This window comes from Eutrema salsugineum, unplaced genomic scaffold, assembly GCF_000478725.1.
Source record: "Eutrema salsugineum unplaced genomic scaffold, Eutsalg1_0 scaffold_10, whole genome shotgun sequence".
Taxonomy (NCBI): domain Eukaryota; kingdom Viridiplantae; phylum Streptophyta; class Magnoliopsida; order Brassicales; family Brassicaceae; genus Eutrema; species Eutrema salsugineum.
The window spans coordinates 4,898,152-4,951,357 of NW_006256908.1; the positions used below are offsets into that span (position 1 = coordinate 4,898,152).

Below are 53,206 nucleotides of genomic sequence, written 5' to 3' on the forward strand. Positions count from 1 at the left end.
CTATTGATGATTTTTTTTTCTAAGTGTTAAAAACTTTTTGATATTTTGATTTTTGTAATAAAGTATCATTAAACTAAAAAAAACTAGCACTGAAATTGAGTTTAGGAATAAAGTCTTACCTATACCGTTTTACTTCTTTTCTTACCTTATACAAAGTTAAAGAGAAATCACCGCTGTAATTAATTAAGCACGCAAAAATAGTCGAAGAAGACAAACATGATTAAGAGGATCTCCTCAACTGCCGTGCGCTCTAAGGAAGCAAAACACACACACAAGAAACCTACACACTCTCTCAGTATATTTCTGTATAAAACATACATTTGATGAACACAAACATAAAATTCCTATCTACAAAAGATGTTATCATTACATTTTATCATTTGTTTGTATTGTATACTCACAGTAGCACCTGTAAAAGTGGTTTCTGCAGCTATATCTTTGATTCTATAAACCAAGATGAATTGGTTCTCTTTTCCGTAAAGAATGGGATTAATCCTCTGCATCAGAATCGGACAACAAAGGAAGATAATCAGATTATGTTCCTTGTAACAATTAGAACCAAAGCTAGTATGACTCTTCTTGAGTTTCGAACTCAGCTTAGTCTGAGCTTACCATTTCATCAATTAACACCATCATCGGTTTGATTGTTTTTGAATCCTTCTGCAGATTTATGGTCTTCTTCAGATTTAACCTCTTGCTTCTCCTGAATTGTTCTTGTGGCAACCGAACAAACGGTTTCTACTGTAGTTTTCTCAGTTGGCTCAGAATGTTCCTGCTATAGACAAAACAAATCCACATGTCAAACCAACTACATGTATGTACTTATACAGGAAGTGTATTTTGGATTACGGAATTCAATTTTTACATCTATTTGATTATGAGATGATTCTGCAGGTGGATCCACATTCCGCAGCTGACCATCTGATGTATGATCCATATCCTCAGAATGAGTCTGGCTTAAAGCTAACATGTCTCGTAATACTGATCTTGGAGAAGTAGCAGATTCTTCAGAGGCTCCAAGATGATTTACATTAGAAGCTTCAGCTTCTGCAACTTGTTGCACTTCTTCTTCGTCATTTCTCTCACACGTTTCTTCAGATTCTTGATCAGTCCTCTCTGATGGTTCACGTTCGCCAGAGTCATAACTAATCTTTATCTCATCAGCTGAGTTCTCGGGAAGTTTCTTCAACTCCTGAGATAAAAAGATTTGCAAAGTTATGTTCAAAATCGTAACACTTTCAAGAAAAAAACTTAGCCATTTGCATGAAACATGAACTGACCTCTGCTCTTTGACAGAGAACTTCATCAAGGTGAGTAACCATGGGCTTTGCTTCTTCAATTTCTGGAGATGCTAAAGATTCTGTTTCAGTTAGATCTTGATCAACTTTCCCTACAGGTAAGATTTCAGATTCCCCACCATTAAAACCCATTCCATTTCCGATCTCCGACTCGTATATAAACAAAGATCTCTCTTCATCAGAGGAATCATTCCCATCAACTGAAGTTGGAGGTGATCCGATCTCAGAAACCTCAACTTGAAGGTCAGAGTCAACGGAATGTGTCACCATATGACTTTTCCTTGTGCTGTAACCGAAATGCTCCATATATCTTTGCCTCGCAGTCGCTAGTGAGCTCGAACCGTTGCTTCTAGGCACTAAACCCGCAAGAGATCTTCCAACACGCTCGTTTCGTTTGCAGAATGTTTCAGAAGCATCTGATTGGTCAGAGACATTGAAATCTTTCTCTCTTTCTCGTGGAGAAAGCGTCGTGTTCGAGTCACTATCATCGTTTCTAATGGAATCAGTCTCTACACGTACCTCCCCTGCCTCCATCATTTCTCTTGTAAGATCTCTTTCTTCCATTAGAGGAAGTAGATCGTCGCTACCTAAATCAACAAGAAAAAAACTATGAAATACAGAATTCATAATCTTGATCTGCATTTTGCAACAACAAAACTAGTAAAGACAGTTACAGAAGCTTCTTCCAAGAGGCTTATTAGCGCAATAAAAGCAGAGCTAGTTCCTCTGTTTCAGTCAAAATCTAACCTTTAATAGAAGAAGAGCATATACCTTGCAGTGGCTTAGGCCTACCATCAACTGTCTTTCTCCACAAAGACGCCAAATTGGAATCCTTTTGAGATTCTGACGGGAAGATTCTGTGATGGAAGCTCTCGTGGCGGCAAAAGGAGATGTCTTTAGGGTTAGCTTCTGCAAACTCTTGATGGAAACTATCTCCTGTCAGGTTCGGCTTCTCTTCATGTGGGTCATAAGGAAGGTCAAAAGGGTTTCTTCTCGGTAATAGAACGGAAGGTGCAGAGCCAGGCATGACAAGTCCATCGATTTCGTAGTTTTCTTTATCCAAACCGTAATAGTTTCGACCAACACAAATCCGAGGAACCTCCATATCCATCAGGCTTCTCTCAGCTGCAAATAGGAACAGTCTCCTTGATCGTCTTCTAGAGATCAAATTCTCTAGCCTCTTGTTTCGCTCGATCTCAGATGCCCCAAGATCCATCAAATTCTTCTGATCATCTTCTGTCCACGCTACTACGACCGTGTTTGTTTCCTTTTCTTCTTCTTCCTCTTCTTCCTCTTCTTCTGATGATGATGAGTAATCTACTTCAGCTTCACCATCACCAGCACTTGTTATGTTCTCCATTGGATCCACGACAACAACGTATCCTTCGTTGTCCAGGTTAGACTCAACGAAGCTTTCTTCTGCCACAAGCAATGACCTTTCTCTCTTGAATGTCTCCAGATCAGGAGTGATTGTTTTCTCCGGTGGTAATTCTCCGTAGAGAGTCGTCAGAATAACCTTTCCTCTTTCGTCCTCGCTAGCCTGAGACGAATCCCAATCTTTCCCAACCTCCTCAACTTTCCTTCTGGCATTTCGTCGAACACTTCGTTGGTGTTTTAACTCAGCCGCCTCTGTTCTTCCCTCACCGGAAACAGATCGCTCTCGCGAATCCGAGGATAACCCACGATTCGTTCTCTTTACCTCCTCCGAGGAATCATCGCCGATCTTTGAAATCAGATGATTCCGGAGGTAAAACGAAGCGCAAGCTATCAACGGTGAAGAACAGAGCATGAGATAGAAAACACGAGGAAGAAAAGTGTACAGGAGGATCATAAACGTTGAAACAGCAGAAGCAAGTGGATATCTCTTTACGTATCTGAAAGTTGTATTCGTCGAGAATCTGATGATTTTCCAGACGATCACACAGACATCTTTACCATCAATTCCCATTGTTTCAACTTCTTCCTTCTTCTTCTACTGCTCAAACAAAACAACCCTGAAACTCAGAATCATTAAATTAAACTGTTGAAAAGGAAAAAAAAAATCAAAATTTGATGAAGAGGAAGAAAGAAGAAGCCAAATAAGAGAGGTCAAGCTTACCTTTGAAACGATGACCAGTCAAAAAGTAATTTGATTTTTGGAGGGTTTTTTTTTTTTGCAGATTTAGAAATGTTTTCTTTTTTAGTAACTTCGGCATGGTCGGGAGGGAATGTTTTTATGTACGGATCGGATCGTGCGTGGAAGACAAAATAGAAAACGAGGGAGTTAGTTGCATACATGTTTTTCAAAGATTCTTCTTTTTTCTTCTTACACACTTTTGAGATTTTTGATCATTATATTTTACTTAAATTTGCAGGTTAAACCCCGTTATTTCTCAGTTTTTTGCATTTATTGCTCAGTTTTCTTTATTTTGGGCTTTTAGATATGTAAGCCCATTGGTAAGACCCATGACAAATTCTAACCGAAATACGTATGAATACATCATTTCCTTTTTTTGTGGTAAAATACATCATTTATTTTTTAATACAAGTTGGATGGATGTAGAATATATATTAGTTTATTTAATATAAAATTATGCGTCAATGATTGTTACTTGTAAGATTATCTTCCTGTTAACAAATAAATTTATTCTCTTGGTATACGATTTCTTATTTCAAGTAAAAAATGTATATGGTTTTTTTTTTTTTTGAACACCAACATGCATGCATGCTGATATGACTAAAACGTCAAAATACTCGAGCTAGATTAGGATATGCGGATAAAAATATGAAGGAAAAATTATTACTGTTAATATGACAAAACCAATTATATGGAAGTAGAAATAATAAGGAAATGTTTTAAAATACTAATGTTTTTTCCGTTTTCTTAATTTGCCTTCATTAAGATCAAAATAATGGAAAACTTTTTAACAGAAAAAAAATAATGGAAAATTTATATTCTTATATGCTGTGGAAATATGGTGATCTATCATGCACTTGGTATATAATAGGATATCAAATCGCCTATTTCTCAAGATAAACCCTAATTTTTTCACCGGAAGTCGCCCGAAGATGTCGGAATACGAATTATCTCAGATCTATCACGAGCGACAACGATTGCAATTTTGTCTCTTGCACGCCCTCAACAATCTATTTCAGGACAAAGACGCATTCACACGGGAAATCTTGAACTTGCCAGAAAACGAGTTGTATGGAAAAAGGTTTTCTTCCCTTATGTTAGGTCCAAGACCAGAAATATATACAAGAGTTTCTAACCTAATTCGATAGATACAAATGACTGAAATGTACAACAGAATATTCACATACGATATATGGAATATATCGTAATACCCCCCCTCAAGTTGGAGAGTGTAGATTTCGAACGCCCAACTTGAGAAGAAAAGCTGCAAACTCCTTCTTCCCAAGAGCTTTAGTCAAAATGTCAGCTAACTGGTCCTTAGTCGAAACATGTTCAGTTGTAATCAATCCACTGATAATCTCATCTCGTATAAAATGATACTCCACCTCAACATGTTTAGTTCGCTCATGACAAATAGGATTTGCTGCCAATGAGATCGCCGAAAGATTATCACAATGAACGATGATCGGAGCATCGAACTGAACACCAAAAACAGTAAGAAGACTCTTCAACCACCGAAGCTCTTTAACTGTATCGGACATTGCCTTATACTCCGCTTCTGTCGAAGAACAAGACACCGTCGGTTGTTTGAAAGTCTTCCACGAAACTGGAGAGCCTCCCAACTGAATGAACCAAGCCGTTAATGAACGCCGCGTAATCGGACACGATGCCCAATCCGAGTCGCACCAAGCCGTGATGACAAGAGGTTGTCCAGATCGAAGAAGAATACCTTGTCCAGGATTCCACTTAAGGTATCGAACCACCCGTAATGCCGCATCCCAATGAGCTTGTTTCGGAGCTTGCATGAATTGAGATAAGACATGAATGGCATATGATAATTCAGGTCGCGTTACCCGGAGATAAATCAGTCGTCCAACAAGACGACGGTACCGCAAAGGATCGCTAATCGTGTCGCCAGATGCTAAGGCAAGTGTGTGGTTCTGATCCAGCGGAAAAGAAACCGGCTTCGCTCCAAGCAGACCCGTCTCCGTAAGAATGTCGAGAATGAACTTTCGTTGACAAAGATATATACCCTCTGAATTACGAGCCACCTCAAGCCCCAAAAAATACTTAAGGATACCGAGATCTTTCATACGAAAGCATGAGCTCAAGTAATCCTTGAACTTCGAAATCACCATCGGAGTGCTCCCTGTGATGATCAAATCATCTACATAGACAAGCACATAAATCTGAATCCCGTCTTTGTCGAAAGCAAACAATGAATAATCCGGAACCGCTTGAATAAATCCGTATTCCTTCAAAGCTTTAGACAATTTGGCAAACCAACATCTGGGTGCCTGTCGAAGACCATATAGAGACTTCCGAAGTCGACAAACTTTGGTCTTATCGGTTGTTCGAAAACCTGGAGGCAATCTCATAAACACCTCCTCCTCAAGGTCACCATGTAAGAAGGCGTTGTGGACGTCCATCTGATGAACTTCCCAATCCCGAGACACTGCAAGATCAAGGAAACATCGAACCGTAGTCATTTTAGCGACAGGTGCAAATGTTTCCGTAAAGTCTTCTCCTTCGATTTGGTTGTTCCCAAGAACCACCAGGCGCGCCTTATAACGCTCAATAGAGCCATCCGATCTGTACTTTATACAGTAAACCCATTTGCACCCAAGAGCCGTCTTACCTGGAGGCAAAGTTTCCACTGTCCATGTATCATTATCTTCCAAAGCTATGATTTCAACTCGCATAGCTTCACAGAAAAACGGGTCTTCGACAGCCTGAGAATAATGCTGTGGTATCGTATGTTCAGTGATGGCAGCAAGAAAGTGTCGATGACTCTCAGAAAACCGATCGCAAGACAGAAAATCCTCAAGCGGATAGCATGAGGTCGCATGTATGGTATTCGCCACAAAATCCTTGAGCCTCGTCGATCGGATCTTTTGTCGATGACCACGCCCCAGAAGTTCATCTACAGATCGTGTATCCTCTGTGACAGCCTCAGGTTCTTCTGTTTCAATGTGCTCGTTTACAGGTGGAGCAATGTTCGCAAAATCAGGTGTCGCTTGTTCAGTGATGCTCTGTTCAGTACGATTCCCTGCTGCAACAGGCACGGTCTCATCATCAGTTCTGACCCCAACCTCTGCAGTATCAGTATCAACAATATCAATCAAAGGAGATTCCTCAAGACGAGGAGACGATGCAGGAGCAAAGTCAACATCTTCAATAACGGGTTGAGAAGTCGGAGGAACAGAGTCACCGCTTTGAGAAGACAAGCTTTTGGAGAATGGAAACTCATCTTCACAAAATATCACATCTCGAGATACCGAAATTTTCCCTGTTTCAATATCGTAAACTCTCCACCCTTTCTTACCAAACGGATATCCGATAAAGATACTGCGTCGACTACGGCTTGCAAACTTATCGCCACCATGTCGTTGTTCATGAACATAACATAAACATCCAAAAACTCGCAAGTGTTGCAGCGGTGGAGGTCGGTTATAAAGCATCTCGAATGGAGTTTTCCCATGTAAGACTTCTGAGGGTGTTCGATTTATTAAGTATCCCGCAGCAAGAACACATTCGCCCCAAAAATCGATTGGAAGAGAAGCTTGAAACCGTAGTGCACGAGCGATATTCAAGATATGTCTATGTTTTCTCTCAACTCTTCCATTCTGTTGGGGTGTGCCAACACAAGAGGTCTCGTGAATGACCCCATTGTCGCGAAAAAATTCAGTGAGGCAGATAAACTCGCTGCCATTGTCTGATCGAAACGTCTGAATTCGAGTCTGAAATTATCGTTCGATAAGAGAGAAAAACTGTCTGATTTTAGTCGGAGCCTGTTGTTTGTTTGGTAACAAATACAACCATAAACTTCGAGTATAATCATCAAGAATGGTAAGAAAGTATTGAGCCCCACAAAGAGCTGGTGTTCGATAGGGTCCCCACAAGTCGCAATGTATCAATTCAAATGGAGATGTAGTCTTATTCAAACTAACTGGAAAAGAATCTCTGGAATGCTTGGCGCGGATACATACGTCACACGCTTTATTGTCTAAAACAACAGAACTAGAAAAACCAGAAATAGGTAACTTTTCTACAACTTTAGGAGATGCATGACCTAAGCGTCGATGCCATACGTCCCGCGAAAGCTGATCCGTGCACCCAGTCACCAACGCCACAGCCACATTCACACTCCTAAAGAAGTAAAGACCGTTCAGCTGCTCACCCGCTCCAATCAGGGTCTTCGTGGTGCGGTCTTGAACAGTACAAAGCTTGTCAGATATCTGGAAGATGCAAGAACGATCCCGAGTCAACTGTGAAACCGAAATCAAATGACAGTGTAATCCCTCAACTAAAAACACGTCACACAATGTAATCTGTGTTCCCATCAGAACCAATCCTTTCTGAACTGACACCGTAAAGCGGCCATCTGGTAGCTTAATACTCACAGGAGCCATCGTTTGAATATCCTGTAGGTACTCTCGCGTTCCTGTCATGTGGTTAGTAGCGCCGGTATCGATAATCCAAGATTCATAAAATTGCTTACCAGACAAACGTGAAGGTGGAGTTTGTTTCCGTTCATCCAACATCGCAACCAGCGTTCTCCACTGAGTCTCATTCAATCCACTGAATCCAACCCGATCTGCCTCTGAGAACGTTGATGAACTCGCACCTGGTGCACCAAACGCAGGAACCATCGCATTCACCATCGCTGGTTCCTTCCCTTTGCTCCTCTGCGAAACCTGTTGAGAAGATCCACCTTCATTTGTGACCTGAGTTTGATTCCGAGGTCGATCTCCCCACCATGGAGGAAACCCGATCTGACGGAAGCAGTTGTCCGCCACATGACCTTTCCGGCCACAACTTGTACACGTCGCATTCTTGTATGGATTCTCCGGAGCCGTACGTCGCGGCTGGGTCTGCATCGCAAAACTGACACCACCAGTTTCCTCTGTGTACGTCCGAGCCACAACCCGAGAGTCTTCCTCTTGTGTCAATGCATTGTAGACGTCATCCAATGAAGGAAAAGGGACACGAGAGAGAAGAGCTGATCTCGTCGGTATGTATATTTCATCCAGACCACGCACAAGCTCATGTACACGATCCTCATCACGCTCCTGCTCAAGTTGAGTGTTGAGCTCGCACCTGCAATTGCCACACTTGCATCGCTTCAACGGTCTGAAGTCGTTTAAAGTGGTCCACAGCTTGTTGAGATACCCAAAGTGTGCCTCAATGGTCTGTCCTCTTTGTTGAGCAGTAGCGATCTCCGTCTTTATCCTTTGGATTTTGGATCCGTTTTTCACCGAAAATCGTTTTTGAATATGCTCCCACAAGCTATGAGCCACATCGTGATGAGAGAGATTCGAGCGCACGTTTGCATCGATCGTGAGCTTGATCCACGACACCACCAAGGCGTTATTAGTCCACCAATCTTCCAAGTCGGGTGCGTCTGGTCCAGGCTGACGAATCGTGCCATCCACGAAACCAAATTTCTTTCTTGCCACAAGCGCTAACCGAAGATTCGTAGCCCACTCATCATAGTTCGGTCCTTTAAGCAACGGTTGGGATATCAGTGTTCCCGGATTGTCACTCGAGGTCAAGTCGTATGGAGATATCGTTCTCCACTGCGTCGCAGAAGTCGTCTCCTTCGTTGGTACTATCGCTGCAGTACCATCAGAAGTTGAAGTCGTCGTTGTGTCTTTGTCACCAGTCATCGTGTATCTAGAAACTGAGAAGAGAGTCGATCAAGAAAAGAATGATGATCGGCGCCGTTTAAGGAAGAAACCCTAGTCGTGCTCTGATACCATGCCAGAAAACGAGTTGTATGGAAAAAGGTTTTCTTCCCTTATGTTAGGTCCAAGACCAGAAATATATACAAGAGTTTCTAACCTAATTCGATAGATACAAATGACTGAAATGTACAACAGAATATTCACATACGATATATGGAATATATCGTAATAGAACTCAATCTCAGAGAAGCTCGAGGCCGATGGTCCGAACAAAGAAACGTGGACACCTCTCTCTTTGATCCTCAAGCCTCACCACAACACGCTCACTGGAGACTACGACGTAAACGTTATGATCTCAGCTCTTGAAGGCAAAGGCAAGAGTGTTGTTTGGCACGATAAGCGTAGAGGAGCTTCTTCGATTGTTCTTCATCATGCAGATAATACACTAATGGGTATCGTGTTGAATGTTCCGGTTACTCGGTATGGTGGACTTTGGAGAAGCAGGCGTTGGGTTGTAATGAGAAAAATCAATGGAGTCTGGTATAACTTGGATAGTGATCTTGTTGTGCCAAAGCCGTTTATAGACGAAGATGAAGTAATGAGGTTCTTGGATCAGAACCTGAGTTTAGGTGGAGAAATCTTGCTAGTGAACAATGCTTAAAGATACTTAACAATGCTTAACGTGAGTTTCTTTGACACTAAAAAAAAAACAACGTGAGTTTCATATTCTTACTTCATTTTCCTGTCTTGTGGTTTAAATTATAGTTCATCTAGCTATCAACCTTGTAGGCGATGAAATATAATTTTATCATTATATTACTTTAATTTGCAGGTTAACCCCTGTTATTTCTCTGTTTGTGCATTTATTTCTTAGATTTTGGGCTTTCACATGTGAGTTTCTAACTGATATATGAATAAATAAGCCTTTTTCTTTCTAACTAAAACATGATAGATCAATTACATCATTTCTTTGTGAGTCCAGTTGGATGGATATAGATAAAGATACATTAGTTTACTTTAAATATACAAATATAGATGCGTCAATGGTTTTAACTTGTAACATTATCTTTCTATACAAGAATAATTCTTTCCTTCGTAGATGATTTATTTTAATCATTTTTCTGATTTTTCTAGATATGAATATGATTAAACAATTGATTCGTGATCAACTGTATTTTGGTCTCAGTAAACTGATGCTAGTTCAGTCATTTACGTCACAAAAGGGTGAAATCTACATATATAGACTTACATAATCGTAAATATATAGTATATATATATATATATCAATATATGGACAAAACAAAATATATATCAATGTCGCTTTCAGGAAGAGTGAACAATATATATTGAGAAACCAAGGCAATTCTTAGTTGTGTATGGTTTATGAATTGTGAGTATTGGGAAAAAAACCATAGTAAGAGCTCAATAGATATTTACTATTTTTGATTATCATCGTTTTAAATTTGTTTTAGTGGCCATCCTGTTACCATATAATTGGAATGGAATCTACACGTGTAATTTTCTATAGAACTAGGTGTTACTTTTATTTTAAAAAAGTTTGAAAGCTTATAAGTTTCATATTTATATCTCACATTTTTCTAATAACTTGTTTTATTTCTTACATACTGTTCTAATAAGTTGATGATAATAAATCATTAAATCAGAAGCTTCATGTAGAGGTTTATAAAGTTTAGAGACAGATAAACTTTTTCAAAAAAAAAAAAAATGTCACTTTTTTAATGAGCAAATTAACAAAACAGATGTATTCAACATGTGAACCAAACTGACCATCCTAATTTCTTTCGGCATCATCAGCAAAACAAAAAACCTTTAACCAAAATTTTTTGTTCTTCATAAGCATTTTTTGTTTTGTTTTATTTGCAGGTGTCTAGAATATCAGAAATCATTTTTTTATATATAAAAAAATCCTTTCAACAAAACAAAAAATAAAAGAAAAGAAAAGAAAAGGACACCTACATAAATAACCAACGGATGTTATTCAATGAAGAAAATTAAAAAAAAAAAATTAAAATTAAAATAACCAAAAGGCTAATTAGTAATTTGGTACTATGCTGTTAATTGGTTTCATATTTTCATGTAAAGGTGATTGACTCTCCTCCTCACGTACCTTATCATAGGAAAGACTAACAAAATATCTGAGAGGAAGGGAAGAGACACGTACGCAAAATTAGACAATATTAGTAAGATTCTTCAGGAGGTTCGTTTCATTATTTAAGGACCGAATCATTTCTCTTTTTCATCAGAGCTGTGAGTGACTCACTGTGCGCGGATCGAGTTCTATAACAGAGTCATCTTCTTCACTCTTCACTTTCCAGGTTCGAATCCTCTGTTTTCCTTCTTTCTCCACTATTAATTTCAGGAATGTGCATGCAAGTTGAACAATTTCTTGATTTGTTTGATCGAGTTTTGTTGATTTTTCTTCAGCCGATTTGATTCTTCAAAGTATGTGCTACGACATCTTGTTATGTGGTTTTTGTTTTTCCCCTTAGATTCTGCGATTTCTGTTGTTCTCATGCTCCTAGAGATTTCGATAATCTCCATTGAACAGTGATTGATTCATATACTGTCATTTACATATTTCATGTAAATGTGAAAGTTTACATCTTTCATGGAAATGAGAAAGTTTACATCTTTCATGTAAATATGAAAGTTTACATCTTTCATGTTAATATTATCTGCAGCTATGGCTTCAGTACACAGTACCTTGATGTCGGTCGTGTGCAACAACAAAAACCACTCAGCTTGGCCCAAACTTCCAAACTCCTCCTTATTACCTGGATTCGATGTGTCTGTTGTTCAAGCTGCTGCAGTTCGGTCCAAGAAGGAGACAACAAGCACACGAGCCACGTTGACGTTTGATCCCCCAACGACTAACTCAGAGAGAGCCAAGCAGAGAAAACACACCATCGATCCTTCTTCTCCTGATTTTCAGCCAATCCCATCTTTTGAGGAATGCTTTCCTAAGAGCACTAAAGAACACAGGTATTGCTTCACTCAGTTTCACATTTTTCTTTCTTTTTCTCGTTGGAATAGTTTGAATCACTCTTGTTTTGGTTTTGATTGTTTTTAGTGAAATCGTTCATGAAGAAACTGGCCATGTCCTTAAAGTTCCTTTTAGACGTGTGCATTTGTCTGGTGGTGAGCCAGCTTTTGACGCATATGACACTAGTGGTCCTCAAAACGTTAACCCACACGTTGGTATGTGTGATTCAAAGCTTTCAACTTTACTTTCTATGCGACTTATCAATAACAAATGAAAACTTACCAATCAGGACTTGCTAAGCTAAGGAAGGAGTGGATTGATCGCCGTGAAAAGCTGGGAACACCAAGATGCACACAAATGTACTATGCTAAACAAGGAATCATAACCGAGGAAATGCTATATTGTGCTGCAAGGGAGAAAATGGACCCTGAGTTTGTAAGATCAGAAGTTGCTCGAGGCAGGGCCATTATCCCTTCCAACAAGAAGCATTTGGAGCTGGAGCCGATGATTGTTGGTAGGAAGTTCTTGGTCAAGGTCAATGCGAACATCGGAAACTCAGCTGTGGCAAGCTCCATTGAAGAAGAAGTCTACAAGGTTCAGTGGGCAACAATGTGGGGAGCTGATACAATCATGGATCTCTCAACTGGTCGTCACATCCACGAGACACGCGAGTGGATCCTAAGGAACTCAGCTGTTCCTGTTGGTACGGTCCCCATTTATCAAGCGCTTGAGAAAGTGGATGGAATCGCTGAGAATCTTAGCTGGGAAGTGTTCAGAGAGACTCTGATTGAACAAGCTGAGCAAGGTGTTGACTACTTCACAATCCATGCTGGAGTTTTGCTGCGTTACATTCCTTTAACAGCCAAGCGTATGACCGGGATCGTTTCTCGTGGAGGATCCATCCATGCTAAATGGTGCTTGGCTTACCACAAGGAGAACTTTGCTTACGAGCACTGGGATGATATTCTAGACATCTGTAACCAGTATGATGTGGCTCTTTCGATTGGGGATGGTTTGAGACCTGGCTCGATCTATGATGCTAACGACACTGCTCAGTTTGCAGAGCTCCTTACTCAAGGTGAACTTACTCGCCGAGCATGGGAAAAAGATGTCCAGGTATAAGACAACTACTTATCTTGTTCACTTGTCTTCATACCAATTTGTATGTATCTGCATACATATTCTCAATACTGGTTGATTTTATTTTTTCAGGTGATGAATGAAGGTCCAGGGCATGTCCCAATGCACAAGATTCCAGAGAATATGCAGAAGCAATTGGAATGGTGTAACGAGGCACCATTCTACACACTTGGTCCTTTAACTACTGATATTGCTCCTGGATATGATCACATTACCTCTGCCATTGGAGCTGCCAATATTGGAGCCTTGGGAACAGCTCTTCTTTGCTATGTAACACCAAAAGAGCACCTTGGTTTACCAAACAGGGACGATGTGAAGGCCGGGGTTATAGCGTACAAGATCGCTGCTCATGCAGCTGATCTAGCCAAACAGCATCCACATGCTCAGGCATGGGATGATGCGCTGAGCAAAGCGAGGTTTGAGTTTAGATGGATGGATCAGTTTGCTCTGTCGTTGGACCCAATGACAGCTATGTCTTTCCATGATGAAACTCTTCCAGCTGATGGAGCCAAGGTTGCACACTTTTGCTCCATGTGTGGACCAAAGTTCTGCTCCATGAAGATAACCGAAGACATCCGAAAGTATGCAGAGGAGAATGGTTATGGCACTGCTGAAGAAGCCGTCAGACGAGGAATGGAGGCTATGAGTGAAGAGTTCAATGTCGCAAAGAAAACCATTAGCGGAGAGCAGCATGGTGAAGTAGGCGGAGAAATCTATTTGCCAGAGAACTATGTCAAGGCTGCTTTGAAATAAATGGTCAGTTTGCTTAAGACATTGCTCTCACTCAACAAATCAAATATGGCCAAATGTGTCCTTACTGTTATTTCTGTCTTTTGTCATCTTTCTTTTGCTTCTGCTTCATCAGGGAGGGAATGGGTTGAGAAAAAGACCTTCGCTTAATCAAGTCTTGTTGCCTGTTGGACTATACCTGAATAAGGCACAAAGTGTTGGTAAGCTTTAAGTAGTCTCTATGTCTTGTTACTTTTTTAGAACTATCTTTCATCTATGTGTGTTTCTGTCTGTTCCTTCGAGTCAGAGTCAGTAATAAAGACAAGCTAAGTTAATGTTTTTCAATACTTTTATCTATGATTTGGCTGGTGAATTGACATGCAAAAGCACCAGGGGTGCTTGAACCAGGATAGCCTTTGCGCGGGGCTATCCAGGACCAGGCTGAGAAAGTCCCTTTGAACCTGAACAGGGTAATGCCTGCGCAGGGAGTGTGCAGTTTTTTTTTCTTCTTTCTGTAGCTTTCTTTAGGAGAAGAAGCTTCTACTGTTGCTGCTCTCCCGAGAGTCTCGGTCCATGGTTGAGCTAAGAAATTCAGCTTCGTTGACTTCCAGCCATTGAAAAAAAGTCTTAACTAATGCACTAAGTCACTAACAGTAAAGAATGCCAAAGTCTTTTGAATCTTAAAAGGGAAAAATGCAAAATCAATCTGCTCTCTGTTAGTTTGTTTTCCAGTGTTAGGACACAAACAAGATTTATAACTAAGGAAAATCTTGACTTGCTCAAGCAAAACAAATGTCGTGTTTATAGACATCTATGAAGCTAGACTGATGCAGGGAAAATAAAATAAATGTACTGCATATAAGAGGTATGGCCAGTGACGGAGCTTGAAATTTTCTTCGCTGGGGGCAAATGGGATATAAGTAATATTATGAGTGGGGGTTTTGACATTTGGCTTTGAAAAACTACACCAATTTTTTAATTTTATTGGGGTCATTCGCCCCCATCTTAATGGCTGTGGCTCCGGGTATGGCATCGACCAGAACAAGCAGCTATCAGCCAAACGAAAATTATCTTCTGTTCTTATTGTTCAGCTTTCTCTGCTCATTCATTAACCAACAAAAAATGTGAAAAAAAATTGTATTCAATACGAAAAGATGATCTTATATTGCGGTAGAACATAAGCAAAACGAACATACCTAATGCGGAAAAAAGGTTTTGGAGCCTGGAGGTTACGAGTTCTTGGAACATTATATTTCGGTTTTCATTTTTCGTGTAAGATCACACAAGAGCCTGAGGCTCTGAAAATCCAATATTTCAAAAGGTTACATAATAGTTTTGATTTGTTTTGACACGAATCATAGAATATGAGCCTTTTCTTGCACGTATGACTAGAAAGGCAGAGAAATTATATGTGGAAATGGTTGAAAAACAAAAGAACGAGACGGCACACTGTTTTCCATAAGAAATCCGGGACGATGAGATGTTCTTTAGTCGGCTCGTGACGGCAGGTGAAGACAAAAACGACATGTATCTTATATTTAAATGTTAAAACGGCGCATGTTTCGGTACTCATCCAAGTCTATCGTGTTCATCTGGAAATGAATCCATGAGAGATCGAACTTCGCTGTGTCGTTTGCTCGATATCGAATAATCCAAACCCCTTCGCTTTGTTTCACAAGATAAACCCTAATTTCTTCACCGGGAAAGTCACCGGAAGATGTCGAATTACGAATCTCAGATCTATCACGAGCGACAACGATTGCAATTCTGCCTCTTGCACGCCCTTAACAATCTATTTCAGGTAACCCCTACTTTCTCGATACCCAGAGATTCACCGATTGATGTGAAATTAGTTTAAGCAAGCGATTAAGAGTTTTGCTATTGCTCCAGGACAAGGACGCATTCACGCGGGAAAACTTGAACTCAATCGCGGAGGAGCTCGTTGCCGATGATCCGAACAAAGAAACGTGGACGCCTCTCTCTTTGCTCCTCAAGCCTCACCACAACACGCTCACCGGAAACTACGACGTAAACGTGATGATCGCAGCTCTTGAAGGCAAAGGCAAGAGTGTCGTTTGGCATGATAAACGTCTTGGAGCTTCTTCGATTGATCTTGATTCGGATACTCTAATGGGTATCGTGTTGAATGTTCCGGTGAAGCGATATGGTGGACTTTGGAGAAGCAGACATTGGGTTGTGATGAGAAGAATCAATGGAGTCTGGTATAACTTGGACAGTGATCTCGTTGTGCCAAAGCCGTTCAAAGACGAAGATGAATTTAGGGGGTTCTTGGATCAAAATCTGAGTTCAGGTGCAGAGATTTTGCTAGTGAACAATGCTTAAATATCAACAACGTGAGTTACATTTATTTTGACATCTCTCTGTATATATCATCGAATACTGATCCAGTGTAACAATGTCTCTTGAAGTTTAAATGCCAACAGAGTTGATCAGAGTTATAAGAACTAATGATCTTCATGTCTCGGATTAGGATTATCTTTTCTTAGAGGTCTATGATTAGACTCGTATGCTAAATCTTTTCACTATCCCACTCTTAGACTTGATGGAATATTTTTTGTATTCCTTATTGCCTTGTTGCCATGTTTGAAACTGCCATATTTGTCAATCACCTGCCCATTAGCATCTAAACACTGATTAATCAATCATTCAATGATTGTTGTTCTGATCTCAATGGTTTTTTCTCACAAGTAACAACTTACTCTCCTTAGTTTGATATTGTATGTATGTCATAAAATTGCTTCTTGCTAACATTCTTGCGCCCACCATTGTTGACTTCTTTCTTTCTTCTCTCTCTCTTTTTCTTTGGTAGCCTCAAGTCTCAAGTAAGGTATCTGCAATCTCTAAAAGGTTAGTTTATCTCGGCTTCTCCAGGAGTCAAGAAAACAAAATTAGTTCACATTTCTTTTGTGCAAACACAAGGGTGATCATCAAATAGGGACAATACGGAAGGGTTATTTCATAGAAAGAACCTTTTAAAATGCTTAAACAAATGGTTTTATTATCTCTGTGGACCTTCGTATACTTACTTTCCATAGTGGAAATGTAGAAAACTTAACAAAGTCTCTTCTTTCGCTCTTGGGCTAACTTTCTTTTCTACATTTCGGCGTTAAGAGCTTTTGATATATTTATATCTGTTAGTCATTACAATTCTTTTCTAAAATAAGTTTTGATGTATACAGTAATCACGGCTTAAAGTGTAATCATGTCATTATTGGTACATTATAAATAATCATGGGCTATCTAGTCCAACTACATCAGCCAACTGTTCCAGCATCAATCTCTTTACCTATATATATATATTCTCCCTCACTCTCCTCAACTTAAACTGCTCTCACACTCTTTTGATATGTTGCCTACAGGAACAAAACGGTTAAATGCAAACACTAGACCAGTAACTTCTGCTAAGCAATCCTCAGTCAAGGGACCGTATGGTAAGAATCCGGGATGCACAACAAGCTGTGGCTTGAGGCTACCGAGGAAAACAGAAGTTACTGCAGCAAGACTGATCAACCATCTCAGCTCTAAATTTGTCAAGGGGTTACGTCTAGTGGTGATGAGGAAGAAGAAGAAGAAGAGATCTCCACCATCGAAGGCTTCTTCCACCGGTAGATCTCAGACTTCGGTTATCTCTGTCGCTAATGATAATACCTGTAGATCAGAGGCTATAGAAGACTGCATACAGTTCATAAACTCATCGACCTCGTTCACACGATCAACTTCTGCCACTGGCCGTACATCTTGAGTTTTTAGTCATGCCCATGAATTTTCGAAGATTCTCGTTCTTGGTAACCCGTTGGTTAAGCTATAGCATATTAGAGAGTTGCATGTAATCTCTAAGATAAAAGTAAAATATATAGAGCAGAGTAGAAATATGTATAAGTGTGACCTTGAGAATCTTTTGCTTAGTGTATGTACAAAATCTTATCTGTATACTTTTCATCTACATATGCATTTTCCCTAAATCAACGAGCAGAAATTTCCTGAAGAATTTCCTAGCCAAAAAGCAATATTCCAACAAGCTCTCAACCTCTGCAATGATACTTTGTATAATCCGAGACTGGTATGAGGTGAAGTCACTTGCACCTGGAGATGTCTTGGAGCTGAACTATTGACTGATAAATGAAATCAATTCTCGGTGTGGATCAATCAATAATCTTCTCTCCTGTTGAAAATAAGTTCCAAACGACGGTCCCGACTAGGTAAAGACCGACCGAAATCGTGAAAACGTCGTCCCATGAACCTGAGGCATTTCTTGTCAATGTTAATACAATTTTTTTGTGAAAAGAAAAACTTAAGTGTTGCGAGTCCTTACCGTGTTGTAGGATGTGACCAGTCGCGGCTGTGCCAAGAACTCCGGCAAGTACTCCAGCAGTGTTAGACAGACCAAGTAACACGCCCTGACCACAACAACAACAATGTGCTAATCCATTTGTTTTTTGAGTAGCATGACTGGTAAAGAAGTAATTGATTATACTTACAGAGTATCTTGGAGCAATGTCTTGATGATTAGAATATAGACCAGACTGCGAGAACGCATCAAGCCCCTGGCTACAAGCCATGCACAAAACGGCCATTGTAGGAGAATCTATGTGTTTCAGCTGTGTTAGGAAGAACGCTGGTCCAAGAAACCCAATTGTTTGCATTATCTGAATTTCATCATAGAAAAGGTATAAAACGATTATCGAATGAATTACTTTGACTAGATTTGAAATGGACTGAAGAGGTAATTTGCAGGTTACCTTGCGGACATTCGTTACAGAGAAACCTCGGCTGACGAGTGTATCAGCGATCCATCCTCCAGCATTTGCAGATATCGCCATTGTCAACCATGGGAATACTGAGAGAAGCCCTGATTCCATTAGATTGAACTTCAGCACCTGCATCCCAAATTTCAGTGAGATTAAACAAATAATCAGAAGAACCAAAAAAAAAAACATCAAGATCCATGTAAAGACAGTAACAGAACTGACTTGATGGTAATAAGTTGGCATCCAGGTTAAGAGAATGAATGTTCCCCAGTTGTGACAGAAGTGGCAACAAATGAGAGCCCAAACCGGCGGTTTCGACAATATCAGCCTCCACGGGATCGACTTCACTGGCTCTTTGCTGGCACAGTTGTCTGCAATTAGCTTTCTTTCTTGAGGGAGCAACGTCAGATCTTCAACCGGTGAACTCTCAGCCTATAGTTAGTAACAACACACACACACCTTTTTAATCTTAAGGTCCATTAATGGTACCAGAGTCTTAAAAAAAGCAGTAGAGAAAGGCTGACCTTAGTCAGCCACAGAGTCAACCATACAGTTCCAAGAGACCCAAAACAGTAAAACACAGAAGGCCATCCAAATTGATGAATCAAGAAAGGCGAAAAGGCTAAACCAATGACGGATCCAATGTACATTCCGCTGTAAACAAGCGCGAGAGACCTGCTTCTTTCTTGCACTGGCACCCACTTGGACAGTAAATTGTTCATAGCAGGCATTGCAACACCCTGGAGATACCATGGAGAATAGATTTACTTCTCCTTATTGGACAATCCAAGATTGATTGATACTTTAACCATTCTTAAGAAAGTAATCACAAACCTCTCCAACTCCCATGAAAGCACGAACAACGAGCAAGAACGGGAGACCAAGTTTAGCTGCTATAGGCGTAAGAATTGTGGCGATTGACCACCAGATTACGCCAAAGCCAAGAACCATTTTGCCACCTACCGTGTCTGCCCATATCCCACCAGCTATCTGTCATATCAACAAGCCACTGACTAAGATTCAAACACATACTTATTGATTCAAATCTAAACAATGAAGACGAAGCTTACCTGAGTGAGAAGGTAACCCCAGAAGAAGGAAGACTGAATCAAACCAACTGTTGCCGGATTCCAACCATACTCAGCCGACATCGGAAGTATTGCTATGCTCATATTCACCTGTAAAACACCATCTGTCCAAAATTGGTAACTCCAATTCCTAATTGAGCAATCTTTCGATTCCGTAAAACCTTTCGATTTCGTAATCAATTTATTCTACAGGGAAAGCTTACTCTGTCCATATTGCAGAGAAGAAAAGCTGAGAAACAGAGAAGCACTATCACCCAACGCTTCGGAAACTCCTTCCACCATGGGAGCGAGCTAAGCGAATCGGAAGCTACGCCGTTTCTAGTCACTATCTCTTTATCAACGTATACCTCCGCATTCGAATTCCCAATCTCTCCTTTGTCGGAGCTCCGAACCAAAACCCGGAACACGGCGGACCGATTCCGCGGGTAGATCCATACCCGTAACGACTTCGGATCCGATTTTAGAATCCGGCGGTTGCGAGAAGAGGTTTCTGGCGGACGATTTGAAGTGTAGAGAGAGTGGAGATTCGGAGAGCAAAGCAGAGCTCTCGCGTTCATGGCGAGATAGATTTTTGTTTTTTTTCTTTCTCTCCACTCCTTCTTCTTCTCACTCTTTCTCTTCGCCTTCTTTTTGGAGAGAGGAACTGATTTTTGTAAAAGTTCGTGGCTGACGTGACGACAAGTGGCGATCTAGTATTGGTTGGATGAAGATGTCATAATCTAACGGGAAGTAACTATTAACAGAATTATTGGAGGTAAATCTGAGCTTAACATAAAGCCCATATGAGGCCCAAATAATTAAGCTTGCAAAATGCAAACCAAAGTTTGTTGTTCACTTCCCCCCCTCCCCCAAATGTAGAAGTTTAGGCCTATCAAAACAAAAGACATACAATAATACGCTAAATAGCAATCATTTACTATCCGTAATATAATATGAAAATGATATACTTTATGTGGAATAAAGGATAGGATCCAAAGGTGGAACCAAACTCCCACTAATTGCGTTAATAAAGATGCGAAAGAACATATAATCAGATAATTAATTAAATAAAAATATGCTGTGGGATCTTTTTCAATGCAATTGACGTTAATAAAGATAAACCCACATGTATTAATTTCATAAGGCCAAAGTTGACGATATGCTTCATCACAGTAATGGTAGTAAATATAAGATTCTGACAACCAAGTAGTAATATGTGCAAAACATATACTTTGTTTTAAAGGCAAAACAAAACAAAACAAAACATTTACTTGCTTCTAATAAAAGCATAACAACACCCTCTGACCTAAAGTTGTATAAAATAATGAATGTATAAAAACAATAATTGATCATATGTAGATAGAATAAAAGAATATCTAAACTTGTAACAAAAATGACAATCTGACGAATTATATTCTTATATTTTCTTAGTAATGGCGGTCCAAGAGTAGGGGATGAGAATGATGCAAGATTGTGGTGCGGCAGATTAATCATCGAATGTGCCCCTTGCTGTCCACCACAAGTGCTCCCTAGCTAAGCTTAGGCTTTATGACTACAATTTTTATTTCTTTTGCTTTTCTTTAAGTCGGCATTATTATTGTGCATCGTCAAATAATTCTTTGTTTGCATGCGTTATCCATTGAAACGGAGCTAATAATACCGCCTGCTTATGATTCGATTCCATTTACCAATATCTAATAACTTTTTTGGTAACTGTTAATTGATATATTAATTAGTTCTTCGAAAGTTCTTAACTCTTAAATTAAGTAACAGAAAACATTTTCTGTTTTTCACTAACCAACGCAATCTAACCATACGCACTACAAATAAATGTGTTTTATATCATTTATTTTTTATATTTACATCAGTTATAAATGATGTTAAAGAATTTTATATTACTTAAATAAGTGATTCTAAAAGTGGTGATGTAAGTGGTGATGCAAATATTTACATCAGTAAATATTTTACATCAGTTTAAGCAAATGATATAAATATTTGCATTAATTAAGCAAATGATGTAAATATTTGCATCAATTAAGCAAATGATGTAAATATTTGCATTAATTATTGTAATCGATATTAATTTGTATTGGTAGCAAAAAATGATGTTAAAGATTTGCATCAATCAATATTCATGATGGTAATGTTATATAATAATTATCAATTTTAAAAGACATATAATAATTTTAAATTCGTATTAAATTATTTTAATTATTTTAACATTAGTTTATAATTATTTTATAAATAATACATCAATATTGATTTTTTTTATTTATAAGAAACCAAACTCCTTACCTTCTCTCTTAGTTGTTGATGTGGGAAAAACATCAAAGTTAATTAACAAATTAATTAGCATCATTTTTTAATTGATGTAATATTTATATTATTTTTTAATTGATATTAACAAAAAAATGTAGTTACATCAATTATCTAAGTGATGTGCATTCATATTTTTGTATCACTTTTCATAAAATAATATAAATTAATTAAAATTTGCATCATTTATTATTGAATTGATGTTAAATTAACTAATGATAAAATCAGTTATTAAATTACATATTTTCATATCAATTGGTAATAAATGATTTAAAACAATATCATTTATTTTAGTGATACAAATTAAGTGATTTAATACACACTTTTTTTTGTAGTGACAGGTAGATCTAGTTTTGGTCTAACGTAATATCGTAGATGTAATGTAAACTAAAGCCTGGTATTCATCAATTCAAAGAGGTTTAATTGAGAGATATGGTAAATATATACCGGCTAAACAAGAAGGCAAGGACTCAAGTGATAAATAGAAGAAACGCAAACTTTGGTCGTAAGAAACGAAGCACTTTCATGTGGATGGAGACAGGAAGGGCTTCGTAATGGCCCGCTTTCAAAAGTACATACTTCCTCACGTGGCCCCAGTTTCTTCAATTATCATTCACCATTTCAATCATTCATCACTAACTTTCCTTCCCTATATTTTTATTTCTATATTTATTAGCTAAACGACATATTACCAAATTACACTTTCTTATTTTGCTTGTATACGGAAAAAACATGCATTTTTTTGGTTAAAAATCTCAAAATAACTAATTTTACATTGATCCAACCACTTTTTTCAAAAAAAAAAAAGATTGATCCAACCAAATGGTATAGTAAATTGAAGTCACTCCAAAGTTTACATGGCATTTATAAACTTCCAATTCTGATCAATCATAGTGTTAAATTTGACTACTTATGTGGTTGTCTTTTAGAGTAATTACAATATAAATTTTGTAAAGAAAAAACGGTGCGGCCAAACCACGATCGATTGAGATAAAACAAGAAGGTGCTATGCATAAGGCATTTATATACTACATTTTCAGCTAATTATATACCATTTGATATAACTTAGCACATTTAACTGCCACTTGGTTACTTTGTTGTTGTTTTTTTTTTCGTGAAAGCGAACTCTTAACCTATATTTTTGTCCTGTTCCTGTATAACCACAAAAGCCTAAATTACCTGAATAGATATATTTACAAATACGAAAAAAAAAAGATATATTTACAAATAGGATACTTTATGTATTTACTATTTATCGAAAAAGATAGTATACACGATACTAGTGTATTTATTTCTTCTTGTTATGATCATATGCATAGATCTATAAGTAAACATATGCATTGATGAGCTTAGATAAGAAATGAGACATGTGCACGTGTTCCTCTGTCTACGTCCATATCCTAAGCAACAAATTTTGCGAAACCAGATATTTATAATTATATTCATACAAATAATTCGGTAGCCTCGGATTCCTCCGCAAAATTTCGAGTTCTGCTTCTGTGAATACATTAACTGTATACAGTCATACAGATACCATAACATAAATGTTATTAATTACATAACATCGTACAGAAATAATAGAGAAAAAGTGGAAAATAGAACCTGAAATAGAAAAAATCAAATGATCATAAAGTATATAGAGTTAAAACATTGAGATATCAGCCATTAATTAATACCAACATCAATATTATGTTTGATGTGAAATAAATCTGTCCATACCACCATTATCTGCAAATTTTAAAATTTCATTCAAAATGGGAGAGAATTCGATGTTACTGCAAAATTGAGATCATCATGGTAAGTCATGGCACATTCTGTAAGGAAATTCAGTGAAAGAAAAAAACAATGTACACTCACTTACATGTACACACACTAACCAATGCATCGTAAGATTCGCATAAACATACAAAAAAATGATAAATTTAAGGGAGACAAATATTCTGGCAAAAATTAGAAGAAAAATATTGAAAAAGACATAAAATAGCGTCGCACCTACTCTTCTTCTATACCTTTAGTATCTCTCCTGTCTTCATACACCTTTACATTCCTTCTCCTCTCCTCTTCATCATTTCTTCTTCTTTACACCTCTCCAATGGTTGATTAAACTGCTAAACACTAACTCTCTCTCTCTCTCTCTCTCTCTCTCAAAGTCTAGCGATAACTACTCTCGTGAATGGCGGCGCGAAAACTCGGGTCGTTGATACGTCAACATTTTCTCTCTCTTATCTTCCTCTTCCTCGGCTGTTTCTTCTTCTCACGAGGAGGAGACTGTAGACATAAGAGGAGGAAGAAGAAGCTTAGAACAGTATCTTCTTCATCACCTTCTGCTTCCGGTTTATCCTCTTCTTGGTCCTACTTAAAACGGGTTTTCTTATCCACGACGAGGATATCCAAATCCCGTAACCAAACGCACCCTAACGGTCCTACTCTCACATCCGCTAGATCTTCTCAGAACTCTCTCGTCACTCTCGTCCAACCAGATACGACGAATCAACCCGACCCGGAAACCCGTATCGAAACCGGGTTCTCGGATTCGGATTCTCTGTTTCTCCCTCTGCGCAGCGAGATTTACTCCTGCACGTCGTGCGGCGAGGTTTTCCCCAAAATCAACCTCCTCGAGCACCACATCGCGGTTAAGCACGCCGTATCGGAGCTAATCGACGGCGAATCGAGCACGAACATCGTGAAGATCATATTCAAATCGGGTTGGCCCGAACAGGGGAACAAAATCCCGGAGATCCATCGGATCCTGAAAGTCCACAACAGCCAAAAGATTCTCACGAGATTCGAGGAGTATCGAGAGTTCGTCAAGGCGAAAGCCGCTCGTAGCGGCGGAGGAAGACGGTGGGACGACGAACGGTGCGTCGCCGACGGGAACGAGCTCCTGAGATTCTACTGCTCGACGTTCATGTGTGACCTAGGGCAAAACGGTAATTCCAGTCTCTGCGGACATCAGTACTGCAGCATCTGCGGGATAATCGGATCCGGGTTCTCGCCGAAGCTCGACGGGATCGCGACGCTTGCGACGGGGTGGAGAGGACACGTGGCGGTTCCTGAGGAGGTGGAGGAAGAGTTTGGGTTTATGAACGTGAAACGGGCGATGCTGGTTTGTCGGGTCGTAGCGGGTCGGGTCGGGTGTGATTTGATTCCGGATGATGATGACGTGGATAAGAGCGATGGAGGGTTTGATTCTCTGGTTGGGCAAGGGACGAGGAGCAAGAGTGGGGCCCTTTTGAGGATCGACGATGAGGAGCTTCTCGTGTTTAATCCAAGGGCTGTGCTTCCTTGTTTTGTGATAGTGTATACTGTGTAAGCGGAATTCGATTGTTATAATCGCGTGTGTGTGTGTTTGTTATATATTTGTCACAAACTCGCAAGGTTTTTGTGGTTTTTTTTGGAGGTGGTTTAGAAGTAATTGTGAAGTGTGAACGCTTTAGTTGATAAAATCTTTGTGGTGGCTTTTCAATATGATCCGAGCATATTTTGAGAGGTTAATGTTAGTGTGAGAAACTCGAAGAAACAAGATATCATGTGATTTTGGACCTCAATCAATCGACTGTTTCTATCTAATAGTAGAATCTTTTTAGTTAACCTTACAAAAGATTACACTTGATTTGGGGTTACACAATTCTAACTCCTTAGATTGTTCCCAACCTATTCCTACTTTAACATAGTTCCACTAACAAATCTCACCCAACCATGAATCTATGGCACTATGGACACATACATTTGAGCTTCTGTTTTTTTTTTTTTTTGGTGTGTGAAAGTTATCGAATATAATTTTAATTTTTTCATAATAAAAGAGATAATTTATTTAGTGTACAATCACCATATCAAACAAATGGGTTTTCTATTTAAACTTTTTTTTTTGTTTTTTTATGATTTTGTTTTTGTAGTGATTATTTTTACCTTTGTCGCATATACCAAAAAATAATTGTTAAATTATTAACAAGTTAAAATCAGTCATGATTTAGAATTTCAAACTAAAAGTAGTTAGTTTGTTACTATCTAAACATGAGCCTGTAAGCCAAATCTCGTAAAGTTTAATATGAGAGAACAATGAAACTATATTTCTCCCAATATGAAACCATAGCATTTGATTCTATCTCACTTGTTTATTATTGATTTGATATTGGTGATTCATCTAAATCACTTACCAACAATACTTCCAAAATAGTGCTGATTTGAGAAGCATATTGCATTTATGTTGTGTATCAGTGGTGCCATCAAATTCACTTTTGATGAGGACATGTTTTGGGGATATGGTTTGAACATGTAATGTCAAAGACTTCAACAACGAGAAAAAGATGCTAAAGTTGACTCATGATGAAAGACACATTGTTAATGGTTCAACCCTTATCAAAGATATCATAAGAGAATACATTTGTCCTCATCTATTGATAGAATTCCTCATAAATGATTAAATTCCACATATATTGAGTTTTAGTATAAGAATTTCTGGTGAGTTTAGTGTTATTAAGAATACTAGAAACACATAGATATAATGTCTATCGAATCCTTACTAAACATATCAGAATCAAAAGAGAACATATTTGTTTGTATCTATCGATAAAATTCCTCAGGGATTGATGATGATTAAAATCAACATATATTGAGTCTTATCATAAGAATTACTGGTTGGAGGTTATAGTCATTAAGAAAACGGGAAACACATAAATATGGTATTTTTGGACAATTTTTGTACATTTTTACTGTTTTATTGTATGTTTTTCTTTACTTTAAGTTTTTGTATGATAAGTTTTTTCTTAATATATTTTGAGTCCTTTCTTCTCTTTTAGATATTATTTTTTTCTCTAGTTTAACAATATAACTATGTGTTTTTTGTTTTCAATTTGGGAAATGCTATTAGAAACAATGAAGATATCTCAACCTTAGTTGATATTTCCAGTATTAACAATTTGAGGGGACCGATGTTCAAAAAATCTGACGAAAATGATGGAGATTGAAGGCATAATTAGTGAGTATGAAGATGGTAATCATAGATAAACAAAAGTCTGATATTTTTTGGTATTTATCTAAAAAAACTTAGGGTTTACTTTTATATTTTATAGATGTTGTTTCTATGTCTTGCGGTCGTAATTGACCAACATATCTGTTAAAGGAGTCATTTGGTTCCACATATTATGTGAGATATGATATATATATATATATTTGAAAAATATATATATATATATAATTATCATATAAATTTCTGTTTCTTAACTTTTAAACGCAATTTATTACTACCAAATTGTGTACCTTTTTTTTTCAGTAATTATATACCTTATTTATTCCTTCCTTGTAAATATGAATGCTTTTAATTCTTTTTGCGATGGACAAATTATTCATTTTTTATTTTTTATAGTTATACATATACATGTAAAAATTCTTTAATTTTATTTTATGTTGTCTTCTACTCTTATGCACAACAGATAAATTAGGTCCATTATTACACGAACATACTTATATGCACTTGCTTTTTAGTTAAATTACTAAAAAGATTTTTTTTTTCCTTTCTGGTAAACCCTATAAATAAATGATATAATAAGTCCTCATAAAAAATTACTAGACCTCAATGTAGAAAAATTTACCAATTGATGGAAAAGAAAAAACTGAGAGAGGATAGTACTAATATTTTCATGATTCTAAATGGACCAACATCGAAATCTTTTCCAACCACTTTTACGACTCCAACATCACTTATTCTAACACCGATCAAATGTTCTACATGCTAACTAAAGGAGGATACTCAATCTACCCAAGTACTAGATACCCCCTCGGTCCTAGGCTAAATTCAAGTTTGTTTTGGGTTTCTGTTTCAGTAGATCAAGATGCATCAAGCTTCACATAAACAAGTGGGTGTAGCTCTATTTGCATTTGTTGAAGGAGTAAATGATTTTCACAAGAAGCTCTTTTGGCTGTTGATGGTATTTATGTAGTAATGGTTATATGAATATCGTGTTTGATTTTTTTTTTTTTTTAACTTTAGGAAGATTCAACTCCAGGAAACTTCTAAGCTCGTCAGTCAGTCATAACTACTGCCACAAAAAAAGATCAATTATATATAATCAGAACCTTCAAATCAGAAATCAGAACACAGTCAACCATAAATTGAAGCTTTTTCTATATACGTAACAAATTTTCAAATGAAGTAAAAACAAGGAGGGGTTTCAACTTTCAACATCAATAACGAAGTCACGATTGACGATCATCAAATTCTTTCAACACATCAAAATCTGTTATTGAATCCAAGTGAAATACTGTATGTTTTTCCAACCAACGAAGAAATACATATACAAAGGTCTATAGTAGATAAGAGGAAACATTGTCATCTCCCCTCATTGATCTTGAGTCCAAGCATTGGCTTAAAGTCCCCGTCTTTGGGCGTCACAAAGCTCGTGGAGTAGGACGAAGAAGAAGCGCTTGTGTCTTTAGTTTGAAAGGCGCTGAAAGAAGAGCTTGAGGTGTTATCAAAACTCCAGTCAGTTAGGTAGCCTGGCTTGCAAGTTACATCATTGACCTCAACATCTCCTGAAAGCATGGCTACCACTCTTGACATCGGTGGTCTCAAGGCATAAGATGCTTGAATGCACAGCAGAGCAATGCCTATCATGCGTTTCACTTCTTCTATGTTGAACTCCATCAACTTATGATCGATTAGTTCAGCTTCACGGCTTTTCTCGTGTAGATTCCATGCCTATATACACCAAGATTATATCGGCTTATACCATTTCTAATCAAAACGTATATAACTAACAAGGACTTACCCATTCAACAAGATATTTTCTTTCATCATCCAGGCTCCAATCAGAGTTTGGTCTTCCACTCACTAGCTCAAGAATCACAATACCAAAGGCATACACATCTGTTTTCTCTGATAAGTGTCCACGCATGGCATACTCTGGCGCAAGATATCCACTACATTGGTTCCCCAATCATGTGTTATAAACTCCATAGTATTATTGCAAAAGTAGAAAAAAGTTAAAAGGGTTTGGGGATACGTACATGGTCCCTGCCACTTTGGTACTCATATGGGTTTTATTGTCATCGTATAGCCTTGCAAGCCCAAAATCTGAAACTTTTGGGAGCAGCTTAGAGTCAAGCAAAATATTGCTAGCCTTCACATCCCTGTGTACTATGCGAACACTCCCATCCTCATGGAGGTAGGCTAGACCTCTGGCTACTCCCATGCATATCTCAAAACGGGTTGACCAATCAAGATGTAAAGTGTTTTCACCTCCTGCAACATCCAAATCAGCTTGGTGTAAAATATATAAGATACATAACTAATCTTTCTGTTCGTTACCAAATAGTGCTTGGTCGAGACTTCCATTTGGTAGGTACTCATATACGAGCAAACGATGATCTCCTTCATAGCAGCATCCGTAAAGTTTTACTAGGTTGCGATGCAGAACTGCAGAAATTGTTACGATTTCTGCAACAAATTGTCTTTTCCCATGTCGGGATCCAACAGACAACACTTTCACCGCGATCTCTCTTCCATCACTCAGGTTTCCCTGTCAATATGTGTTAAATCATAACAAAAGCAAACAAGTGCATTTTGTTAATTTTTGATATGGCGCTTACCTTATAAACAGACCCAAATCCTCCCTCTCCAAGCTTGTTTGAGGGATTGAAATCTTGAGTGGCACTCTTAAGTTCAGAGTATGCAAAAGTGTAAGGCTTTACGTCCATACCAAGCAGCTCTGCAACAAAACAAAAATATATATGAACCAATATGAAAGAATATATTCAAGATCAATGGCTTGTTTATGTAGTTATGACATCTATATATACCTTCATCATCTGTATAACGTTTCCTGCTTCTTAGAATGATGAAGATAAAAACGCCTACTAAGATGCTCAAAAGTCCTAGGCCAACAATAGCACCCACAACAATACTAGTCCTATACTTTTTCTTTGATGGTGGCTTGTTAGCTACAGTTGGTGTAAAATCTGAACAACAACAATATGTAAGCAAAAGAAGAAAGAAACAAAAAAATTCAAGCAAAAGAAGAAAAAAAAAGAATTAGCTAGCTGTTGTGATACCTGGTTTTGCACTGACGGCAGATATTAGTGGCCCGTAAACACCTAGAATAGGAACACTAATTGTTCCTTTGCCAGCCCATAAAAGATGAACTTCAAGGTAATTTTCTGATACATTTGCTTTATATTCTTTCTGAACTGTTCCAACAACAGTATTTTCACCAGCTGTTTTGCGTATATCAAAGTCCTTTTCAACAAGTCTTCCCTGGAAAACACAGAGTTAGGTCTCAGAATTCAACAAGAAGATTATTATTACACCAAACAAAGTTAACTTGTAAAAGCGGGTAGGGCAGACCTGGACATAAATGTCAAAACATCGTCTTCCTAGACCTTTCCAAGAGTTAGGATCAAGAATTTTTATTTCAGCAAAGTGAAGTGTTACGGTATAGCCTCCATTTTCTAGCCCCAACCCATAATACCGTAGTGAAGATGAAGAATGTCTTGCTGACTGAAAAAGCTCTGCGTCTACAGTGTTGATAACCCATACATTATTGATTCTCTCGGCAAAAAGTCCAACACTACTGGCTGCCCATCTCTGAACATCGTTCACGAAAAATGAAGCTGCTCCAAGATTCTCGTCCTCTCTCTCAAATACTGCTCCGTTTACAGACTGTATTTGTGGGCCTCCGCAGTTTATTGAAAAATCAGAATCTAAACATCAGCCAATAAAAAAAAAAAAACACTTTAAGAAAATGTGTTTTCTTTCCAACAAGAATATACAAGCACAACGGTTATGATGATGTCTCTTTGTCACACTAACAGATTCCTTTGCCTCGATTGCAGGGGAAATTCTTCTGCAGGCACTTCAGTCCTGGTAAAATCCTTTATTCACAAATGAAAATATATTTAACAAGAAGAAAACAAGATGAAAGTGGAATTTCAGGCACCAACAAGAATCATATTTGATAAAAATCACCTCTTGTCCAGACCTTCCAAGATGAAGTTGTTAGCAACAAGGTTGCTGCACCAATTACATATAGTTTTGTTATGATTCTAATAAATAATTTGATATAAAAATATCTGACATTGAAGTACACCGTGAATATATATATAAGTACTATAGATATAGTGATTACTTTACTTACAGTTTCAAGTTTGGTAAGCTGACCCATGAAGGAAGACTACCAGACAAATCATTGTACGAAACATCTCTGGAAGAATAAAAGAAGAATGATTAGGATCTACAAGAAATGAAATATATTCCAAAACAGTTATCTGATTATATATCTTGTACAAAAGTTGAGTCTATATCATGAATTTGTAGCTTTCAAAAGATGATCAATTTTAAAGGACTTTGTAACTCACATATTGCTCAAAGTCTCAATCTTTTGAGTGGGCAAAGAACCATTCAACGTGTTGTTCCCCAAAAACCTAATATGAAGACAACAATTTTTTTTTTCATTTGGTAGATATGAACATTATAGACCTAAAAGAAGTAGAAAACTTACAAGTGAGTAAGTTGGTTTAAGTTGAAAAGTGAAGCCGGAATTGGTCCATGCAGTTTGTTGAAACTTAAATCACTGGAAAACAGAGATGTACAAATTACACGGTAACAAATTAACTTCAATGAATGAGGAAAAATGAGAAATAATAATATCAAAAATGCATGATAACAGATCATATCACTCATTTTACAGATTAGCTAGATGTATGTTGAACTTACACTTTTGTCAGATTTGAGTATTCCCCGATGTTAAAGGGTATTGTCCCAGTGAGATTGCTGTTCCTCAATTCTCTGCGACACATTTATCAATGCTAGTCAATTAAATACACGTAAGAAGGAGAGGGAATTATATAGTTCATGAATTGGAGTAGAATTGTTGCCTTACAATATACTTAGAGATTTCATTTCTTTAATGAATTCAAGAGAAGAGCTTCCATTGGATATATCACCAAGCCTCCTACATTTAGGATAGAATTATGTCGAGGAGAGAGGGAAAGACAGAGAAAACAGTAAACAAGGAATTATTCTGAAAACAATGCAACAACACATACAATTCTTTAAGAGAAGTTAAGTTGGAAAATGACGACGGTATCGGACCACTCAAACCAGTTCCGAAAATTGTCCTGTAGCAAAACATGATAGCAATCGCTGAATATCAAAGTTTAAATGTCATGAAAAATTTTCCACTAAGAGTAAAAATTACGATAAAGTAAATCTAAAAACAAGAGCAATGTAACAAATACATTAGATATATATAACCCTGCAAAAAAAATGAAATCATTCTTACAAGATCGTAAGTTTGGTCCATTTTCCTATAAATTCGGGTATCCGACCAGTAAGGTCCATATTGTGAATCCAACTGTTGCAAACAGTAAGGAAAAAATCACCTCATGGAAAAACGAAGAAAGAATGTGAAGTAATATCAACAGATTACAAAAATGTAGAAATCCAACGGTATAACTAAATGATATTCGAATTAATTAAAAAATAAAATCTTACGCGTCCTCCAACTCTACAAGATTAGCAAATGATAAAGGTATTCCCCCTGTAAGTCCAGAATCTCCTAGGTAGCTGCAAAAAATTGTAAAAAATGCTTACAACACTAGACGATGATTTTGAAAGAATATTAATTAAGTTCTCATATTTGAATTAAAACACTGCAGAAATGAATACATGAAAATAATTTAATTTGTTATACTCACAATTTCAGTAGTTTCTTACAATTCCCAATCTCAGCTGGTATAGAACCAGAAAAGTTATTTAGACCAATACCACTGCATGCATGCAGAAAATATATACAAAATAGGTTGAATAATAAGGAAATATCAAAATCTGACATATATTTATGATATTTGTTTTTAATAAGAATGAATGAAGAAGAAGAAGCATAATTAATTACAGCGATTTCAATTCTGTAAGCAAACCAATTTCCTTGGGAAAGGGGCCAGACAGGGCATTGACCCCAAAAGTTCTACAGTAGTTAAGAAACAGTTGGAGCGTGAGTGACAAGAAAGAGAGATTACAAAAAAAAAAAAAAGAAGAAGAACGTTTCATTCAATCAACAGCCATACAGCCATTCCATTCGAATCAAATTTCCAATTGCAGGAGAAATGGAGCCTGTAAGCAAATTTCGAGCCAGGTTCCTAAAAAGAAGGAGGCATGTGATTTTTTTGAATAATTAGGAGTTTTGGAGCCAAAGTCAGTCTTAATGATGATAAAGAAAAAGAATAAAGAAAAACGTAAAAAATTAAAGTCTATACAGGTTGATGAGGTAGGTCAAATTCCAAAGCTGTGGAGGTATAGGTCCTGCAACATCTTTCTCATAAATCTTGCTGTGGAAGTGAAAGAACAACATGGCAACATTCAGTGGGTTAATTCACAAATTCAGACAAAATAAAGAGAGAGAGAGAGAGAGAGAGCCAGAGAGGATGTACTGTACAGGGCGATGATGCGGCACTTTGTGAAGTTGGCGAAACTGCAATCGCATTTGATAAAAGGGTTGTAGTTTTCATCGTCGATGACGATGTCCTTGTTGATGGCGGCGCCGGAGCAAAGTTCGCCGCTGATGTTCCAATGTTCCCCCGCCTGTATCTTCCAAGCCGCGAAGATGGAGTTCAAAGCTCGCGCTGTTGTTTATTCCCACAACAAAAACGTCAGACGTCAGTTTATTTAAACCAAACAACTTGTAGTTAAGTTGTTTCGAAAACAGAGTAGAGAGACCATCTTCGGGATGAGTAGTGGCTCCGGTTCGGTTTTGAGCTTGAACCAGATGAACCGAACCAGGAATACACAAAAGGAACCAGACGGTGAGGAGCAGATACGTGGGCATCGTCGACGTCGGAGGTTCGTACTCTCTTTTTATTTTTTTGGTTCACAACAACGGTCTGTCTATCTTACTACAAGTAGAACTAAGCGTCTCCTTAAATGCTGTCTTAAATTTATTTGTTTTCTTAAATTATCTTTAGAATTAACTTAGAGCATCCTCAACACTGTCTTTTAGAGCATGTCCATTGCTGAACCCCTCAATGGGGTTCACTAAAAATTAAAATTAATTTTAAAAAAAAAAAATTGTGGGAAGAACTCAGGTGTGTTGTGGTTCCAGTAGTAAACCCAAAAATGGGTTCATCCGGAATTTTTTTTTTTGAAATTAAACTTATTAAAAGAAATAAATTTAAACACACCATTACTAAAAAAATGAAATATAATTTATTACTTATAATTTTAAACACGGCTAAAAAAGAAAAAAAAATGTATTACAAGAAAATTAAAAACATAGAACATTTGAAATATAGAAATACTTAAATCATTTAAGAAGTACCAAATTTATTCCAGATATTTTCGATTAAATCCGCTTTCAATCGTTCATGTATCTCGTTGTCACGGACTTCGTTTCGTTTCGCCATCATCAAATTTGAGATATTTGTAGGCCTAGTAGTAGAATACGTCATATCGACATGTGAATTTTCGCTTCTTTCTGCTTGTTGGAATTCTTCTAAATTGGATAGATTGTAGCGATTTCGTTCGTTTTCTACTATCATATTGTGTAATATAATAGAGGCCCGCATAATCTTGCCAATCTTTTCTTTATCCTAAAAAAGAGCTAGATTTTTAATTATTGCAAAGCTTGCAGAACGCCAAAAGCACGCTCAACATCTTTTCGGACGGATTCTTGAGCTGTTGCGAATAACTTATTTTTGGGTCCTTGAGGAAGATGAATCGATTCTATAAATGTTGCCCACTTGGGATAAATATCGTCTGTGAGATAGTATGACAAACAGTACTCGTTACCGTTTACCCAATATCTCACTTTTGGAGCTCGACCATGCAAGATGTCATCAAAAACTGGTGAACGATCAAGAACGTTAATATCATTTAACGTACCTGGAGGTCCAAAAAATGCGTGCCATATCCAAAGATCTTTGGATGCTACTGCTTCATTGTCGATTTTCCTGATCCGCGTGTATATTGTCCTTTCCATACGATAGGACAATTCTTCCATTCCCAATGCATACAATAGATGCTTCCTATCATCTCTGGAAAGCCCCGGGACTCTCCAATGTCCAGTAAGCGTCGTAGATCATCATCAGCTGTGGGTCTTCTCAAATACTCATCCCCAAACAAGGATATTATACCCTCAGTGAAATTTTCCAAGCATAACAATGCCATACTAGCACCGAGCCGGAGATATTCGTCAACTGCATCAGCTGCGGTACCATATGCCATCATACGAATTGCTGCCGTATATTTTTGTAGAGGAGATAGACCTAATCTTCCGATGGCATTTCTTCTTTGTTGAAAGTACGGAACTTCTGTGGAGAGGCGCTGAACAATATGCATGAACAAATCCTTGGTCATTCTAAAACGGCGTTGGAAAATATGTGGTGGATAGGTTGCATCATCACTGAAATAGTCATTCCATAACCGATTGTGACCTTGTTCCCTCTCTCTTTCAATATATGCTCTCTTTTTTTTTCTTTTTTTCCGCAAGCTGATTAAGAATAGAATCGAATTTGGCATCAAACCTCTGATCGAACATATCATCAAATGCATCATCAATTGCATCATCATTTGAATCTTCCCATCCATTGCTAGAAGATGCTGCCATATTTTTGGTGTTTTTATGTATGTGATAAGAAATAAATTGATGAAAAGTTTGAGCCAAAATAAGAATTCGACCAAGTAATAGTTTAAAAGCTTTTCTTGTGTTTGATGAAGAGGTTTGTGTTTAGATGAGAAAGATGTTGACAAAGAGTCGTCCAAAAAAAAAGAGTTGAGAGCAATATGAGACAGAAAGAAGATTGCAACTATGAAATAACGTACAAGTGTTAAGTCTAATATAAATACACGGGTGAATGTTACAATATGTGGCTACAAAGATAGTTGTGAACATATGGTCTCTATTACATAAGAAAATAAGCGGTGAGTTGAGAATACAACAAAAGCATTTGGCCCCTCCAATATTGGTCACGGACGTGTCAGCCAACTTGTACTGACCAAGTGGCTGTGACACAACCTGCAAAGATACGTAAATACGTCAGTAAAGAAACGTAAAGAAACGTAAGCTATATGTGGATGTAATTCACAGAAAGTAAATGGAACAACGAGGCAACATAGAAATAAACCAAAGCTATACAGAACCAAGTCTGTATTTGAAATATAGCCAAACAAGAGAAAAATGGCATACTTCAAATTTCATATATCTAAAGCCCGAACATATATAGAAATAAGCCAAAAACCCATAGCATAACAAAGTTCATAATTAAAATAACATACAAACCGAAGTTCAATACAAAGTATCATCAAACAAAGTGCATAACAAAAACCATCCTAAACAAAAGAAACTAAACATACAAATTTCATAGTTCATACCTAAAGGCCATACATAGCACTAATTAACTTGTTTTTCAGGTTTATTTTAATATCAGTAAGTGGTTCTGACTTTTCCAAAAGGCTCTCAAGAATCCTCTTGTCCCTAATCTTATCTTTCAACTCTAGATCTTTTTGTTTCATTTCCCACATGGAAGAGAACTCCTTCATGTCCTTGTTCTTGGGCTTAACACGTGATGCCTTTGCGTTGGCCTTCGATGCCTTGACTCCTGGTGGACGAACCTCGACTACATCTTCATTATCGCCTGCAGGTATGGTGGTTGAGGACTGAGCCGAGTCCTCAACCTTTCTTCTTTTCATCGACGTCACATCTTGGCTACTCGTGCACCATTTTTGGTCGTGCCTCAACTCTCGCCAGGCATGTTCGAAGGCAAACTTTATGGAGTAATCATTAAAGAATATCTCATGTGCAAGCTTCATCACATCGTTTTCATTCTGACCGCTTGATTTCTCCTTCAGCGCAGCCGAGTATGATTCCACAAACTTGCACACCTGATCATTTATACGCCCCCAGCGTTGCTTATACTGAGACCACTGTCTCCTTGGCAGTCCTTCAATATCTTGGCTTGCGTTGTAGTATAACTGAATCCGCTTCCAGAACGATCCTAAATGCTGTTCATTACCGACTATCGGGTCCTTCGAAGTGTTGAGCCACGCGCTTATGAGGACCAAGTCTTCCTTCGGCGACCAGATTTTCCTCTTCAGCGCAGTATCAGGAGGATCATCAGATCCTTGTGTACTAAACAAAGGAATGTCTGATGATCCAACTAAATCTATGCAAGGCGAGTACGATTCAGGGTTCAACTGACTGGTTAAAAGGTTGACAAACCCTTCCGAGTGGGTAAAAGAGTTCTGAGAATCCATAAAAAGATTCAAAGCTACGAAAGGGAGTGAAAGAAAGAAAGAGTGGATGAGAGTAAAAGAAAGAAGAAAGTTACAGAAATTGAACAATGTAAACAAAAAAAGAGAGTGAAAAGAGTGACCGAGTGTTTTTAAAGAGTGAGGAAAGAGTTAAAGAGTGAGGAAAGAGTTAAAGAGAGAGGAAAGAAAGAGTGAGTCAAAGATAGTCTTTTATATTTAAAATTATGGTTGAGTATCTTTTAAATTATGGTTGACAGTCTTTTCTGTGTCTTTAAGGGTGAGTCTCTGTTAGTTTTAATGACATAGTAGGTGAGAGTCTTTTAATCAGGGTTTTCAAGTTCTCGGAAAAATTGTAAATAAGTTTGAACAGGTTTAACTACCATTTATCACACAACCTAAACCTAACATGTCATATCAAGCATTCATAACCACTCTTAAAGCTAACAACACCAATGTACCATTTTACCAACTACATTAAACACAACGAGGCTAGTTACAAGAGAACGTTTTTACTGGGTGAGCCGCATGCCTTAAAGTAAACCATGATCCGTTGAAGTCCATTAAACGTTATCCTCACAAAAAAAAAGATTAAAAGACCCCATTAAAACAAGTACATTACTACAGCCGAATGCAACTAAACATAACCCTAAACAACTACAATACATGAGCCATCCCTAAACCCTAAAGATATACGCAATAGCCGCAATAACACTAATGTAAATCAGCATCGACAAACGGTCACCTGGAGTACCAAGCTGCTCCTTCAAACTCCGCACTTCTCCCTGAAGCCTTGCTAGCTCTTCACGGAGTTCTCCTATTGCCTGAGGATCAGGGCTTTCTAGCTATTCAGTGTTGATTCTACCCCGATCAACACTGAGGATCAGGTCCTTCTGGTTTTCTATCCTGGTCGCGAGAATCTCGCACTGTTCTGTAACTGCGTCGTCCCACCATTGGTGCATGTGATCAAAAGTGCCCTACATTGATGACAAACTGTTAGCAAATAATAATGCATGAACTCGTTGAACTTCAAACCCGAATAAATGAAGACCTGAGGAAGACAGAAAGATCACCTCGTTTATCCATTCCGGGCAAGCATAATACTTGCGACTGACTTTGTTTGCTTTGAGCTTGATTACTCGGCCACAGAAACACTTCTCGGGTATGCCGTAAGTCGTATCCGCGTAAGCCCAGTAGGGGACCTCCTCCTCTGAAGAACCACTGCTGTAGCTTGGCATTATCTGTCAACAAAAAAATTTACGATCAGTCAGCTACAACATAAACATACACATGTGAACATCAAGCATGAAAACAAAGATATTACCAAGTAGTCTACACTACAGATCATGTAAACATCAAGAAAATTTTAGTTCATAATCGACAATGGCAAACATATATAAGATGATCATATCATATCATATAAATCTAACATGATACATGATAAACCATCCAAGCATATTTACCCGATGAAACATAATCATCTTCGACAATGGCATTCAACTCACATATGCAACACATAAATCAACAAAGATTAAGATCAGTACGCAACAACCTAAACATACACTTGAAACAAAGTTATTATCAACTAATAATAATGCATGAAAACAACCTAAACTACCGATCATGAAAACAAAGTTATGATCAACTAACACTACAGTTGGGTTCATCATCGATAATGGCAACCATCTTCAAACATCTACTAACATATTAAACATCCAAGCATATGAACCCGATCAGTCATAATCATCTTCAAACATATTCAACACACAAATCAACAAATTGCAAAAACCCTAATTTCATCGATAAAAAATTCAACAAGTCAATCATATACCGTGAAATCGTATGCCAAATAGGGCTACAGCGGTTCAAAATCAATGTATTACACCCAATTAGACCCCAATTGCAACAAAAAATGAAAGCCCCAAATTTCCCCCAAATTACATAAACCCTAAAATTTCATCGATGTAAATTTTGTTTCGAATCTTCCAAATACAAGACGCATAATCTATTCTCGGGTTTCAAATAGGTGTCGGGACTCGTAATCCACCCTATTCCCCCCCCCCCAAAAACACCGATTAACCAAAAACAAAAATTTTCCCCAAAAAATCGCTAACCCTAATTTCTTGAAATTAATCGAAACGAATCGAAACGAAAACAGCTGAAAGATGATAACAGAAGTTTACCTTGACAATATGAACGGTTGCGCGATTCTCGGATGAGCACTTCACCGGGAAATTTTTCCGGTTTCGACGGATGGGTGAGAGTCGACGATAATCGCGTGGAGAAGGGAAACGGAGAAAAAAAACTCGGGAAAAAATGAATTTTTGGCCCTCCATTTTTTTCCTTCCCGAAAATTACTCCAATCCGTCGTCCACTCACGTCACGCCATGTCGATAAGAGGCGGGTTCATCAGGATCGTCCGGATGAACTGATCCGTCGATTTTGGGTTTTAATTCTATTTTTTTAAACCCATTAAATTCTATGAACTCGAGCCTCATTCTTTCGACGATCCTGCGATGGACATGTTCTTAAGCGTTTTTAACAGAAATTGATTAATATAAAAATTGAAATGGATTTGGTTAAATACAAAAACCTTTCTTATTTGGAGACAATTAAAAATGTTTTTTTCTGCCACATGTCAGTTTTTGATTGGTCAGAAAAAAAATTCTTCTTTTCTTTTTCTTCTGTTTTTTTAACCAATTTCTCTCTCTTTCTTTTTTATATTTCTCAAATTTAATAATAAAAAAAATCAATAAAAAACTGATTTGACTTTCAGCGTTAAGGATGCTCTAAGTTCATTGACTTGTATATGTACCAAGCAAAAGATGATAAGGGGTCCACCGTAACGATCCAATTACAATTAATTTCAACCCAAGTTTTTGTGTCAGCTACTGTTTCTTTGGCTTTGTCATTTTCCGTGGCTCTTTCCTCCATCTTGATGATATTTTGGGAATATGCACTTAATGGTCAAGAGAGACTTGTGAATATGCAAATGTTTTTGTGGAATAAAAGACTTTTGAAAACTTGTTGAAATTTCTCTCCTAAAGGGAAAGACTTGTGAATATGCAAATGTTTTTGTGGAATTAAAGACTTTTGAAAACTTGTTGAATTTTCTTTACTAAAGGGAAAGATCACTTGTGAATATGCAAATGTTTTTTTTGTAGAATTAACCCTTGTTTATAACCTATTCTGATAAAAATGAAAAAGTTAGTTAGTGATTTTAGTTTTTACTTACGACTTCTAAAGTTGGTGGATCGAAGTGAGGATTTTTATTTTATTTTTAAAGGTTCATCAACAAAAATAAAACTGTATGATTTAGTTTGTTGTGTTTTTTTTTTAATTTTTGTATTGGGGCTTATTTGCAAAATAGTTACATATATTGAAGTATGATATAGAAGACGAAACAGAAGAAAGCTCTTCCCTCGATCTTAAAATCGGGCTCAGTGAGGAGTTTCCAGAACGATACTGAGAAGAAATCTTGGACATGGTTGAAAGGGATGAGAACCACCCAAGTAGGCCATGACGTGTTTATTGATTTCCCAGGTATAATTCACTATTCAATTGGGTACCTTTTCAAACCCTTTCTATGGGCAGGTAGCAGATGGCCACACAGTTCTATGATGGACCAGGAGATATAAGTCTACGTATACGATATGATATATACGATTGGCAAAAAAAGATGGAAATAAGTGAAAGTCTATCTAAAACAAAACAAAAAACCTCTCAGGTTCGAGCATATGTAATCACTAATCACTTATCATTTTATGTAATTAACATGCGATAATCAATGAACATATGACATATTTAACACAAATGCAGTTTCCTCTTATGGTTTTTGGTATTATATATCACGCGTGCATGTTATCGCATGCATGTTATATTGAATTTCCAGATTTTTTCATGGTGAGCACTGAGCAGGTCGGATATGAGATTCATCTCGATTTAAAACATTCTGGCACTGTTGCATTGGCCACTGGTGGAGAAAATCTCGATGCTTCCCAAGTATCCCAAATCATTTTACTTGAATTAATTACCAAGTTTATGATGGTATATCTTGTTAGAATAACTATCAGTGTGTTGTGGATCAAATTTTGTGATGTGGTATGTCCTCATGTGACTTGTCTGTTTTCTTACTTTTTTCTTTTTTCTTTTTTTTTTTTACTAGGATAAATGAAGCTTATGTTAATTATGAGAAAAACAGACCATTTAAGAACATTAGAATCAAGCACACTTATATTCTTGAAGAGATCCGTTTGATGATCCCCCCAAAATTGGCTGAGATGATACCGCATTCCAATAGATGGCATAAGCTCTTCCACGGTGCACATGACATATTGACATGTACCTGTTCTCCTCTGCAATGAGATGTAACCAGCAGTAATTTAGATGAGTATTTAAGTTTAACTAACCTAACAAGATACAAAGTCATATTCATAACATGCTTTTAAACCCATAAATCTCAGACACTATCTTATACGAAGTGAAGCACTAGAACATTTCAAAAATGGGTATTTTACTTCTTCCATAACACAGGCCCAACCGAAGACCTATAACCCAACCACCAAACTAAACCCTTTAAGAAATCTTACTTTTCTCTATACTAAATTGCTGATCGTAACCAAAAAGATAAACCCTTTTACCCACCGTTACTTTCAAACATATAGCCCATGACATACACGCATATACATAACATATACATGGTATGCACAATTATAATCTGTTTTATATAATACATAGAGCGGCTTGGTGTTGTAATACCAACTTTTATATCTAGATGATAATGATGTCTTCCTGAGACTCGTCGAGAGCGAAACAAGTCTCATCACCGCCGGTGTTCCACAATTAAGAAATTAGCAGCGTAGTTCCCATATTGATGCAAAATGTAGATTTATTTAACGTGGTGACAGAAAATGTAGCCAGTTTTATTACATTTCATATGTAATCTCTTTCGCTATGAAAGATTAGTGTGACAAATCTTTGTATAATCCCACATATCCAAAATATATGTAGCTTACCTCTATAAGATATCCTTAACAAAACAAAACACAAAATCGTTTCCTAAAAGAAGCATGAATAATTAAATTGTAGCTATGAAAAGGCATCAAGAAAAACAGGAATAGTTTTTATTTTATTTTCTTGTAAGATAACTTGTATTAACTTATCAAAGAAAAAATTGTTATATAATCTAAAAATTGCATAGGATGGTTTCTAACATTGTCCGCAGACACATTCATGATTGATACATTTTAGAGATTTGCAAGATTGGAAACAACTGTTTCGGCAATCGGCATCTTTAAAGCAACTTCCAAAATATTGATATTGATGCATCGACGTCCGTGGACATGCTCCAACACACTCCACATCTCGTGGATGTTTCATCACCTCCCTTGCATTTGATATCCACACACCTATTTATATATATACATTCAATCATATAACAAATAATCACTCAATTCAAATATAAAAGAAGCATAAGAGAGAGAGACTAACATGAGAGAAGGAGTGCGGCGAGAAGAATCATCAATGTTGCCTTTGATGATGCCATGTATTTTCGAGTTTTTAAGTCGATCTATATGTTTTATGATTATGTTTTGAGATTCTCATATGATTTTGGTGTCTATTTATATTGTGTTATATATGATCCTTAAAAAATGGTAAATAATTAAGTTTTTGGTTCTAGTGACCAATCGAGCAAGCAATAATCATATATAGTAAGGTTTCACTCTCTCCCCTATTGGCCATGACATTTTTGTTTTAATATATTATCTCAAATTCTCCATTAAATTACACAATTAAATTGTTTGAATTAATAACAATAACATATCTGTAACATTTATGACATTTTATGTAAAAAAACATCAATTGTATAAAAATGTATAAAAGAACTGGAATATATAAAAGATAGATGTAAATAAATCTGTGGTATTTTTCTCTTACCCAATATATATATATATATATATATATATATATATATATAATACCTTCATTTTCTCTTTATTAGTCTAATTGGCCTATTTGAACAAAATACTCTTCCATTTTTAATACAGCAAAATACATATGTAGATACATTATTAAATATATTTAAAAAAAATATTTTGCTATCCATCAATATAATTTGCAATTCACTATTAAATATAATTTAATCATAAATCCCCCAATCAATATAATTACACAAACTTAAATATCTACTCTATTATGTATTTTGTAACGTATAGAGTATTTATGTTAAAAAAAAAAGGAATTGCTAAAAATAGGCCACAATTTGAATGCAAATGCAAAAGTATACCCCAAATTCAACCTATTGCAAAAATAGGTCAAAGGGGTAGAGAAATTACTATTATCTCCTACATGAGTAAACAAAAAAACGGAAGGCTCTATTACGATTTTAACCCTGCGAAGTCTGCAAATATTAATGAAGTCTGCAGAGCAGACTTATAAAGAAGTCTACTATATTATTAAATCTTATATTTAAATTTTAAAATTATATAAAAATAATTTAAACTGAAATTTGTTTCTATAAATCAAATATCAACAAGTATGATCTATATAAATTATAATTTAATAAAAATGAATCATTTTAAACCATCTAAGATAAACATCAAAAGTGAATAATTCTAAATTGGGGTTGTAGACTTCTTTATAAGTCTGCTCAAACCGTAAACGAAATTAAAATAAAATATTGATTTAAACCGGAAATAATTAACCTAACTAGATATAACCGGATATTTTTGCCCTATTATATAAATGAGATTTTACCCTAAATCAGAAACTCTCCACTTTGATCCCTCTCTCCAAAAACGGCGCTGCATTTTTTTGTTGCTGTAATCCTCTTTCTTTCTTGCTGCTCTTCATTTTTGCTATGTTCTTCGTTCACTTATCAAAATTTCTCCGATTACAGAAGATGGAGTGTGTAATTCCACTGTGGCGGTGCTTCTGTCTCAGTCCACCGGGGCTACGCCACCGCATCGTTAACCACAGTCGCCGCCATCTCCATCTCACATTCTCCTCCTCCTTCGTAGCAGGTCGCTCACCTTCATTTCCTCTTTTATTAGTTGTTTTTTTAATCAATTTTAGCTATTATAGCCTTACACGCTCTTTGGTCCCATTCCAGGGACATGGCCTCTCCCTGATAAGAAGAATCGATTTCTTGCTCCAGACGCGCAGAGGACTTCCTTGAATCGCCGTACGGGCTCACTCGAGCACCTTCCTCTTTCTCTGGTTAGTTCTGGGAAATTTCGGTTTTCTGATTTCATATAAATCTGGAATTGATTAGGTCAAATGAGTTCTTGTGTTGTTTGCTTTTATTGATTTAGTCTTCATTTGTATGCGACTCATGATGCTCGTATGGTGTCAAAGGTTTTTTGGATAAGGTTGCACTGGTTTCTAAGCTGCTTGTATGTCCTCGTATTGTCATTGTTTCTGTATTGTTCAGAACTCGTATGTGATTGGTAACTCAGAGGAAGAACTCGAAGAAGAAGAAGAAGAAGAGGATGATTTGGATTGGGAGTCAGAATTTCTTGGGGAGATTGATCCGTTGGAAATCCAACCTCCAAAGAAGAGGAAAAAGCAGGCAAAGTCGAAAGCTCTTGAAAACAAAAAGCGGCCGTCGTTGAAGACTTGAAATCAAATTCTTTAAAAATTCTTTTTTTTTTCTTCGTTTAAGACTTGAAATCAATATATGTATGCCAGATCTATAAGATTTAGGTGTGAATAATAAGAATAATGCAAAAAACTGACTGATTATGTGAAAAAATTGGCTTGCGGCCACGAAAAAGAGTTGCAGAACTCGAAAAACCTAGATAGAAGACGAAAGTTTTTTTACAATTATGCCCTTTTTAAAAACAAAAAGAATAACCAAAATTGGAAGCATAATGGTTCGAACCCACGTACTTTGGGCAACAAGTGGGTCTGTTTCCACCAGACCACAAGAGTTTGTTAACATTGTACGCGTTAATAAAGTAATTTATATAATATCAAGACCGTTAACAAAAGTGGCCAATAGTTAAAGTTGAGGACAAACCATGACAGGTAAATGCAAGAATAACTGATTTTTCAAACTTATACAAATGCAAGAACAATAACAAATAAAAATAATTGAAAGGAAGTAGACTTCTAAACTTCTTTAGAAGTCTGCAAAAATAGATAAATCAAACAAGAAAATTCATTACTTTGTAATTATAACACATAACAACGTCAAACTCATATAGATGCAACATAAAAAACAAATAAACATGTCAAGACAAAAAAATCATTTTTACAAGTAACAAATATTTCAAAAATGAATTTAAAAAAAAAATAATTAGGCAGACTTCTTATGCAGTCTGCTATGATATGCTAATACGTAACAGCAGACTTTATCTACAGACTTCTTTTAGAAGTCTGCTTAGATGTGCTAATTACCTTTTAAATCAAGAAAATTCATAACTTTATATTTATAACACATAAACACATCAAACTCATACAGGTGCAAGAATCATACCTAAAATGCATTTACAATTTTAAAAAATTTAAAAAAACATTACAAATATTTTATAAAATTGCATTTTAAAAATTTTAAAAAATGCAGACATCCGTTCAAAGTCCGCTGGGAAAATTTCACGTTGAAGTCTTCTAGAAAAAAAAGTTATTTTTGCATTTGACCAAATATTTGACTTTTCGTAGTAGACTTCTTCTTGCAGTCTGCGAGAAGAAAAAGTTATTTTTGCAATTGACCAAAAGTTTGACTTTTAGAGCAGACTTCTTTAGAACCCAAAACCCAAAACCAGATCGAATTATATATGAGGAAGAGAACTAAACAGACAGTCATAAATATATGGATGGTTAAAACTTGTTGAAGTTGAAATCCTTGATTGAATCTTCAACAAGAAGAAAAAGCAAATATTGGTGAAAAGGAAAAGAAAGAAGAAAAGCAAGCAAGCTCAAGAAGAACAACAGATTGTCGTCGAAGAAGAAGAAGCTGGTCAATGATCGATTGTGTGTGTGTAAGGAAACTCCGATTCGATCCGCCCCCTGGCTGGGAGGCATTTACCTCATGCTTCCGCCTTTTGGAAGTGTCTGCCTAGAGAAGGATTTTCCGCTAAGCAGCAGTTCTTCCATACCAACTTAGCTTCCCGGCGCTGCTAATTCTAGCATTACTCGCAAGAGTGAGTTCATCGTTCCATTTGACTTCTTGTACTTGTTCAGCAATCGGAAATCATAGAGAAGCCTAAGTCAGAGTTGTTGTAATAGCTAAATGGTAGTTGTTAAAGTATTAAGATAAGTAGCTGGAAGTCTAAGTGAGTGTAGTGTGGCTTGTGTATGATAGCCTAGGTATTAGAGTTAAGGTGTCTGAATGATGGAAGTTAAGAAGTAGTAGTTAGAGAAAACTACTATATATGTGTGTTGTGTTTTGTAAAAAAAAGCATCGATTGGATCAATATCAAAATGTAGTCTTTAAAGCTTTTTCTCTCTAAGTTTCATCTTGTTATCACTTAGAAAAACCAAACACCAAACAAAGAGTGAAACAGAGTACTAGAGAGATTGAGAGTGTGAGAGAGAGAAAGTAAGGAGAAACAAAAGAAAAGAGTAAAGAGAGAAAGAGAGAAAGAAAACAAACCTGAGTGAGAGAAAGAAAGAATGTGAGAATGTCAACAAAACTAAATGAGAACAAAATCCCGAATGGATATCTGAAATACTCAAAAATATAAATATATATGCAAAAATATTAGCTATAATTAAATTTGAAATAACAGTAATATCCAAAATTACAATTATAAACCTGAAATCAAAAGTTCATCACATTGACATCAACCTATAAATAAAAAACAAAATCACATGCAGCATAGCGCAGGAAATAACTTAGTAGAAATAAAAGGAAAATAGATATCACACTAATTTCAGTATTAGCATGAAATAAAAATATGTTTTAAAAAGTAATTTAGAAGAATAAAATGCAGAGAAAAAATGCATGGTAGCCAACGCATTATTGTTTGACTTAGAAACAAAATAAAAAATCTTCGTCAACGGTATCACACTAATCTCAATATTAAAAACAAGTTTTAAATTAAATTCATTTAAATATATATAACTTCAATATTAAATTTAGACTAAATACTTATTATTGATCAATCTGAATTTTTGTTTCATATAGAAGTATATCTTTAGAAAATAGTAAGTTATTAATATTACATTTAAAATAATCATAATATTTATTTCAAATTGTTTCTGTTTTAACATAATTCTATTCAACTTATTTTTTTAGAGTTTTCTACCAAATATTAATTTAAAATATAAGATTTCATTTAATTTTCAATCTACTAGGTACTATCCAAGAAGGAGCTATACGCTCCATACTGGATACTCCAGCGGTTGTAGGTTAAATCTAAGCTTGTTTGATTTTTCGTTTCAGTAGATCAAGATACATCACATACACAAGTGAATGAATTTCACCAGTTGCTCTTTTGGCTGTTGATGGTATTTATATCGTGTATATTTTGTTTGACATTTGACTTAAAACTAAGGGTTCAATTTGTTGTAACACCATTTTATGTCTAGATGGTATTCCCTAGAGGCTTGAGAGAGGAAAACATGCATGTCTCATTGTCGCTAATGTTCCACAAAAACAAATAACACTAGAAAATAGAAATGTACAATTAATTAAATAAATATTGCCATATGACTTAAATAGTTGAATGACTAATAAATGAAGTTTGGACCCAAAATATGTTGAAGTTGCGTTATTTTTTTTCTAAAGCTGAAATTTATTAGGAAAATCAAAATACCAAAAATTTTATAACACCAAAAAAAAAATTGGTCAATAGGAATCCGCAATAAATAACGACATTTTTTAAACAAATGTATGATTAAAGATTTTGCAGTTGAATGCTTTACTTTGTTTTTAAACAGAAATTTTATTTATTTATTTATTTATTTTATTTTAAGATAACTTGTTTTAATTTATCAAAGAAAAAATTATTATAACCTAAAAAATGCATAGCATGGTTTCTAACATTGTTGGCAGTCACATTCATGATTTGAACATTTTAGGAATTTGCAAGATTGGAAACAACTGTTTCGGCAATCGTCATCTTTAAAGCAACTTCCAAAATATTGATATTGATGCATCGTCGTCGGTGGACATGCTCCAACACACTCCACATCTCGTGGATGTTTCATCATCTCCCTTGCATTTGATATCCATACACCTATTTACATATATACATTCAATCATATAACAAATAATCACTCAATTCAAATATAAAAGAAGCATGAGAGAGAGAGAGACTAACATGAGAGAAGGAGTGCGACGAGAAGTATCATCAATGTTGTCTTTGATGATGCCATGTATTTTCAAGTTTTTAAGTCGATCTATGTGTTTTATGATTGTGTTTTGAGATTCTCATATGATCTTAGTGTCTATTTATATTGTGTTATATGTGATCTTTAAAAAATGGTAAGTAGTTTTTGGTTCCAGTGACCAATCTAGCAAGCAATAATCATATATAAGAAGTAAGGTTTCACTTTTTCTTTTTTGGGCCACTTGACATTTTTGTTTTAGTATATTATCTCAAATTAATAACAATAACATATCTGTAATATTTATGACATTTTATGTAAAAAAAACATCAATTGTATAAAAATATTTAAAAGAACTGAACTATATAGAAGATAGATGTAAATAAATCTGTGGTATTTTTCTCTTAAGCAATAAATATATATATATAATTATATATATATATTATCTTCATTTTCTCTTTATTAGTCTAATTGGCATATTTGAACAAAATACTCTTCCATTTTTAATACAGAAAATACATATGTAGATACATTATTAAATATAATATAAACAAAATATTTTGCTATCCATCAATATAATTTGCAATTCACTATTAAATATAATTTTAATTATAAATCCCCCAATCAATATAATTACACAAACTTAAATATCTACTCCATTATGTATTTTATGTAGAGCTGTATAGTAATTGCACAATCTGCCTAGAGAAACTTTGGAAATTAAGCCGTGAAAATTATGTACTGTGCTATGGTTCTGTTCACAATAAAAAGACAATTGAACCCCTATATTAAGTTTATTAAGTTTGCTGTAAAAATGAGCTAAAAAAAAAAAATAGGTCCCTCAGTCAGATAGCATGTGCCAGTAATCCCGACAACAGTATCCAAGTTTTAAAGATTTTTGATTTAAATATTTTTATAATTATTTTGGAAGGAAGAAAAAAGAAGAAGAGACCAGAGTTTGTGTTTAAAACCGATATTTGTTATCGGTTATCTCTCCAACTCAAAAACCGTCTTCAAATTTTGTTATCGCCAGCGTTCACTAATCTAGTGCATGTTATCGTTTTTGTTGAAGAAATTCATGGTAAAGATGAGTTCTGTTTTCAATTTCCCGAGTTATTTTTTGGGTTAGTGGCATTTGATTTGCAGATGTTAGATAATGAGTTACAAAGAAGATTATAGTCGTCGGAGCTGAACCTTGGGGCCAGGGGGTTATTACATATAAGAATTTAGCATTATACAAGATCTTATATCCGCTTTGGAAGAATATGAGGTCAGTTTCATCCGTTAATCGCCTTTTGGTAAATTGATCGACATTCCATCTATGCCGGCGTGGTCTGGAATTTTTGGGTTGTTCTTATTGTCTTGACAACTAGAAGTGAAGAGAAAGAATGAAATATGGATCTGATTTGTTAGTTATCCCATCAGATTCTCTTTTTGCAAGTTCAAGATAGTTACCTGTTTAAACTGCGGGAGATTTCCGGTGAACATGACGAATAAGAGGAAATCTGTCAACTATCCTATGGACAAAAGACTATTCGACCACAAAGAAAATAAATACTGTTATGTGATTACCTGATAACCGAAGCAACTACTAAAACTTTATAGAGCTGTGACAGTGTATTGCTTATAGCATGATTAGTTAGCTTTGTTTAGCTGATAACCGAGTTAATTGATAACGGATTTGTAACACATATGTAGCAATCACCAATGGGCCCAATGTATTGATTCTCACTCTTCCAAACCGCATCTGCACTCGACATAACTGGACTATTAGAGCTTATATTCGTCACTAACCAGATAACCATATTATCTGTCAACAAAATAAGAGATTTTTTTGTCAAAACAACATACAATATTATCTGTTTAACACAAATAATAGAATGGATTTTAGGACAGCGGGCTCTAATTCATGTCACTTAGACCCAATTATACTCACTAATCCAATCGTTCCACATTATGGTATATGTTGGTAGAGGTTGACTCTGTAATAGATTTACCTTATAACAAACAAAAATATATGAGACAACAATATATAGCCGATAACTCAATTAACACATAACTAACATACACGTTAACTCCACTTGATTGTATGCTAACTTATTCCTATTTTACATTCAACAATACTACTACAGCTCACCTCCCCGTTGTCTTCACCCCTCCGAGTTGGTGACAAGCCTGAACTCCACATGTTACCTGTTAAATCAGCATTATATGAGTCATCCTCAAATACCACAACAACTTCACATAATAAAACAACAAAAGCTATTACCTTCTATTGCTGAAGTATGTTTTCCATATTCAATCTTCCAAGTCGCATCTGCACTCGACATAACTGGACTATTAGAGCTTATATTCGTCATTAACCGGACAACCATATTATCTGTCAACAAAATAAGAGTTTTTTGTCAAAACAATATATTATCTGTTTAACAAAAATAATAGAATGGATTTTAGGACAGCGGACTCTAAGTCGTGTCACTTAGACCCAACTATACTCACTAACCCAATCATTCCACATTATGGTATATGTTGGTAGAGGTTAACTCTGTAATAGATTTACCTGATAACAAACAAAAATATATCAGATAACTCAATTAACTCATAACTAACATAAACGTTAACTCCACTTGATTGAATGCTAACTTATTCCTGTTTCACATTCAACAACACTACTACAGTTCACCTTCCCGTTGGTCTTCGCCCCTCCGAGTTGGTGACAAGTCTGAACTCCACATGTTATCTGTTAAATCAGCATTATATGAGTCATCCTCTAATACCACAACAACTTCACCCAATAAAACAACAAAAACTATTGCTGAAGTATGTTTCCCATATTCACTCTGAGATTAATGCATCAGTTTTTTGGTTGGAACTACCTCCACACTCAAGTCTCTTTGATCCAAATTTTACAGATAATCTAATCGGATATCTTTTACGTTAACTGAGATAAAATTTTTTACAGATAATCCAATCGGATTTTTTCTTTATTAACGAACGGATGAGAATAAGAGGTAGGGCGTTACAGGATCTTTCTGTGATACCAATTGTATTTTTTTAGTTTATGTCCCCTCAAACGGTAAGAACATTTAATGCTGATGTAGACGCTATCTTTGTTTGACGTAGGGGCACTTTTGGACACAATGCATTTAGTCAATTGTATTTACTTTATTTCTAAACTATGGTTGGTACTTACTCAATTAATTTATTATCCATGGGTAGTTCACCGCTTAGCTCTATGTTATATTGGGAATTCTTAGTAGATAAGATATAATTCTCTGACAGTGTAAATTATTAGTAGATCTTAACCATCTAAATTCCTCCTAGGCTCGGCTCAATTGCATAAAATGTTTGATTATTCTATTTGTAAGCGTGATTTTGATGTTAGTAGATTACAAGTTTAAATCATAGCCAAAAAATTTAAATAGTCATTCTGTTTTTGATTTTGTCTAAAAATACACATTAACAATACCAGTTCATGATGTATTCATGTCCAGCTGCTTCTCATCTCCTCGAAACCTTTTCTAGGAGCTTAATTTTTGCACTATGGAGTAGCAAGGAGAAACCAGACACACATTCTATATCTAAGAAAGTAAATCATAGACTATTTTTCCTTGCATTTCAATACATGTTTCCGTAGTATTCAGACCTTGATTCTATATACTTTGTCAATTCTTATCTAGCTAACAATTAATGTAAATGTTTTCAGAGATCATAAAGTCATTCTACACCGTCTCTTACTCAAAGCTTATTTTTGCTATAAGAAATACAGTTTTAAAAATGACCAATTTTAACTATGCAATTTTTTTCTTTCCAAAATACAACTTTAATTCCTTCTTTGAAGATCTCTTATGCACTGTTTTTTCCTTTCTATTTTATTTTAGCTGTTGAGCTTTGAAGAAAAATGTAAGAAATACTCTTTGAAAATCTCTTATGTACAGTAATGAAAAATACTTTTCATACTTCATGCTATATATTTTCGACAAGCTACCATGAAGTGGGATGTGCAGCATATTTATATTATTATCCCAACTTAGTTAATTTGATTTTAGACAATGTTTTTATCGGAGTGCTTTTCGATATGTTAGCCAATATTAACTTATGTCTCTACAAAACTATTATGTATCATGCATGAACAAAATAATAAAAAAAAAATAGTAAGCATGGAGCTACCCTGGCCAAACTACTCGGGCATGAAGAAACTCACCAAAACCAGATCGAATTGTATATGAGGAAGAGAACTAATCAGACAGTCGTAAAAATATAGATGGTTAAAATTAAATGGGAACCAAATCCCGAATGGATATCTGAAATACTCAAAAATACAAATATATATATGTAAAAATATTAGGTATAATTAAATTTGAAATAACAGTAATATCCAAAATTACAATTATAAACCCTGAACTCAAAAGTTCATCACATTGACATTAACCTATAAATAAATAAAAAACAAAATCACCTACAGCTTAGCGCAGAAAATAACCTAGTAGAAATAAAAGGAAAATAGATATCACACTAATTTCAGTATTAGCATGAAATAAAAATATGTTTTAAAAAGTAATATAGAAGAA

General features: G+C 36.2%; 11 protein-coding genes across 18 annotated transcripts; 5 read left to right on the top strand and 6 right to left on the bottom strand.

Annotated features, from left to right (window-relative positions):
* Window positions 1-473: 473 nt before the first annotated feature.
* LOC18027688 lies at window positions 474-3,267 on the bottom strand. The gene is made up of 5 exons (XM_024148119.1): window positions 2,070-3,267; window positions 1,281-1,885; window positions 866-1,192; window positions 613-775; window positions 474-497 (listed from the first exon to the last, which is right to left on the bottom strand). The coding sequence occupies exons 1-4, from the start codon at window positions 3,244-3,246 to the stop codon at window positions 620-622; spliced, it is 2,265 nt and encodes a 754-aa protein (XP_024003887.1). The 5' UTR covers window positions 3,247-3,267; the 3' UTR covers window positions 474-497; window positions 613-619.
* Window positions 3,268-4,346: 1,079 nt separating this feature from the next.
* On the top strand, window positions 4,347-9,762 carry LOC18027689 (josephin-like protein). Its single transcript, XM_024148307.1, has 2 exons — window positions 4,347-4,462; window positions 9,333-9,762. Exons 1-2 carry the CDS (start codon window positions 4,347-4,349, stop codon window positions 9,760-9,762), a joined length of 546 nt encoding a protein of 181 aa, XP_024004075.1.
* A 1,511-nt stretch (window positions 9,763-11,273) lies between these two features.
* LOC18027690 (phosphomethylpyrimidine synthase, chloroplastic) lies at window positions 11,274-14,689 on the top strand. 2 transcript variants are annotated; one of them, XR_002896501.1, is made up of 7 exons: window positions 11,274-11,437; window positions 11,804-12,104; window positions 12,193-12,320; window positions 12,395-13,221; window positions 13,318-14,001; window positions 14,111-14,195; window positions 14,368-14,689. XR_002896501.1 is itself a non-coding variant. In XM_006409956.2 (6 exons), the coding sequence occupies exons 2-5, from the start codon at window positions 11,806-11,808 to the stop codon at window positions 13,996-13,998; spliced, it is 1,935 nt and encodes a 644-aa protein (XP_006410019.1). In that variant the 5' UTR covers window positions 11,274-11,437; window positions 11,804-11,805; the 3' UTR covers window positions 13,999-14,001; window positions 14,111-14,331. The 2 variants fall into 2 exon arrangements, 1 of the variants encoding a protein (XP_006410019.1); XM_006409956.2 differs by lacking the exon at window positions 14,368-14,689 and having other exon boundaries at window positions 14,111-14,331.
* Window positions 14,690-15,545: 856 nt separating this feature from the next.
* LOC18027691 (josephin-like protein) lies at window positions 15,546-17,775 on the top strand. Of its 2 annotated transcripts, none has more exons than XM_024160976.1 (4): window positions 15,546-15,775; window positions 15,865-16,328; window positions 16,805-16,842; window positions 17,355-17,775. In XM_024160976.1, exons 1-2 carry the CDS (start codon window positions 15,692-15,694, stop codon window positions 16,315-16,317), a joined length of 537 nt encoding a protein of 178 aa, XP_024016744.1. In that variant the 5' UTR covers window positions 15,546-15,691; the 3' UTR covers window positions 16,318-16,328; window positions 16,805-16,842; window positions 17,355-17,775. The 2 variants fall into 2 exon arrangements, with proteins under 2 accessions (XP_024016744.1, XP_024016745.1); XM_024160977.1 differs by having other exon boundaries at window positions 15,865-16,285.
* LOC112090226 (josephin-like protein) lies at window positions 17,342-17,921 on the top strand. The gene has a single exon (XM_024160978.1). It carries the CDS (start codon window positions 17,342-17,344, stop codon window positions 17,735-17,737), a length of 396 nt encoding a protein of 131 aa, XP_024016746.1. The 3' UTR covers window positions 17,738-17,921.
* LOC18027692 (sodium-dependent phosphate transport protein 1, chloroplastic) lies at window positions 17,826-20,452 on the bottom strand. Of its 3 annotated transcripts, XM_006409960.2 has the most exons (9): window positions 20,035-20,388; window positions 19,814-19,921; window positions 19,578-19,733; window positions 19,268-19,483; window positions 18,966-19,175; window positions 18,735-18,872; window positions 18,474-18,641; window positions 18,308-18,392; window positions 17,826-18,235 (listed from the first exon to the last, which is right to left on the bottom strand). In XM_006409960.2, the coding sequence occupies exons 1-9, from the start codon at window positions 20,386-20,388 to the stop codon at window positions 18,138-18,140; spliced, it is 1,533 nt and encodes a 510-aa protein (XP_006410023.1). In that variant the 3' UTR covers window positions 17,826-18,137. The 3 variants fall into 3 exon arrangements, with proteins under 3 accessions (XP_006410023.1, XP_006410024.1, XP_024016743.1); XM_006409961.2 differs by having other exon boundaries at window positions 17,860-18,235; window positions 18,308-18,641; window positions 20,035-20,452; XM_024160975.1 differs by having other exon boundaries at window positions 17,860-18,235; window positions 18,308-18,641; window positions 19,814-19,935; window positions 20,035-20,448.
* A 2,061-nt stretch (window positions 20,453-22,513) lies between these two features.
* On the bottom strand, window positions 22,514-22,755 carry LOC112081546. The gene is given in 2 exon segments (XM_024148308.1): window positions 22,514-22,520; window positions 22,625-22,755. Coding segments are annotated over 2 exon segments (138 nt in total).
* A 1,281-nt stretch (window positions 22,756-24,036) lies between these two features.
* Window positions 24,037-25,541, top strand: LOC18027693. The gene has a single exon (XM_006409962.2). It carries the CDS (start codon window positions 24,300-24,302, stop codon window positions 25,437-25,439), a length of 1,140 nt encoding a protein of 379 aa, XP_006410025.1. The 5' UTR covers window positions 24,037-24,299; the 3' UTR covers window positions 25,440-25,541.
* A 2,750-nt stretch (window positions 25,542-28,291) lies between these two features.
* On the bottom strand, window positions 28,292-34,098 carry LOC18027694 (probable LRR receptor-like serine/threonine-protein kinase At1g56130). Of its 4 annotated transcripts, XM_024160935.1 has the most exons (24): window positions 33,837-34,098; window positions 33,551-33,742; window positions 33,377-33,448; window positions 33,188-33,259; window positions 33,016-33,087; window positions 32,819-32,890; window positions 32,616-32,687; window positions 32,404-32,475; window positions 32,168-32,239; window positions 32,002-32,073; window positions 31,836-31,907; window positions 31,621-31,692; window positions 31,478-31,543; window positions 31,258-31,323; window positions 31,089-31,133; window positions 30,933-30,994; window positions 30,468-30,823; window positions 30,176-30,377; window positions 29,924-30,082; window positions 29,714-29,832; window positions 29,433-29,643; window positions 29,132-29,366; window positions 28,894-29,044; window positions 28,292-28,823 (listed from the first exon to the last, which is right to left on the bottom strand). In XM_024160935.1, the coding sequence occupies exons 2-24, from the start codon at window positions 33,601-33,603 to the stop codon at window positions 28,455-28,457; spliced, it is 2,814 nt and encodes a 937-aa protein (XP_024016703.1). In that variant the 5' UTR covers window positions 33,604-33,742; window positions 33,837-34,098; the 3' UTR covers window positions 28,292-28,454. The 4 variants fall into 4 exon arrangements, with proteins under 4 accessions (XP_024016703.1, XP_024016702.1, XP_024016704.1 ...); XM_024160934.1 differs by lacking the exon at window positions 29,924-30,082 and having other exon boundaries at window positions 33,556-33,742; XM_024160936.1 differs by having other exon boundaries at window positions 33,016-33,448; window positions 33,556-33,742; window positions 33,837-34,024.
* A 2,387-nt stretch (window positions 34,099-36,485) lies between these two features.
* Window positions 36,486-37,367, bottom strand: LOC112081547 (glutathione S-transferase T3-like). The gene has a single exon (XM_024148309.1). The coding sequence runs from the start codon at window positions 37,365-37,367 to the stop codon at window positions 36,486-36,488; it is 882 nt and encodes a 293-aa protein (XP_024004077.1).
* Window positions 37,368-48,344: 10,977 nt separating this feature from the next.
* Window positions 48,345-48,696, bottom strand: LOC18027775 (defensin-like protein 269). Its single transcript, XM_006409966.2, has 2 exons — window positions 48,629-48,696; window positions 48,345-48,544 (listed from the first exon to the last, which is right to left on the bottom strand). Exons 1-2 carry the CDS (start codon window positions 48,681-48,683, stop codon window positions 48,345-48,347), a joined length of 255 nt encoding a protein of 84 aa, XP_006410029.1. The 5' UTR covers window positions 48,684-48,696.
* Window positions 48,697-53,206: the final 4,510 nt, after the last annotated feature.

Coding starts and splice junctions, on each gene's coding strand:
- LOC18027688 (XM_024148119.1), bottom strand. CDS start 3,246: ATGGGAATTGATGGTAAAGATGTCTGTGTGATCGTCTGGAAAATCATC. Junction 1,886..2,069: donor TAGGCCTAAGCCACTGCAAG/GTATATGCTCTT, acceptor TTGTTGATTTAG/GTAGCGACGATCTACTTCCT. Junction 776..865: donor CATCTCATAATCAAATAGAT/GTAAAAATTGAA, acceptor TTTTGTCTATAG/CAGGAACATTCTGAGCCAAC.
- LOC18027692 (XM_006409961.2), bottom strand. CDS start 20,388: ATGAACGCGAGAGCTCTGCTTTGCTCTCCGAATCTCCACTCTCTCTAC. Junction 19,484..19,577: donor CTTTCATGGGAGTTGGAGAG/GTTTGTGATTAC, acceptor TGGTATCTCCAG/GGTGTTGCAATGCCTGCTAT. Junction 18,873..18,965: donor TGCCAACTTATTACCATCAA/GTCAGTTCTGTT, acceptor TTTGGGATGCAG/GTGCTGAAGTTCAATCTAAT.
- LOC18027691 (XM_024160976.1), top strand. CDS start 15,692: ATGTCGAATTACGAATCTCAGATCTATCACGAGCGACAACGATTGCAA. Junction 15,776..15,864: donor CCCTTAACAATCTATTTCAG/GTAACCCCTACT, acceptor CTATTGCTCCAG/GACAAGGACGCATTCACGCG.
- LOC18027693 (XM_006409962.2), top strand. CDS start 24,300: ATGGCGGCGCGAAAACTCGGGTCGTTGATACGTCAACATTTTCTCTCT.
- LOC18027775 (XM_006409966.2), bottom strand. CDS start 48,683: ATGGCATCATCAAAGACAACATTGATGATACTTCTCGTCGCACTCCTT. Junction 48,545..48,628: donor CGTCGCACTCCTTCTCTCAT/GTTAGTCTCTCT, acceptor ATATGTAAATAG/GTGTATGGATATCAAATGCA.
- LOC18027694 (XM_024160934.1), bottom strand. CDS start 33,945: ATGCCCACGTATCTGCTCCTCACCGTCTGGTTCCTTTTGTGTATTCCT. Junction 32,476..32,615: donor CTTGTAGAGTTGGAGGACGC/GTAAGATTTTAT, acceptor TGTTTGCAACAG/TTGGATTCACAATATGGACC. Junction 30,995..31,088: donor TTGGAAGGTCTGGACAAGAG/GTGATTTTTATC, acceptor TTGTGAATAAAG/GATTTTACCAGGACTGAAGT.
- LOC112081547 (XM_024148309.1), bottom strand. CDS start 37,367: ATGGATTCTCAGAACTCTTTTACCCACTCGGAAGGGTTTGTCAACCTT.
- LOC18027690 (XM_006409956.2), top strand. CDS start 11,806: ATGGCTTCAGTACACAGTACCTTGATGTCGGTCGTGTGCAACAACAAA. Junction 12,105..12,192: donor AAGAGCACTAAAGAACACAG/GTATTGCTTCAC, acceptor GATTGTTTTTAG/TGAAATCGTTCATGAAGAAA. Junction 12,321..12,394: donor AAACGTTAACCCACACGTTG/GTATGTGTGATT, acceptor CTTACCAATCAG/GACTTGCTAAGCTAAGGAAG.
- LOC112090226 (XM_024160978.1), top strand. CDS start 17,342: ATGTTGCCTACAGGAACAAAACGGTTAAATGCAAACACTAGACCAGTA.
- LOC18027689 (XM_024148307.1), top strand. CDS start 4,347: ATGTCGGAATACGAATTATCTCAGATCTATCACGAGCGACAACGATTG. Junction 4,463..9,332: donor GCATTCACACGGGAAATCTT/GAACTTGCCAGA, acceptor TATATCGTAATA/GAACTCAATCTCAGAGAAGC.